Below are 72,089 nucleotides of genomic sequence, written 5' to 3' on the forward strand. Positions count from 1 at the left end.
TTTTTTCTGTTGCTAAGGATGGCTTGATGGGAGGAAGCATCCTAGCTACCAAGATAATGAGACCAGGTTCTTTTCCTCTGGTGGACAGAAGAGGTAGTCCTCTTGAAGAGAAGGATTGGCCTCCAAATTCTCTGCAGAAACACCCTTGCAGGCTTGAAGAAGAAGGGGCGTAAAGATACCTGTAACATACCTGGTGGCGTTCTTGCATAGTGCTCCATCCCCCACTATGCAAGATCGCAAACTTGATCACCAGTCCAGTCTGCTAGCCTGGCTTCTTTCCATGCTGTCTGCTTGCCTCTGTTCTGGCTGCTTAAGGGCGGCGCCCGATCTCTTCCTGCTTCTTGTAGCTGCTGTGGGCACACCCCTAATGCGTCATCAGCCTATTGCTGTCTGTCACTGGATATTTAAACCAGCTTCACCTGGAAGCTGGTGCCTGAGCAACGTGTTCTTTCAGTGTGCTCTTTCACTCTGAATGTGCCAGGTCCTTTTCTGTGTTTTCTTGCCTGCCTGTCTGTCTTCCTGGAGGCTGTATTTCCAGGCCTGTCTGAACACGCTCCTAGCCTGTTCTTCCCGCCCTCTGGGGGCCGCATACCCAGACTCGCTCCTGTATCTCGCTGCAGTAACAGTTCCTGTCTGAACTGTCTCTTAACCTGCTTCCTGTTTCTCTCTATGTCCGTACCTTCCCTTTCTCCTGCATTGTCTGAACCAGCACTTGGCTTTACCTTGGCTCGTTCCTGTATTTGTTGCAGTAACAGTTCCTGTCTGAACTGTCTCCTAACCTGTCTCCTGTTTTTCTCTCTGTCCGTACCTTCCCTTTTTCTGCAGAGTCTGAACCTGCACCTAACTCCTACTCGTTGTCGCTGTACTTCCGTTTGTGAGTTTAGAGTCCACTCGCTACTTCATTGCAAGTATCTTGTGTTTATCTGGTTCTGCCTTTCCCTTCCAGTCTGTTCCGTGTGAACAGAGCCCTGTCCCCTCTGCCCTGCCTTGCTCGCCGCTCCGGCGGTTTCTGCCCGCTCTGCCTTGTTCACTGCTCTGGCGGTTTCTGCCCGCTCTGCCTTGCTCACCGCTCCGGCGGTTCTTGCCTGCTCTGCCTTGCTCGCCGCTCCGGCGGTTTCTGCCCTCTCTGCCTTGTTCACCGCTCCGGCGGTTTCTGCCCGCTCTGCCTTGCTCACCGCTCCGGCGGTTCTTGCCTGCTCTGCCTTGCTCACCGTTCCGGCGGTTCTTGCCTGCTCTGCCTTGCTCACCGCTCCGGCGGTTCTTGCCTGCTCTGCCTTGCTCACCGCTCCGGCGGTTCTTGCCTGCTCTGCCTTGCTCACCGCTCCGGCGGTTCTTGCCTGCTCTGCCTTGCTCACCGCTCCGGCGGTTCTTGCCTGCTCTGCCTTGCTCACCGCTCCCACGGTTTCTGCCTGCTCTGCCTTTGCTCACCGCTCCGGCGGTTCTTGCCTGCTCTGCCTTTGCTCACCGCTCCAGGCGGTTTCTGCCTGCTCTGCCTTTGCTCACCGCTCCAGGCGGTCTCGCTCTGCTCTGCCTTTGCTCACCGCTCCAGGTGGTCTCTCTCTGCTCTGCCTTTGCTCACCGCTCCAGGCGGCCTCACTCTGCTCCTGCTCACCACTCTGGCGGTCTCGCCCTACTTTGCTCTTGCTCACCGCTCCGGCGGTCTCGCCCCGCTCTGCTCTTGCTCACCGCTCCGGCGGTCTCGCCCCGCTCTGCTCTTGCTCACCGCTCCGGGCGGCCTCGCTCTGCTCTGTTTGTCTACCGCATCTGCGGTTCTGTTCCTGTGTCCCAGTCTGTACAGGACCTTATCCCGTCTGTGCTCCAACCTGCTAGTGCCTCCCTGTTTACACCCTAGCCGTGCTTGCCTGTACCCGCCTGCCTGCATACCCTCCTGCCTGCATACCAGTCGTGCCTGCCTATACCCACCAGTCAGGGTGCCAGCCGAACCTGCCTGTTCCTGTATTCCCCGGTGTGGGTCAACAGCCGTGTCTGGGGTCTGGCCTGGAGTAGCACCTGGTCCCTCTGCTCGGTTCCTCCCTGGTGCACTGGCGTCGTATGCCGTCGTGCGACCTTGGTCGGATCGGGCAGATACTTAGTTACGTCCCTCTAGGCACTCTCCGGTTCATGGTCCAGTGGGATCACTAAACACGCACACGCCAGTCAGTCCGGGTGTGTGCATAACAATATATCATTTAATTTATGCACTTCGCAGGGAGAAGAGCCCCGCCCCTGAGGAGGAGGAGCTATGGGAGCAATGAAAACCTCGGAGGGGTAAGAAGAAATAGAATCCGGGAGAACAGCTGAGACGTGACGGGACAGTCCCGCGGAATCCAGGACGGTTCGGAGCTCTGGCTGTCGGCCTGTCTTGTTTTGACCAAGACTGATTTTAGAAGTGAATGATGAGTTCAGGAGGTGAAGGAGGGCAAGAAACAGACTTCTCTGATAAGATACATTACTAAGCTTCTTACATCCGCTTTTATTATTGATTTATGCAAAGTTTGTTGAAATGACAGTTCTACTTATCATTTACGATATATCATTTCTGTTGTCTGAAGGCCTGTTTTCTCAGACTGACCTTTAATTCATGTCAGTTCTGCAGTAGTAATCATATTTCCAGTATGGAGGACTCCAGCGTACAAGACACACTGAGCAATAACTAGGTTGACTCCAATGGGGTGAAAGTGGAACATTTTGATTCTTTTATTTTTTGACATCTAGAACATAAGTTCATATAAACCACAACCTGCTGGCGCTATGTCTGAGTTTGTCATTTCATGAAATGTCACTGCTCTATGTTTTTTTTGCATATCTGTGATGACACTTTTTTTTTTTTTTTCCAGTGGGTAAATTCTGTGAAATAAATAATTTAGAGGAAAATTGTGCAAATTGACATTGTTATTTCAAAACAAAAGAATGTCTCCGGCTAAGTTTAGCCTCTGTACAAATCTGAATAATGCAGTGTCAGGCTTCATGCTATAATGCGGTGCATGGGGTCGGGGTCTACCTCTAGATACACCTTTTGTATGCCCCAGGTCTTTTAGCTCAAAGCAGAAATTCAACTTAAAGACAACCTGTCACCTTCCAAAAATATATGTCATTTTATACCTGGTGTAAATGCAGCCGTTCCGTCATTGTTATTTTTTAATTCCTGCGCCACTCCATTCCTGAGATATGGTTTGCAGATATGTGCAAACATTTTAGGCAGGTGTGGAAAAAAAATGCAAATTAATAATGCTTTTAAAAATAGAAGTGTTAATAGTTTATTTTTTATCAATTAACAAAATGCAAAGCGAATGAAGAAAAGAGAGATCTAAATCCCATCAATATTTTGTGACCGCCCATTGCCTTCATCAATTCTTCTCGGTACTTGTCACTTGCACACAGTTTTTAAAGAAATTCTACAAGGAGGTTGTTCCAAACATCTTGGAGAACTGACCGCAGATCTTCTCTGGATGTCGCTTGTGCAAATCCTTCTGTCTCTTCATGTGATCCCAGACAGACTGGATGATGTTGAGCTTAGGGCTCTGAGGGGACCAGATCATCACTCTCAGGACTCTTTATTCTTAATGCCATTGACCAGATGTTTGGGGTCGGCCGCAGAATAAATTTGGAGCCAATGAGACACCTCCCTGATGGTATTACATGATGGATAAATATCTGCCTGTATTTCTCAACACTGAGGACACCATTCCTGACCAAATACTCAACTCTGCTGAAATGCAGTCCCAAACTTACAAGGACCCTCTACTGTGCTTTACTCTTCCTGCAAACCCTCATTATTGTGCCGCTCTCCGGAAAACAATCTGCCTTCTGTTACAGAAAAACATGTCACATTTGGATTCATCAGTCCATACCAACTGCTTCCATTTTTCTGCACCCCAGTTCCTATGTTTTTGTGCATGGTTGAGTCGCAGGGCCTTGTTTCCATGTTGAAGTTATGGCTTTTTGGCTGTTGTTCTTCCATGAAGACAAATTCTCCAAAGGCTTCTTTCAAATTGTAGATGGGTGTAGCTAGCACCATAGGTTACTGCCGGTTCTGAGATGAGGACACTATATAATAAGCAACAGCAATATAAATAAAAAGAGAGGGCACTATGTAATAAGGAACGTCACTATACAGAGAAGACACTATATAATAAAGGATGGCACTATACATAATGAAAGAAGACACTATGTAATGAGGGACATCGATATACATAATGAAAGAAGACACTATGTAATGAGGAACGTCTCTTTACATAATGAGAGAGGACACTAATGACGGACGTCAATATAGATAATGATAAAGGAAACTATGTAATAAGGGATGGCACTATACATAACGAGAGGATGCTATGCAATAAGGGTTGGTACTATACATAATGAGAAAGGATGCTATGTAATAAGGGACATCACTAAGCATAATGAAAGAGGACGCAATGTAATAAGGGATGGTGCTATACATAATAAGAGAGGATGCTATATAATATGTGATAGCGTTATACATAACAAGAGAGGATGCTATATAATAAGGCATGACACTATACATAATAAGAGAGGACACTATTTAATAAAGTCACACATACATATATATACAGTGGTGGCCAAAAGTATTGGCACCCTGCAATTCTGTCAGATAATACTCAGTTTCTTCCTGAAAATGATTACAATCACAAATTCTTTGGTATTATTATGTACATTTAATTTGCTTGCAAGGAAAAAACACAAAAGAGAATGAAGCAAAAATCAAATCATTGATCATTTCACACAAAACTCCAAAACTGGGCCAGACAAAAGTATAGGCACCCTCAGCCTAATACTTGGTTGCACAACCTTTAGCCAAAATAACTGCGAACAACCGCTTCCGGTAACCCTCAATGAGTTTCTTACAATGCTCTGCTTGAATTGTAGACCATTCTTCTTTGGCAAACTGCTCCAGGTCCCTGATATTTGAAGGGTGCCTTCTCCAAACTGCCATTTTGAGATCTCTCCACAGGTGTTCTATGGGATTCAGGTCTGGACTCATTGCTTGGCACCTTAGAAGTCTCCAGTGCTTTCTCTCAAACCATTTTATAGTGCTTTTGGAAGTGTGTTTTGGGTCATTGTCCTGCTGGAAGACCCATGACCTCTGAGGGAGACCCAGCTTTCTCACACTGGGCCCTACATTATGCTGCAAAATTTGTTGGTAGTCTTCAGACTTCATAATGCCATGCACACGGTCAAGCAGTCCAGTGCCAGAGGCAGCAAAGCAACCCTAAAACATCAGGGAACCTCCACCATGTTTGACTGTAGGGACCGTGTTCTTTTCTTTGAATGCCTCTTTTTTTTTCCTGTACACTCTATGTTGATGCTTTTTGCCAAAAAGCTCTACTTTTGTCTCATCTGACCAGAGAACAGTCTTCCAAAACTTTTTAGGCTTTCTCAGGTAAGTTTTGGCAAACTCCAGCCTGGCTTTTTTATGTCTCGGGGTAAGAAGTGGGGTCTCCCTGGTATCCTACCATACAGTCCCTTTTCATTCAGACGCCGACGGATAGTACGCGTTGATATTGTTGTCCCCTCGGACTGCAGGGCAGCTTGAACTTGTTTGGATGTTAGTCAAGGTTCTTTATCCACCATCCGCACAATCTTGCGTTGAAATCTCTCGTCAATTTTTCTTTTCCGTCCACATCTAGGGAGGTTAGCCACAGTGCCATGGGGTTTAAACTTCTTGATGACACTGCGTACGGAAGACACAGGAACATTCAGGTCTTTGGAGATGGACTTGTAGCCTTGAGATTGCTCATGCTTCCTCGCAATTTGGTTTCTCAAGTCCTCAGACAGTTTTTTGGTCTTCTTTCTTTTCTCCATGCTCAATGTGGTACACACAAGGACACAGGACAGAGGTTGAGTCAACTTTAATCCATGTTAACTGGCTGCAAGTGTGATTTAGTTATTGCCAACACCTGTTAGGTGCCACAGGTAAGTTACAGGTGCTGTTAATTACATGAATTAGAGAAGCATCACATGATTTTTCAAACAGTGCCAATACTTTTGTCCACCCCCTTTTTTAGGTTTGGTGTGGAATTATATCCAATTTGGCTTTAGGACAATTCTTTTTGTGTTTTTTCATTGAAGACAAATTAAATGAAGATAATAATACCAAAGAATTTGTGATTGCAATCATTTTCAGGAAGAAACTGAGTATTATCTGACAGAATTGAAGGGGTGCCAATACTCAGATAATACTCAGTTTCTTCCTGAAAATGATTGCAATCACAAATTCTTTGGTATTATTCTCTTCATTTAATTTGCTAGCAAGGATAAAACACAAAAGAGAATGAAGCAAAAATCAAATCATTGATTAATTCACACAAAACTCCAAAAAAGGACCGGACAAAAGTATTGGCACCCTCAGCCTAATACTTGGTTGCACAACCTTTAGCCAAAATAACTGTGAACAACCGCTTCCGGTAACCATCAATGCGTTTCTTACAGTGCTCTGCTGGAATTGTAGACCATTCTTCTTTGGCAAACTGCTCCAGGTCCCTGATATTTGAAGGGTGCCTTCTCCAAACTGCCATTTTGAGATCTCTCCACAGGTGTTCTATGGGATTTAGGTCTGGAATCATTGCTGGCCACCTTAGAAGTCTCCAGTGCTTTCTCTCAAACCATTTTATAGTGCTTTTGGAAGTGTGTTTTGGGTCATTGTCCTGCTGGAAGACCCATGACCTCTGAGGGAGACCCAGCTTTCTCACACTGGGCCCTACATTATGCTGCAAAATTTGTTGGTAGTCTTCAAACTTCATAATGCCATGCACATGGTCAAGCAGTCCAGTGCCAGAGGCAGCAAAAGCAACCCCAAAACATCAGGGAACCTCCGCCATGTTTGACTGTAGGGACCGTGTTCTTTTCTTTGAATGCCTCTTTTTTTTTCCTGTACACTCTATGTTGATGCTTTTTCCCAAAAAGCTCTACTTTTGTCTCATCTGACCAGAGAACATTCTTCCAAAACATTTTAGGCATTCTCAGGTAAGTTTTGGCAAACTCCAGCCTGGCTTTTTTATGTCTCGGGGTAAGAAGTGGGGTCTCCCTGGTATCCTACCATACAGTCCCTTTTCATTCAGACACCGACGGATAGTACGGGTTGACACTATTGTACCCTCGGACTGCAGGGCAGCTTGAACTTGTTTGGAAGTTAGTCGAGGTTCTTTATCCACCATCCGCACAATCTTGCGTTGAAATCTCTCGTCAATTTTTCTTTTCCGTCCACATCTAGGGAGGTTAGCCACAGTGCCATGGACTTTAAACTTCTTGATGACACTGCGCACGGAAGACACAAGAACATTCAGGTCTTTGGAGATGGACTTGTAGCCTTGAGATTGCTCATGTTTCCTCACAATTTGGTTTCTCAAGTCCTCAGACAGTTCTTTGGTCTTCTTTCTTTTCTCCATGCTCAATGTGGTTCACACAAGGACACAGGACAGAGGTTGAGTCAACTTTAATCCATGTTAACTGGCTGCAAGTGTGATTTAGTTATTTCCAACACCTGTTAGGTGCCACAGGTAAGTTACAGGTGCTGTTAATTACATGAATTAGAGAAGCATCACATGATTTTTCAAACAGTGCCAATACTTTTGTCCACCCCCTTTTTTAGGTTTGGTGTGGAATTATATCCAATTTGGCTTTAGGACAATTCTTTTTGTGTTTTTTCATTGAAGACAAATTAAATGAAGAGAATAATACCAAAGAATTTGTGATTGCAATCATTTTCAGGAAGAAACTGAGTATTATCTGACAGAATTGCAGGGGTGCCAATACTTTTGGCCAGCACTGTATATATATATATATATATATATATACATACATTTTCCTGCTGAATGAAAAAATCCCCCATGCTGAGCGTTTGAAAACTACTATGCACTATACCATTAATATAAGATTAGTCACTGAGTAACACACTAGCACGGTGCCCCCCATTAACCATAATTAGTCACTAATCCGCCTTCCAATAAAAAAATAAATTTATTACCCATTGTGCCTTTTCTCCGCCCAATTCCTTACCAGTAACAGTCCTGAGTTCTCGCACTCCACTGTACTAGTTCCGTGCCCCCTTCTGACCATTCAAACCATTCCCCCACCAATCAATTACAAGTTTCTGTCTGGTTTCCTCTGTCCCACCCCCCAGTTCATTATAAGTCCTTGTTCTGTGTCCTCTCACCCAACCTCCCATTCATTATAAGTCCTTGTCCTGTGTCCTCTCACCCAACCCACCTCCACCCCACTGGACTAACATTGTCCTAAAAAAAGAGTGGAATCACTTCTGCAGACTATCCCCTGTGGCTAGGCTCCACTTTTATTCAGTACTGGTACCTGCTAAATGATGCAGGCAGTGTGATGATGTTACTGCCTGATCCATAAAGAAAGGCGTGGGGCGAAAAAGCTGAAAATGGCTTCCTGCAGCTACACTGCTACATTCAGTTGCAGGTAGTGGAGCTGTAGGAACGCTCCCTGCCTGCTGATTTGAACAGAAAAAGACTTTAATGAGAACAATCAGGCTATGGTGTGGGTTCCCCCAGGAGGCTCAGACCCCAGGCAGTAGCCCAGCCTGCCCTCATTATAACCCACCTCTGATTTCATACACCCATGTTGTAATCTGGACTTCTAAATTCCCCCCCCCAAAAAAAACAATTTGATTAAGTCAAAGACATGGCTGCTTTCTTGTATTCCCACAATGCCTCTGATATTGCAGCTCAACCCTATTGAAATGACTAAGCTGCAATACCATGCACAACCTGTGCACATGTGTGGCACTGTTTCAGAAAATAACAGACACTTTTTTTAAAAAAAAAAAAACTTTGTTGAAGAAGGGATGGGACATAAACTACCCTGCTCGACCCTTCCATTAAACATGCTTGCTAAAAGGGTTTATGATCTTAACTCAGTTGTTCTGTATGATCTAGAGAATGAAGTTGCTCTAAATCGATTATTTCAGCCTGTGATCCCAGGGGAGGTTGGGTGTTGTAGTTTTGCAACAGCTGGGGAACTACAGGTTGGATAACCTCAAGATTTACAGGGCTCAATGGCAAATAGGATAAGTCAAGAAATAATGGAAATAAAATAAGGCTATCTGGAATCTCCAGGCTGACTGTGCAGATCTGGGTGAAGGATCTCTTTGTATAGATGGAGCATTATTGTAATGTTCCCACACTGCAGCTGCTTATACCATTTGTCTTCTATCCTATAATTTAATGGATGGTGTAAATGTCACAGGGAAAGCCCAAGCATTTCCTGTAAGCGAGCGATTTCCTGAATGGATATGAAGAAAGAGCTGCGGGCACGGGAGACACAGAACGCTCTCAATTACGTGTGTCAGAAGGAAGGCATTCAGGGCTGAAGCTCAGGATATACGGTATATGTAGGGGTTTTCCCTCCTAATTCGGGGGATATCCCAGGATGGGACCCAGCATGTGGACTCAGGACCTTTTGAGTATTTCCAAGAAAAATATATTTATATCGGATATCAATCAGTATTGGAAAAAATACATCCTTGTGAAATCAAGGCTTCTTCACCAAGAATATATCCTTCATAGGATGTTCTTGTCTCTTAAAATCCCAACACAATGAAATAAAAGTGGACCAAAATGATCGATATTGACCATCTGAGACAACCATCTCAAGGAAATTATACACAAGTTGTGATCTGTCAAGATGGACAGATGTATGGCATGATCAGCCGAAATCTTTCTTATGAATGATGTGGTGAACTATTGATCAGCTGTATTTTGGCCAATCATGATTCTATCTATGGATATGGCTAGTTGAGCCAACCATTGATGCTTTCGATATGGAAGAAGGTCAACTCAACTGAAAATGTGGTACCATGTGAGTCTTTACATCGACAACACCTTATAAAAAGGGTATGTCATGTTCATGGTCTTACGATGTTAGTAGAGGCCTTCTCTGAATTCACGATTGCCCTACTAATCAATGAAGAGTGTGAACATGGAAAATCTTTTTCTCACCTAGGTTGGTCGAAGAGTTAAGCTTCACCATTAGATAACTGACTGCGTAGAAATAGGGGTCTTCTTGATCACGTCTTTATGACATTTGTGGTAGTACTGAGTTTCTGTCTTTTGGATTCGTGATTAGGCAACTTCATGAAGATCATGAACATAAATAGTCCTTTTACTGTGCCTTAAGGCTAAGTGCCCACGATGTAGAAATGCTGCAGATTTTTTCTGCATCTCCCTGGCAGGAAAAACGCATGCGGATTTTACATGCGTTTTTCCCGCCAGGTAGAAGTGTTTGTCAAGCGTCTTTGCATGCATTTCTGCATGCGGGTTATCAAGCGCTTTTCCAAGCGATTTTAGCATCACTTGGAAAAGTGCTTGACAACTTGGTCACACTATATAAATCCATGTAACCGGCATGGATTTATATAGTGTGACCAAGTTAATAGTTGAAAAAAAGATTAAAAATGGTAAAAAAATAAAAAAATAAACATTATACTTTTCTCCGCTGCGTCCGGTCTCTTGTACGGCTCGCGGTGGTGTGAAAGGACCTTTCATGATGTCATTTCGTCATGTGACAGGTCACGCGACCGCCGACGTCAGCGGTTGCGTGACCTGTCACATGAATAAATAATGTCATGGAAGATCCTTTTAGACCATCGCGAGCCATTGGGGAGCCAGGACGCATCATACAGGAGACCGGGGGACATCGGAAGGTGAGTATAATGTTTATTTTTTATTTGAAATTCTTTTTTAACAGGTTCTATGGTACCTGGGTCTGGAGGTGAGTCTCCTCTTCTCCAGACCCGGGTACCATCCGCACATTGAATCGCTTAATATCCGCATGTGCACATGTAGTGATGCGGATATTAAGCGATTCAATGCAAGTCAATGGCGGCGAAAACACCACGTGTCCGCAAAATTAATGGACATGCTGCGTATTTTTCCGCAATGATAATCCACAGCAGAAATTTAACCAGCATGTGCACAGCACATGCGGATTATCATTGGGGACCATGGGTCACATATTACCAAGTGTTTTTTAAGCGTTTTCGCTGCAGAAATTCCGCAGCAAAAATGCTTGAAAAACGCATAGTGGGCACGCAGCCTAACACATCATCTTGTAACCAGGGATGTTTGGTAAGCGTCACTCCACGATGTCTCTGAAGTATAAAAAGAACAACAGCAGCACAAGGGTCTATATAGCTCTGACGCTTCGAAGTGCCCATACACACTTGGCTTACATTCTTCGACTTTGGCAGGACCAGCCAAAAGTCTTTGTCTGGAAAACCAAAGACCAAACATGTTTAATATCAATATATTTGCCCAATCCTTAATCCTCAAGTTGGATTAAGCCACCGCATTTCTTCCTATTCAGGAAACATGCACACTTGACCTCACTGAGCGTGCAGGCTTATGGGGTCTTTGTTAGGAACAGCTGTCTCCAGACAAGCCTTTGCCCAACAGTTATTGAAAATGTATGATCAGTTCTAGAAATAGGACTGTAAAGATGTTGGTGAAGATGTGGGATTTACATCTTCTGAACTCATGATTGACCCTTAAAGGCCAGGAAGTCCTGTGACCATTAGGTGGTTGCAATTGCTCCTACTTATTCAATGTTGACCAGTATTTTTTGTAGAGATAATCTAATATAAATCGAGCTTGTCCGTGTGACAGACTTCCTTTAATTTTATAAGGAAAAGCATAATTCACTCAAAGAGTCCATGAAGAAGATTTCTGATGTTAGAATCGAAACGCGTTGCAATATACTTATAATAAGGGTTTTTTGGTACCTGCCTGATTGATGACTTAATCCTCCGTACGAACCTCTCCACACAGCGCCCATAGAGATGGACCTCTGTTCGTAGTATAGGCAAACAATAGTATACGTAGTCAACGCTTAATTGATCTGTGTACATAATTACTTAATAGTACCCAACTTATGAACCTTATGATCCAGGCCATGGGATCTGGATGTGCTCTGTAAGCTTTAGACTTGCTGTAAACAGATATCACACAGATGGTAGATGGAGTAATGTGATGATTTTTCTAAATATTGAGAATATACGAAAAGACCAATAATACTACAGAAGAAGGTTACGTGTATTCCATCATGGTTTGTAAGAACTGTCATTCTTGATCATCGGTGCAATTATGGCAACAATCAATCGTCGGCAGATCAAATAGTTTTTGAGGGCCTAAAAATTTCTGTTGTTGCCAACCCTTTCCACCAAGTAATCTGGGGCTGTGCTATACAGATTTGCAAAAACATTTGCAAAACCCTGGTCTGGCATCCACTCAAAGTTTTTGATGTCTCAGAGGCATCCCATAAGTTTTCTATGGGATTAAGGTCTGGAGACCGGCTAGGCCACTCCATGACCTTACTGTGCTTCCTTTTGAGCCACTCCTTTTTTGCCTTGGCTGTATGGTTTGGGTCATTGTCTTGCTGGAAGACCCAGCCACGACCCATTTTTAATGTCCTGGCGGAGGGAAGGAAGTTGTCACTCAGGATTTTACGGTACATGGCTCCATCCATTCTCGCATTGATGCGGTGAAGTAGTCCTGTGCCCTTAGCAGAGAAACACCCCCAAAACATGTTTCCACCTCCATGCTTGACAGTGGGGATGGTGTTCTTTGGGTCATAGGCAGCATTTCTCTTGCTCCAAACAAGGCGAGTTGAGTTAATGCCAAAGAGCTCAATTTGACCACAGCACCTTCTGCCAATAACTCACAGAATCATCCAGGTGTTAATTGGCAAACTTCAGACCGGCCTGCAGATGTGCCTTCTTGAGCAGGGGGACCTTACGGGTACTGCAGGATTTTAAACCTTTAAGGCGTAATGTGTTACCAATGGTTTTCTGGGTGACTGTGGTCCCAGCTGCCTTGAGATCATTAACAAGATCCCCCCGTGTAGTTTTAGGCTGATCTCTCACCTTCCTCATGATCAAGGATACCCCAAGATGTGGGATTTTGCATGGTGCCCCAGATCGATGTTGATTGACAGTCATTTTGTATTTCTTCCATTTTCTTACTATTGCACCAACAGTTGTCTCCTTCTCACCCAGCCTCTTACTTATGGTTTTGTAGCCCATTCCTGCTTTGTGCAGGTCTATGATCTTGTCCCTGACATCCTTAGAAAGCTCTTTGGTCTTGCCCATGTTGTAGAGGTTAGAGTCTGACTGATTAATTGAGTCTGTGGATAGGAGTCTTTTATACAGGTGACTATGTAAGACAACTGTCTTTAATGCAGGCAACGAGTTGACTAGTAGCGTCTAACTGGTCTGTAGGAGCCAGAACTCATAATGATTTGTAGGGGATCAAATACTTATTTCTCACTGCAAAATGCAAATAAATTTATCAAATTTATATAATTTGATTTTCTTGATTTTTATTTTGGATATTCTATCTCTCAATGTTAAAATTAACCTACCCTTAAAATTATAGACTGTTCATGTCTTTGTCAGTGGGCAAACTTATAAAAACAGCAAGGGATCAAATAATTATTTCCTTCACTGTATGTGGGGGAAAATGTTGCCAAAAATGATAATTTTTAGACCAAACTGTATGTGGACGATTGTTTGCATCGACCCATGTAAAAGGGTCTTACATGAGCATCAATCAAACTGTTATTGTTGATGGGGCTGAAATCTACTCATGTAAACTCTCCTACTAAAACTTTACTGTGTTTGGCCTCATTTATTAATCGGGTAGTTGTTCCACTAGGATACAGGAAAAGTACCTTTTTCCACCCTACCATCAAAAGGCAAGAAGGCCATTCCTTGTTGAGTAGGGTTGCAATTTGTGTTTTTGCCTCCAATGTTTAGTTTGCATGGTCTATCGGGAGAAGGTGTAAACTTAATAGAACTGGGTCAACCTAAACTTGGACCATTCATCCATAGACCTTACACGAGAACAGGAAAGCCTCAGTAAAACACAATATGTGGTTGAATAGTGTTAGACCAAAAACACAGAGCAACTCGTAGTAAAAAGTAGGTCAAACCTCCAAAAGCTTTATGGCGTGTTATTACATTGTGTTTTTTTGGAAACCCGCCAAACAGCAGTCTATAGATTGCGATGCCCTACCGGCACAAGCTTAGTCATGGTAGCATCATTATTGATGTCTCATATGTAATCACAGTGACTAATATTGTTTTCCCCCGGTGACTGGAGGATCTCCAAAAAGGCTTTTCTCCCAGTGCCATAGTAATTCAGTACCATGAGAATATAGACATCGTAATTCCCCATATCGGTCAATGTCATCATGACTTGTTATATACGAGGATTGCAGGAAACGGTGAAGCCAGCAGTAAATGACTTTGGGGTTTTAATCATAAAGACATGAGAAAATGGTGACATAACAGCTTCAAAACAAGTTATTGCTTGTCGAAGAGAAACAAAGAGACGGGAATCTGTCAGATCAAATCATTCCATCCACTGGTCTAACGATCACAACATCACTATGTTTTTTTACATTTTCGTACGTTTCGGAGCTAGACGTAGATCTGTTTCCATATCAAGGTGACAAGCCTTGTTCCTATACCATCACTTTGTACTAAGCGTTTATCTGTTACTGTACTTTGGGGGGAGGGGGCTGCTGCAGTTTGTAGATTAAGCATAAGATATCTACTTATACCTTCAGATATACAGAATTCCACCCACACAGGATATGGTGTGTGATCTCGGCTTGTCCTATCTTTCAATCTTCTTAATGTTTTTGTTTCCCGCAGTAGAACATTTTCACTTCTCCCTATAACATCTTTGATACATAAATAGCTTTCCGCCTCCTCCTTTTCGTTGGATCTGCCTATATCTGGTAAAGAATACTTCTTCTATATTTTATTTCTAGAAAATTCTTCATAAGCAATAGGTGTAGGGTAGATTTACATAGGATATGGACAACACATTTTAAAAAAGACATTGAAAAACTGGAGCAAGTTCAGAGGAGATCTACCGGGATGGTGAGCAAACTGCAAACTATGTCCTACGAGGAACGGTTAAACGATCTGGGAATGTTTAGCTTGCAAAAAAGAAGGCTAAGAGGAGACTTAATAGCTGTCTACAAATATCTGAAGGGCTGTCACACTGTAGAGGGATCAGCTTTATTCTCATTTGCACATGGAAACACGAGAAGCAATGGGATGAAACTGAAAGGGAGAAGATACCGATTAGATATTAGAAAAAAATTATTGAAAGTGAGGGTGATCAATGAGTGGAACAGGCGGCCACGAGAGGTGGTGAGTTCTCCTTCAATGGAAGTCTTCACACAGAGACTGGACAGACATCTGTCTGCGATGGTTTAGTGAATCCTGCATTGAGCAGGGGGTTGGACACGACAACCCTGGAGGTCCCTTCCAACGCTACCATTCTATGATATTTGGGACCCATTCATCTTCTAGCATAGAGATCCTTAGGTCTATTGTCCTGGTTATTTTTTCTAAATTCACTTATACCACAGTTGAACCCACCGAATTTGATAGGATCGACCATAAATGTCATATATGGAAATATGGAAGCCTGACTTTCCCCTGATGGAACAGATTGGGAATGTGAAAGTTTTGTACATTCACTGACTGAGGTTGACTAACACAATAAAATACAGTTGAAACCAGAAGTTTACATACACTATATAAAAAGACACATATGATGTTTTTCTCAATATCTGATATGAAATCAGAATAAACCTTTCCTGCTTTAGGTCAATTAGGATTACCATAATTTTTAATATTTGACAAATGCCAGAATAATGAGAGAGAGAGAATGTTTTAAGGCATTTTTATTACTTACTGCAAAGTCAAAAGTTTCCATACATTTCATTAGTATTTGGTACCATTGCCCTTAAACTGAATGACTTGGGTGAAACGTTTGGGATATCCTTCCACAAGCTTCTCACAATAGTTGGTCGGAATTTGGGCAGATTCCTCCTGAGAAAACTGGTGTAACTGATCCAGGTTTGTAGGTCGCCTTGCTCGCACGTGCCTTTTCAGCTTTGCCCATAAATTTTCAATAGGATTGAGATCAGGGCTTTGTGATGGTCACTCCAAAACATTGACTTTGTTATCCTTAAGCCAATTTGTTACCATTTTGGCAGCATGTTTCGGGTCATTATCCATTTGGAAGACTCATTTCTGCCTAAGCTTTAACTTCCTGGCTGATGTCTTGAGATGTTGCTTCAGTATTGCCACATAATCTTCTTTTCTCATGATGCCATCTATTTTGTGAAGTGCACCAGTCCCCCCTGCAGAAAAACAACCCCACAAAATAATGCTGCCACCCCCATGTTTCACAGTTGGAATGGTGTTCTTAGGCTTCCAAGCTTCTCCCTTTTTCCTCCAAACGTAACGATGGTCATTATGCCCAAAAAGTTCAATTTTAGTTTCATCAGACCACAGGACATGTCTCCCAAAATTAAGGTCTTTGTTCCTGTGTGCATCTGCAAACATTAATCTGGCTTTTTTATGTTTCTTTTGGCGTAATGGCTTCTTCCTGGCAGAGTGGCCTTTCAGTCCATGTTGATAAAGTACTCGTTTCACTGTGGATATTGACACAATCTTACCAGCTTCCGCCATCATCTTCACAAGGTCTTTTGCTTTTGTCCTTGGGTTGATATTCATGACATGCCAAAGCACGTTCATCTCTGGGACACAGAACCCGTCTCCTTCCTGAGCGGTACGATGGTTGGACATTCCCATCTTGTTTGTACTTGCACATAATTGTTTGTACAGATGAACGAGGCACCTTCAGGTATCTTGAAATTGTATCCAAGGATGAGCCAGACTTGTGCAAGTCCACAATTCTCTTCCTGATATCTTGGCTGATTTATTTAGACTTTCCCATGATGACACACAAAGAAGCAGTGTGTTTCAGGTGTGTATTAAAATACATCCACAGGTGTGTCTCTAATTAACTCAGATGCTGCCAAAAAACATCAGAAGCTTCCAATCACATGACATCATCATATGGGCAGTCCAGAATTGTTTAAAGGCATAGTAATCTTAGTGTATGTAAACTTTTGACTTTGCAGTAAGTAATAAAAATGCTTTAAAACATTCTCTCTCTCTCTCATTATTCTGGCATTTTGCAAATATTAAAAATTATGGTAATCCTAATTGACCTAAAACGGGAAAGGTTTATTCTGATTTCATGTCAGATATTGAGAAAAACCTCATATGTGTCTTTTTATATAGTGTATGTAAAGTTCTGGTTTCAACTGTATAACCTTTATTAGTACTTCATAAAAATTAATTTCAAAATCCACCGTGCTATGTACAGCCTATCCATTATGGCCCTACTACACATACACATACCACTAATACAGGGTAAAAATACCTATGTAACTTGTTAGGTTAACCTGGATTATATTACATTGTTAGTAAGAGATTACTCTGACATTATTGCACCAATTCCCTCTCGATGTATATTTTTAGGAATATTGCACTATGCCCTTTTTACCTACGTAGCACCACTATGTTGTGCAAAATCCTAATATTAGAAAATTATCCTAATAAATTATTTGTCCTAGTCCTAGAGAGACCCTGACCTACTTGTCAGAACCAAACACACAGGTGTGAACCTAAAAGACTGCCCTATACATACACCCCTATAATGATATTACGGCATCCTATTAGCTGGTATCAGGGTTTATTGCTCATGTAATCCCTGTGCTCGTCTAAATATATTTGTACATCGCCTTAACTCATTTCACCCCCCCACAGCACATCAGGAGGCTAACACCTTAATACAGTGGGTATGGAAAGTCTTCAGACCCCTTTAAATTTTTCACTCATTGTTTCATTGCAGCCATTTGGTAAATTCTAAAAAGTTCATTTTTTTTCTCATTAAAGTACACTCTGCACCCCATGATGACTGAAAAAAAACAAATGTAGAAATTTTTGCAAATTTCTTAAAAAAGAAAAACAGAAATATCACATGGTCATAAGTATTCAGACCCTTTGCTCAGTATTGAGTAGAAACCCCATTTTGAGCTAGTACAGCCATGAGTCCTCTTGGGAATGATGCAACAAGTTTTTCACACCTGGATTTGGGGATCCTCTGCCATTCTTCCTTGCAGATCCTCTCCAGTTCCGTCAGGTTGGATGGTGAACGTTGGTGGACAGCCATTTTCAGGTCTCTCAAGAGATGCTCAATTGGGTTTAGGTCAGGGCTCTGGCTGGGCCAGTCAAGAATGGTCACAGAGTTGTTCTGAAGACACTCCTTTGTTATTTTAGCTGTGTGCTTAGGGTCATTGTCTTGTTGGAAGGTGAACGAACCTTCGGCCAAGTCTGAGGTCCAGAGCACTCTGGAAGAAGTTTTCATCGGGGATATCTCTGTACTTGGCCACATTCATGTTTCCTTCAATTGCAACCAGTCATCCTGTCCCTGCAGCAGAAAAACACCCCCATAACATGATGCTGCCACCACCATGTTTCATTGTTGGGATTGTATTGGGCAGGTGATGAGCAGTGCCTGGTTTTCTCCACACATACCGCTTAGAATTATCACCAAAAAGTTCTATCTTTGTCTTATCAGACCAGAGAATCTTATTTCTCATAGTCTGGGAGTCCTTCATGTGTTTTTGAGCAAACTCTATGCGGCTTTCATATGTCTTGCACTGATGAGAGGCTTCCGTCGCGCAACTCTGCCATAAATGCCCGACTGGTGGAGGGCTGCAGTGATAGTTGACTTTGTGGAACTTTCTCCCATCTCCCTACTGCATCTCTAGAGCTCAGCCAAAGTGATCTTGGGGTTCTTCTTTACCTCTCTCACCAAGGCTCTTCTCCCACGATTGCTCAGTTTGGCTGGACGACCAGGTCTAGGAAGACTTCTGGTGGTCCCAAACTTCTTCCATTTAAGGATTATGGAGGCCACTGTGCTCTTAGGAACCTTGAGTAATGCAGAAATTCTTTTGTAACCTTGGCCAGATCTGTGCCTTGCCACAATTCTGTCTCTGAGCTCCTTGGGCAGTTCCTTTTGAGCTCATGATTCTCATTTGGTCTGACATGCACTGTGAGCTGTGACGTCTTATATAGACAGGTGTGTGCCTTTCCTAATTAAGTCCTATCAGTTTAATTAAACACAGCTGGACTCCGATGAAGGAGTAGAACCATCTCAAGGAGGATCACAAGGAAATGGACAGCATGTGACTTAAATATGAGTGACTGAGCAAAGGGTCTGAATACTTATGACCATGTGATATTTCAGTTTTTCTTTTTTAATAAATTTGCAAAAATTTCTATATAATTTTTTTCAGTCAAGATGGGGTGCAGAGTGTACTTTAATGAGAAAAAAATGAACTTTTTAGAATTTACCAAATGGCTGCAATGAAACAAAGAGTACCCACTGTACATTTCTGCTATCACACACATTGATTGTAAGCACAGAAGCATTAATGTTTTCACTCTTGGCCACGATAAGAGCCACGCGTGGTGGCGGCGGAGGCACGGATGCCAGGCAGTTATAGATTACACCCCGCCTCCCTGCACGGATGCACACTCGATCCGGTCAGTCGCACAACCCGTAAGTAAGAACCAATTGCATGTGGCCACGTCAGGAACGTGTGAACTTGCGCCATCTGCGATGCGGCGGTATCTATCAACAGAAGACACTGAATCGCCGGCAGGAGCAGTCACAGACCGCTGTGTGCCGGCACAGATCGGTGCCGGGCACAAAAGGCAGGTAGTTAGCAACTACATGCCTATTATAAATCCTACAACAAACATGGAGTATCACAGCCAGAATTACCAAGATATACATTTTATTAAATAACACACAGTGCACCCCATACATTTTAAAAAAACAGGATAAAAGGAGATATTAAACAGACATGGATACCAAACTGGATGCCAAAATTACATAGAACATCTGCTACATTGGAGGCTGAAAAGCTCAATAAATACCCAGATTCAATTAAATAGGTAGATATACCAAGAACATGCACAAGCTGCCCGATACAGTATCTGTATTAGGATAGTGATCTAGTAAATCATCCTAACCTGAATAAATTACTATCAGCAAGCAAATAAGTCCCATAGAAATGAGATTATTCTGATCTATGCCAACATTATGAAGTGATCATATGAGACTCTGTGCCACCAGCATGTAAGTACAAAGCTAATATTGCATGGGTAATGTCTAAATTAGACAGCATGCAGGTATGCACAGGACCCCACAAGTCACTGCACAACATGCAGAGAGCCACATGTTCAAAGGAACAACAGTATGTACAACAAGCAGCATATCCAAAACAGTCAAAACATATATAATATAATGAGAAGGAAGACCAATCTGATCATCCAGCAGGAAACACCCCTGACGCGCGTTTCGCCGTCAGCTTATTCTGAGGTAGTTCTTAGGCACACAGAAAAAAAAAGGATTTTTGATGCTGCACCATGAGGATGTATATGAGCAATGGATTATGAGCATGTAGCCTCCTTGGAAAAAAAAAGGTTTTAAAGTATGCATAAAACTCCTGAAAGCAAGGTTTATGGTGTAAGGCAGGGCATTCCAGAGGGTGGGTGCAGCATGGGACAAGTCCTACAAATGGGACTAAGGATACAATAACTTAAAATTCTATTTTCAGGTCAATGGCTGCTTTACCGTTAACGACTGACATATTGTGGGGCACATATGGTTGATTGCCCTAAGTATAAGAAAATGTTTAGCTGCACAAAATTAAAAAAAAGGAAAGTTGCATCACTAACACTGAAGATTCAGGGCAGTGCAATGCCCCAGACTTCTGGCCGGGTTCCCCGGATGTATGTGCAAGCACCATTTTGAACTGTATTGGTGTCCACATAATGCTGATACATTTTGATCCTTTGGTAGAGCAGGGAGCCATGGGTCCCCTGCCCCACAGCTCTCCATCCTGGCTTCTGTAGGTCTACTGCCTACAAAGTGTCCACATCCCGGCCCAGGCGGCACAATGAAGTCACTGCATTGTGCTGCCTGGGGGAGCCTGCCCTCTGTGCATGGGAGAAAAGGTCTCAGTTGCTTGGATTAGATGAGTATAATATTTATTTTTTGTGGGGGATTGGTATAGAGGCATTTTTACTTTGGGATGAGGCAATGGCGTAACTTGATGCTCGTGGGCCCCAATGAAACATCTCCTAAAGGGCTTCCAACTATTGCAGGTTTTTAATAGTAATAGACTTTTCATATGGGCAAAAAGGGACCTTTTGGGCCCCTAAGCTCCAGGGCCCGAGTGCCATTCCAACCCCTGCACCTATCATAGTTACGCCCCTGTGAGGAGATACTCAGGAGGCATCATTACTTCTTAAGGGGGTATTAATACTTTCTAAAGTGTGTTCTCAGGGGTGGGCACTATCACTGGGTTCAGTGGCACAATATTTTTGTTATGATCTGCAACATGAACTAAGGAAAGATAGGGGAAAGCTGTCCCTACAGTAAGACTAAGCAGAATCCCTATGATGTAGCGGGCTGCCTGTTCCTAGCGAACAGACCCGCCTTAGTCCTCGGCTAGTCTGAACGAAGACCTATAGCATACGGGGAGGGGTCCCTAAAAGAACTAAGGACTGGGACAAAAAATAGGACACCTCCTAAACAGAGAAGTTGTTGCAGAACACAAAAAGATAAACTGACAAAAAGGTACTAGAGGTCCCAGAAGGACCAAACAAACTGACAGAGAAAGGCACAGAAGCACCTGGCTAGAGAAACAGTTAAACACTGAAGTGCAGCACAGCCAAAAGGGCGGAGCTGGAATATAAAGGCAGATGGTCACGTGACCGCAAAACACAAGATGGAAAAAAACAAACAGGAGGGTTCTAACAATTTTTTTTGCCCTAGGTACTAACAACCCACCCTATGCTATTGATAATAACAACCAAATTAATAACTTTTGGTTTATAAGGCATCAAATAACCTAAATCCAGACATGACAGAGGTCATATTTCAATATTGTTCTGCGTTTTACACAATTTCACAGTTAAAAAAAGGGAAGTCCAGTCAAAATGATTTTCGGATATGTCATAGCTACATGTTAGAAGATGGCATTGGTTAAGTCTGGGATCTCTGACTAAGCTGATTCCCAGAACGAAAGGGCTCTGCGGAGAGCGATCAAACCCCCTAGATACTACTGGAAATCTGACACAACATTCCAAGCAAAGGAGCATGAAAACCAACATGTCCGACATCCCATCCATGTCATCTCCTCACATGACTCATGACACATGTGATCATTTGGACTGGATTCCCCCTCTTAAAGGGAATGTGTCATCAGAGAATGAACGTAAATCATTTAAAGCAGGTTTTTCTGTTAAATATAGTTTTTAAAAAATGTCATTTTTGTTTTCCACATTACAATCTTTATGAAAAATCAAAAATATTTTTCACTGTTGTTTTTTTTTTTTTTTTAGACTCTTAACTTCCTGTTGTTTCAGGAAGTCCAAATGGACATTAGCAGCAATGAACAGACTCTGACCCTATCTATTATATTGAGGCATGTAATGTATGTGTGTAAAAGTCATTGTAAAGGGAGGCGGAGAAGGTGATCTGTGACAACACAGGATCCATCAATCACAATAGGTGATATCTACTATATATAGAGGTGTTATCAGTCATTGTACAGGAGGGGGAGGAGGTGAGCTGTGACATCACCTATTGTGAATGGTGGATCCTGTGTTATCGACTGTATATATAGGTGTTATCAGTCATTGTACAGGAGGGGGAGGAGGTGAGCTGTGACATCACCTATTGTGAATAGTGAATCCTGTGTTATATACTGCACATAGAAGTGTAATCAGTCATTGTATAGGAGGGGGAGGAGGTGAGCTGTGATATCCAATAGAGAAAGCAGAAAAATCCAGCTCACAGATAAAGTCCAAAAAAAGTACATTTTATTTTCCAAGGTCCATGAAGCAAAGATTAAAATTGTGTATTCACAAAAAAGAGAATGCAGGCATCTTTTGACGCGTTTCAAGCGGCAAGCGCTCTTCGTCAAGATCCTTGACAAAGAGCGCTAGCTGCTCGAAACGCGTCGAAAGACCCTGCATTCTCTTTTTTTGTGAGTACACAATTTTAATCTTTGCTTCATGGACGTTGGAAAATAAAATGTACTTTTTTTGGACTTTATCTGTGAGCTGGATTTTTCTGCTTTTTCTCTTGGATGTTGCGCCCTGCCCAGGTGCTACCCGTGCTCCAGAAGTGTGGAACTGCAGGTGGTGAGCTGGATTTACTTCTGTGACTTTGAGCTGTGATATCACCTATTGTGAATGGTGGATCCTGTGTTATCGACTGTATATAGAGGTGTTATCAGTCATTGTACAGGAGGGGGAGGAGGTGGGCTGTAACATGACCTATTGTGAATGTTGGATTTTACATAAATACTCAAGCGGCATCGAGCTGCCTAAGCCAGCCTATAAGGCCAGGGATTCTGATGTTACTGGAAACCAAGTTAAAACAACGAGTATAAGAACAGAAGGAACCTGGCATGGGAGGAAGGAGATGGACGGCTGTAGCGCTGGAGTCAGGAGAAGTGCGTGACATTTACTTTGCTCTATTAGTGAATAGAAGGGGGTCCTGTATTTAGAATCTTCAACTCTTAGCACAACTACAAAGCAGCTAATAAGAATGTCTCTCGATCTGATGGACCTGACTTTAAAAGACATCGCATTGCATTTTTGCAGGGTGTAATGCTCAATTTCCCCTGTGGGGGCACTGCAGGGAAACTGAGCACTTACAAGTCACATTCACCCACAGATTACAGTTGATCGCTGGTGATACATAATTTGCTTATTGTCCAGGGACCCTTCTAACAAAGTAGTGATTGTCCAAAGCAGAGAATCCCTTCATCTATACTGTAGAACTTTTAGTGATCAATGTCCAAATTTGTTTCCTCCTTCCTATGAAGAAATTTCTATCTCACATTAGCGAATTATCTTTCATTTCTGAAACAGATACTCCTTTGATTTCCCATACATCTTCCTCTTTCTTTTCTATGGGGCCCTGGTTTTCTTCTTCCAGTAAGATGCCCTCATCCATATTTATTGTTCTCCCCCAGGCTTATGCCCCTGTTTGCAGTCGGTTATTAGTTTCCTTCTTAGATATGAGTCACATGTTTTGCATCTCGGGCCTGGATTCCTTTGCTCTAGGACGTTTTTCTTCCCTCAGTGGAAATGACAGTTCTCGTCATCGACGTACACAATGTGGCAGAGGCTTTTTACTGTTCCCCGTCCATGAGTTTGCGGAATATACACATATATATATATATATATATATATATATACCATTTGTAACTGTACAATGACTCTGCATGTTATGTTCCTGCACCTGCTTCTTCATCTGTGACTTCACTTAAGGGAATTGATCTCTGGCCGCTTTCCTGTAGGCCTTTGTACGATTCTGAAACTGAAATCTCTCATTTTCTTCATGTAGCACAGGAGATATTGAAATGTACGTTTTCCGTTATGAAAAATGATGATGAGAGACCACAACTGCTAATAATTTTCTGTCACCATCATGCACAAGAGCTATATCGCCTCATTGAAAGACGTCATTTCGGAAGTCATGAGTTGGCCGCGCTCAAGACCTGAAATTACAGCTTTGTGCAAAAAATGGGTTAAAAAATGTAGGAGGGAAACAATTACGGCTTCCGACCACCGAGTAATTTACATTACGCATCATGAAAATTACAATAAACACAATTTTCCCTGAAAGAAGAGAAAGGTGGATGGTCAACATTCATGGGGTTCAAGGATAGAAATGTGTTTTATTGGCTTTCAAAAGTCAATTACATTACATCGGGAAAAGTTGGAGGTTTAATAAAATGACAATTGGCTTGCCAACGAGAAATGAGCGATGCCTTGACCCTTAAGGATCCCTCCAACATACACAGAAATGCTCAGCTCGGCCAAACGCTCTTACATATGTTATCTACAAGAGAGATGCTGTCAAACTCCTCTGACGGGGACTTATCTTGGGGGAGAACGAAAGGATCTGCTGTTGGAAATCCAACAGGCCACATCCTCCTCTCATCCAATATTATCTGTTGGGGGAGAGTCGGGATGTCTATGTGGGCCTTTGGAACTAAGAACAACTTTCTCAGCAGAGCAAAGACATCCTTCACATTTTTCTTCAACTGTGGCTTCCAATATGTTGGTGTAGAACTTAGCTACTACATATACTGTACACCAATTTTTCAACTCTCCATGATGTTCAGGAGGCTCCCCAGAAAAGTGGAGACCTTTTTGGACTCCTGGTAGAGTAGGCAAATCACCTGGATTATGCTGAATCTTCCCAAAACCTCCCGGAAAGCTACACTTCCTGAAGGCTTCATTTGTGGATGAGGTGTGAAGTGGGTCATAGAAAAGGCATTGAAGGGAATTATTGTAAAAAAAAGGGTCATGTCTATGTGTCACCCAGGGGGATATAGGGTACTCGGTACCCGGGCCTTTTACCTTGCTTAGGATGTCACGGCAGTCGGCTCCCGGGCCCGTACTCTGGGGTCTCTCTTGAAAAAGGGGTTTTTAGTGTATAGTTTGTTTCGTGACGCCACCTGTGGTTTCCGGTAATGATCACCGGCGCTGCTGCAGACCTCCGGGGGTGATGAAATGGCAGCTGGAATGTTTCTGCTTCCCACAGGCGGAGCGGACCCCCGGGGCAGAGTTGATGGAAGGGATGCAGGTGAAAGATGGCCAGGTCAAGGGGAATGACGGACACGCACACAGGGGGTTCGCTTCAGTACCTTTACTGGAGTAACGGCAGGTATGGTCCAGGGTACTTGCTAGGAAGGGTGCACTTCAGGACTTCTCCCCAGTGAGCGGGTATAAGGCCTCCTGATCCGTGTCTCCCTCTCTCTAAGCTTCTAGCCAGCCTGAAACTTGGCCTAGCTTCTGTGTTGTGTTGCTCTCTCACCTGACCGCTTGGTAGTAAGACCTTTCTTTGGCAACCACTATCCCTGGATGCCGGGGCCTTCGTGGTTCCTAGTCCGGTTATTGCTGGTAGCTTCAGGATGACCAGGGGTCTGGAAGCCTCCTGGTAAGCCGATAGTCCCTACTGGGTATAGAGGACCCTGTAGGCGTGGACCCAGTGTCTGGTTTGTGTCTTGGGGTGAGCCTATGACGCTCCTCTGCCCCCTCAACTCCTCTCTCCTCTCCTTACTGCCTCCGGCCACACTCGGGGCCCTCAATCCAGCAGCAGACGTGCTGCGTCTTCACTGCTCTCAGTGGCAGCACACTCTCTGAACTCTCTCTCAGACTAAACTGAACTGCCTAACTCCACCCTCCATATATATATATATCCCTAACAGGGCTCCCTCTGGTGGTATAAGGTGGAAGGGTGGAGGTGTCTGCATGCAATGAGGGCCTCTTGTGGAGAAGTCCACCCATGCACCCTTTTGGGTCCTGTGGTACCTGTGAACAGCAGGGTGCCGCATCTATGGTGCAATTATTTTTGTAGAAAACATTCAGCCTCCACCCAAAAATTTACAAATATGCCCATACAGAAAGTTATGGAAAAATGCAAGAGCGCAATAGGGTCTTATCCAATTAATAAATGTTACATAAGTATTAAAAACTGCTCACCTAGTAGGGTTTTGTGGGACACAACACCTATAAAGCCTGGACTTCAAATGCTGCAGCTTACTATGGATATGTCAGAGATAGATGCTGGGAAAGGAAGTTGTTACTGCGCTCTCTGGAGTCACGACAAACCATTAGTATGGATAAAAATGTAGGTTTATTGTCTACGCGTTTCAGAGTCCACCGACTCCTTCCTCAGGACATACATTTTTATCCATACTAATGGTTTGTCGTGACTCCAGAGAGCGCAGTAACAACTTCCTTTCCCAGCATCTACCTCGTACAGAAAATGGCTGAGGGTTACACTTTGTGGAACTACAAACATCCACTGAACTCCATGCAATGGTTACCCGTCAGTACAGGTTAAAGGGGTTATCTAACTGAGAAATTGCAGGAATTATGAGTTAATGAAGGGTTTGGGGGAGGTGGTGTCCCACATTCACAATCCTCATCTATTAGCCAGAGGAAAGATTGTCCATAAAGAACGTTTCCTATTCCAGAGGACTCAGCCAACAGCCTGGACTCTGTGTAATACTTCATCTCTCCTGTTGGGGAACTGCAGGGAAATTGAGCCCTTAATTCCAGATTCCTTCACAGATCACAACTGCTGACTTTGGATCTTAGCAGTGGGACATCCTGTTATCAAAAAATTTTGGGGGCGACCCCTGTAAGAAAGAGTAATTGTCTACCGTGAATGGGAGTTGATGAGTGGGTGTTCCACATTCGTAATCCCCATCTATTAGCCAGACCATAAAGTGTCCACAAAGAGCGTCACCTGTTCTGGAGGATTCACACAACAGCCAATTGAGTTGGGGATCTTCGCAAGAGGAACATCCTGTGATCAAGGAACGAACCCTGGAAGAAAGAGTAATTATCAACCGTGAATGGGAGTAGATGAGTGGGTGTTCCACATTCGCAATCCCCATCTATTAGCCAGACCATAAAGTGTCCACAAAGAGCATCACCTGTTCTGGAGGACTCACACAACAGCCAATTGAGTTGGGGATCTTCACAAGAGGAACATCCTGTGATCAAGGAACGAACACTGGAAGAAAGAGTAATTGTCTACCGTGAGCAGGTGTTGACAAGGGAGTGTTCCACATCCGCAATCCCCATCTATTAGCCAGACCATAAGGTGTCCACAAAAAGGACTCACCTAACAGCTAAATGATTTGGGGAATCTTCGCAGAGGGATATCCTGTGATCAAGGAACGAACCCTGGAAGAAAGAGTAATTGTCTACCGTGAGCTCTTTCACTTGGCTGCCAATTTTGTAGTTTATTTTTTTCTTTTTATTAGTTTTAGCAGTGTGTACCGGCTGTACAATTTACTTACATGTCTATCGGTTTTGCTTTTTTTGTTTGTTAGTTTTTTTTTACTTTTTTAGGAGACGTCTCTCTAAGTTCTTGAAATGTTTCTCCCCTTACTCCAGTGGAACTCATACCAAGTCATTTTCCCATGGTCTGCTGTTTTTATTTGTTTACATGATTGACGTCTATATATTTAATGCGATGCCAGCTCATGCAGTTAATGGTTGGCATGTGCATATATATTGTGCAGTTTACATAATTAATTGTTGTATCTTAGCCACATAATATGTCACGTGCCAGGGATTAAATCCATTCCATGTGATGATGCACTGCAGTGTTTTTATACGGGGACTGCCTCTTGTTTTTGTTATTGTTTTTTGTAATATCATTGTACTTTTGTGGTTGATTTCGGTTAGATAGGACTTGCTGTGCGGTTGTGCTCTTGTCATGTTAGTTTCATTTTTATTGTATGGCATCATTTAGATAAAATATTTTTCTAATCACTAAATATAATATGTCAGCATACCACACGCAAACGAATTTTACCAGAAATGTATTAAAAGAGCAACCGACATAGTCTGCGGCAATGTACACAGAGCATAATTATGTCACCTTAGCCCCTAAACTTTTGGGGATAGATCTACGGAGTCTATAGATTGTCCCATGTTGGATTTTTGCCTGGTATCATGGTCTATTAAATGAAAATCCAAAATTATTTAACCCTTAAGGTAAAAGCTGTAAAAAAAAAAAATATATATCAAACCGCCAAAATTACATTTTTTTTGTTGCCGCAATTTCTCTCCAAAATCGAATAAAGAGCAATAAAAATGTCATTTGGATCCAAACATGGTACCTTTAAAAAAATACAGCTCTGCCCGCAAAAACAAGCCGTCACACAGCTCACTCCTGGAAAACAATTTTATAATCTTTTTTTTTCAGAATATTTTTAAAGCCACAAAAATAATAATTGAAGCTGTACAAGTTTGGTATCTCCATGATCATACTGAGCTGGAAAATCATTTTTACCGCACAATAAATACCATAAAAAGTAACCCCCCAAAATAATGGCAGAATAGCTTTTTTTTTTTTTCTTCACCATTTTGCCTCATTTGGAATTTTCCTTTTTTTTTTTTCAATGCATTGTATGGTAAAATGATTGATGTCATTCAAAACTGCAACTCGTCCTGCAAAAAATTAGCCTTCGTATGGCTACGTTAACGGGAAAGCATAGAAATATAAATGATATGGTTCTTGGAGGTAGGGAAGGAAAAATGTGAAAAATGAAAATTGGCTGCGTCCTTCAACAGTCAATCGGTCCCTTACAGTTTGCATCAAATACTTGATTGGCGCTCAGTGTGGGCAGAAGTCAGGAACCATAGTCAGAATTACCACTTTTATCCAGCAGAAGACTATCAGTTAATGCTTCAGATTTAGAAACTCCTAAAAATTGTGAAATCTGTGGTTAAATATTCAGCATTTTTACAATGAAAACTGCAAATTGGCGCAGATTTTTCCGCCGCGGATGTCACTAAGGAATTTCAGCAGCAGGACATACCCAGACTGGCAAATGACTCATTACATCTGCACATCTTCTGCATGGCTGGAGGATGGACCCTCAGAATCCTTTCCAAGGATGTCTGCACAAGACGTCTTTTAAACTCGGGCGTAACGTCAGCGTTTTTTGTCCTGAAGTGTCTTTTTTAGCTTTATTTTTATGATTTCCTGAGCTCTTTCTGTGTTGTTTTTGAACGCTGAAGATTTGTAGAGTGTTTTTTGCACCATCTTTTTTCTTGGAGTTTATCGGTCATTATTTTTGCAGTAGGAAAATTCTCCAAAAGACACCCTGGCATCTTTTAAGTTTTTCCATTGAATTGTACTGTAAAGTATAGAGCGTCTTCCGAGTAGAAAACACCTGAAGAACGGTTGGGTCACTTCTTTTAGACGGGTGTCTTTTGAAACCTGAAGCTGTTAAAAGACGCTCAATAGCCTGAACGTATGAACAAGGAGTCGTTCATAAACGCTCATATTTTTTAGCTTTTTCTGAGTGTCTATAAGGCGGATTCTGCCTGAAAAAGACATTGTGTGTACATACCCTAATGGTGGACCCATAGACACCTGTCCCATGCTAAACTCAATCTAGACATTGCTCAATATTGAATTCAAGCCCTCGGAGACAGCACCGCTCACCACCGAGCCAGACTGTACTTTTCTTCCCGAACTTGTATTTCCAAAGTGGTAAATTTCTTCAGGCAATTTACATTAATAACTTGTTAAGTAGTTTTCAGTTGTGCAACCATCCACAATCTGCCTACTCATCGCAGAACTTAGACAGTGAACCTATTGACTGTCTCTTATATAAAGAAGTGCAGATGAGTGGGCCCTGGAGCGCACAACTTCCCAGTATAGAGGCCTCAGTGTGACGCTCGACTTAATAACTCATTACACACAAACCATTGCGACACGCTCAACAATGAAACTTTATTGTCTTATTACGCCTGTCCGCTTCTAGAATGCAATGACAAAGAACATCACGTAAAAGCTTCTGGACACATTCACAAGTCTTAGATTACTTCCAAAAGGTGGTTATTGTAATTCGAAGACAAAAACAAGAATAAAACAAAACTTTACGGTACCATAATGCAGGAGTGTAGGAGTGGTAGGAACACAATGGAGTGGTGGGAACTTTTGCAATAATGAGAGTCACAAACACGAATTAGATAGTAAAGACATCATAAGATCATCTTTTGTACTGGGTTGAGCCCAAAGAAATTGGAAAAATTTGGAAAAGGTATAAAAAAAAAACAGGTCTACAGCTATTGGCTTTGGGGGAGAATTGTTCCTCGTGACACCGCACCGTTTGGCTGGAGCCCTTTGGTATCTGGCAGTGGATTATCTCCTGGGAGAACACATGATTAAGTATGTTGAAATTTAACATGCCTGATCCTTCGTTCCTCTTGTAGCCACCAATGGAAAAAGAGTCAAAAGACTCCTTACTCTAGAGAGCTGGAAGATCTTACCAAAATAAGCCAGCGTTTATTTAAAGACTATGGCCACCTTGAAGGGAATGTGTCAACAGAAAATGACTTATTGTTTTCAATTAATTTTTGAAGAAATCTTTATGATTTTTTTTTATTATTATTATTATTTTAAATCTGGCTTGAAACGTTGAAATATTGGCCGTGTTTTTGAAATTTTGTTTAATTACTGAAAAAGTTGGGAACTGAATGGTCGCCATTTCTCGATCAAACGATTTTAATATGAATATTGAACCATGTGGCATAAAAGGATGTGGACTTATTATTATGTACATTCAGGTTCTCCTTGTGCAAGAATATGCGCTGAAACCAGACGTATCTTGGTAGCAGCTGTGGTCCTCAGAAGTTATGGAGGCCGTGGTGAGGTGTGCAAGCAGCTCTGGACCTGTAATGCTAGCTGTGTAAAGAAATGAAAAGTCAGTTGAACCCTTATAATTAGGAGGTTGGCTTGTAGATCCATGTGCATAGCGGTCTGTGTGCATAGCGGTCTGCCAACTACAGTATGTGAGCCTGTGGATGTCAGAAAAGAGGGATCAGTCGTGGTGGATTTCATAGTAGGCGTGGAGTTGGGTGAAATAGATGTTGGCCAACAGTTATTGGGTGTGTATGGGCAGCTCAAACCTAAGAATAGGGTAGACCGGGGCCTACTGTCACCTGGGATGTCCCCTGGAACCAGCCCTGATGCACTGGATACTGACCCTGATGCTAATTGCCCCTCCAATTTATCCTTTTCTTCTTTTCCCCATTTAGACTGATCCTTATCCTAATTGTACAACAGCAATAAAAGATGAGAGGAACAAATGATCAGAAGCGTTGGAAAGAGACATGATGTAGGTGCTCCCTAATTTTTTTGTGAAAACGGGACCGACCCTGGCCACACGGCGGCTTAGTCGACTCCGTGAACCAAGGAGGGACCGGGAAGGTGAACCAGGTGCCTGGGACCGACCTTGTGTGAGAGCAGGTGACTCCCATGGGACTGATGGCCGAGGCCGACAGGCACAGCGGATGAGCACGGCTGGTAGACAGGCAGGTGATGCAGGTAGACAGGCAGGGCCGATAGGCAGGCTGGTGGGCACGGCTGATAGGTAGGCAGGTGGGTACGGCTGATAGACAGGCTGGCGGGCCCGGCTGATAGACAGGCTGGCGGGCCCGGCTGATAGACAGACTGGCGAGCACGGCTGATAGATAGACAGGCAGACCCTGCTGATAGACAGACAGGCAGGCACGGCTGATAGACAGGCTGGCGGGCACGGCTGAAAGACAGGCTGGCGGGCACGGCTGATAGACAGGCTGGTGGGTACTGGAACCTGAGGACTGAGGAGAGTGTTAGTGACGCGCCCCCTGGGCCGTGGGGTACTCGGTAGCCGGGCCGGTCGGTGCTGGGGGATGTCACAGTGGCAGTGGCCCACTCCGTGACCCAGGGCGGTCAATAAAAGGGGATTTATAGTTTTAATGTTTAATGTTCATGACGCCACCTGTGGTATGCGGCTATATGGAGCCGCCGCTGCGGAGCAGGTCCTCTGGAGCTGTTGGTAATGCAGCAGAGTTGGTTCAGCTCTCCACAGGTAGAGCTAAGCTCCAGGGCGTTGCTGTGCTAATTATAGATGAGGTAGATGTTGTTGTGCAATGTGGTGCAGGGGATGATGGTGCAGCAATAGTTCACAGAGACAGTGGGGTGCAGTCTTCAGGGTTTACTCACAATTATCACGTTGCTCCTGGTTACAACTGCAGATTATAACCACCCACGTCGTCCTGTGTTTACTCAGGGAGGGGTTCAGCAAACCCTCAGGCAATTCAAGAGCACTTAACAGGACCCCTTTTTGTGTGCCTTTCTCAGTCGTCTTCCTGCGCTGGCTCTTACCCTCCTGCCCTGCACCTCGCAAACAGTGTCCCAAGCCTATAACCTCAGATCTTGGCCGGCAACCTGGAGTTCCCTGGATCCTGTGTGGCTACCTTTTTGGCTAGTAATTGCGGCTGTGGCAACTACACCCTGCAAATGTAGAAGCCTCCAGTTTCTAGCTGAATGTTATAATTCCCACTAGTTAGGGGCCAGTCCCCTTTGCGGCCTGATCCTTCCACTCCTGGTAGATTCAGGTGTACGGGTGGCCTCTTGCACTCCCCGTACCCCTAGGATCCCTTCTTTCCTTCTGGAGCCTTCCTTCTTACTCCTCTCCTCTATTCAGTCAGTCTCACCTCCTGGGTCTCTCTCACTCAGGCCCGCTCCTCCCGAGCAGAGCTCCTGCAGATCTCCTGCTCCTTTCACTGTCCTCCTCTGACTGTCTCACAGACTGTTCTGACCACTCCCAAGATGGCTTCCCTTTTTATACCCTCCTTCTCAAGTTCTCCCCTGAACTTCTTCCTCCACCCACACCCACTACATGGTTCCCCCTCTCTTGGTTCCCCCCCCCCACTCCAGCCAGGGACAGGGCTCAGCAGGAGAGCGACGCATCTTGCCCCTTCTGCTGGTCTGAAGTGGTGTAGTGTTGGATGTAGGTGTTTGGGTCCCGGGCTGCACTCTATCCTTACCTGAGAGTTGGATACCACACCTCTGGGTGAGATGCAGTACCTCTGTGGCGACTGAACCCTCAGGGGCGCCACATTAGCACACAAACAACAATCTTGAACAGGCACCTCCATTTTGGAGGAGGTGTCTTATATAGTGGAAGTCCTCCGGCCACTGGCCGGGGACTCTTTAGGACTGCCCCTTTAAGAGGGAGGGAGCGTGCGCGCGCCCTAAGCACAGTGCACGGGGAACTGCGCGTGGTGCGCGCACCCTGGGCAGACGCAGGAGGGGAGCCGGAGGATGCCGGAGCGGGACCGCGGCGGTGAGGGGATCGGCGTCTCTGCCCAACAGGAGGCAGAGACGCAGACGCTACATTCTATATGACTTTTTGATAATTTTTTTTTTACAGGTCTCCTCTTTTACTTACATTTTTACATAAAACAACTTTTTAATGGCCAAATATTATTCCATTACTTTTTCATTCTTTATTTTACATTTCTTTTTTTAAATCTTTTGCTTTTTTCTTACTCTTAATCAGTCCCATACAGTAATATAATTTTACGATTAGCCCCATATAGTAATTCTGGCCCACATCCTGTAATAATGTCCCCCAATCCTGTAACAATGTCCCTCCCCCTGTAATATTGTCCATCGCCCTGTAATAATGTCCCCAAGCTTTAAATAATATCCCTTGTCCTGTAATAATGTCCCTCAGCCTGAAATACTATCCTCTGTTCTGTAAAAATATCCCCAAGCTTTTAATAATGTCCCCTGTCCTGTAATAATGTCCCTCGTCCTTAATAATGTCCCCTGTCCTGTAGTAATGTCCCCATCCTGGTCTCATCTTATATAAATGTCCCCAACCTGGTCCTATCTTGTAGTAATGTTCCCATCCTTGTCCCCTTCTTGTAACAATGTCCCACATTCTATCGCTCTTTACACACACAGAAAAAATTCCCTTGGGCCGCATGTTTGAGACCCCTGGTCTAGACATAAAATGAATTTAGCAGCCTTATGGAAACATAAACCCGATGGCATGTATCAAGATGACTTCAGAGAAGACCCTGGTGGACCTATCTAGGCTTGCACAAATTTGATCTTCCTACAGAGCGTTCATCCATCAAGTCGCCATGGCTCAAGATCAAGCCGAAGGCCGTTAAAATGAAAATATGGAAACATAGAAGACCATGCTACATCTTAGCATAGAAAGGTTGAAACTGTTAGTAGCTAGAGGCGAACAAGGCTTAAAATAGCAGCTCATATGAGCGTCGTCCCCCCGCTGAGTTCTCCATGATGTGTTTGTGGTTCGTGCGCTTCCTCTCTGTTCGAGAACAGAACCGTCCACTCCCTGTACACATTCAACCACACATGTCTTGGCTGCCACACCTTGAGATGTATAGAGCTGTCTACACATATAGAACTGCACAGGCCGGGGAGGAAGGGTAGGCAAACTAAAAAAAAGTTAATAATTAAAAGGGGATATTACACCTATGTACTCTGGCTATTGAGCAATGATGTGCAATACTCACCTCCGCATAAACACAAACATAAAAAGTCAGTCCCAAGTGATATTTTCCTAGTCCCAGATCAGGTGCTAATTAGAAATATCGATTTGATATCGGAACCCTGATTTCTTTCAAACTGGTGGATCTTCCATCTGGTTAGGACTCGAATATGGGAAACTTGACAATTTCTATAGAAGACAAAAATATTTAAGTAGGTGTCATTCATCCCAGGACTCAAGAGAGTTATGATACTGCTAAATCTTAACCTACTTTGGTGGAGTGTTGAGCGGAGTTGCGCTTTAGGGTTATTGTCTGGTTTAGGATACACATTTTTAAATGCTCTGTTAGTGAATGGTGAGGGAATAGTTGGGATCCACCATCCAAGACTCACCTTTAATAGCCAGAGCATGAGATGTCTACAAAGACTGGCTTTTCTTCTGGTGGACCCATCAGTCCATTTGTTACATGGACAACGTGTAATACCTCACTTGGCCTGTGGTAGCACTGTGGGAAAAGCAAACAGTCGATGCTCAGTTCCCCCCACACACTATAACCGATCAGTGGGGATCCCAGCAGCTGGAGATCCCGTGACCAGTTTATCATCAAGGGACCCTTCTAGCAGAAGATGATTGTTCAACTTGACCAATAATACTCAGTTGGAAAAAGTAGATTTGGAAAAAGATGCCTAGAATTGATGTTGGTCAGAGAAGAGCAAAACTTTTGAATCAAATTCGCCAGACTGGCCAACTTTTTCCAGGAAATTTGATTTTTGATTAATCAATTTGCGACGAATTGAAAGAACTCCAAAGCTTCTAATTGCTCTGAAAAATTTATATGACACCATTCTCTTTTTTGCACACACTAATCTTCTTCCCTGTTGTGCTGTCACATATCTGTATAGTATCTTCAGTATTTTATGCCTTCTTCTTCCTATCGCTGTGGCTAAGCTGTGAGCTGCGATGTCCTCTCACCTTCCAGATTCATTCCATAATGGCTGCTGCATTCCTTGCTTCTGCTTTTATACAGGCTATGATAGTTCTTGCTGAGTGGCTGTGGTATATCATGTGATGTGATAGCTGTAAGGCTATGAGAAAGCCCGTCCGAGGTCATGTGATCCTTCTCTGGCTGTGTAACTTAGCAATGTCCATTTTAAGTGGTATGTGTAGAGCGAATCGAAAATTATTTAAATTTGGTGGGTTCGGTGAATTCCCCAAAAATGTACACAAATATTAGTCTTTAATGCTGATGCATATTTTAGACCCCTTTTGAACTTGAAACTCTCAGTTCTCAGTTCCTCAACACCATTATCATGATCAACTCTGTCTACTAATTGTCGTCACACGTCTGTTCATACTGGACTTTGGGAGACAGTTAGTGTACCATCCTACTATACATTACATAACCATTTATATTTTTGGTGGGATCCCCAACGTTAACATTGCATGTATGGCCAGAAGGATGAGGCCAGTATCATGAGTGGTAATGAAGTTGTGATGATTTCCAGTTACCACCATTGGTATAATTCCAATTCCAAAGAACCAGTTTTCATTTTGGTTACTGGAAGACACGATTGACTTATTACTGGTCATTACGTTCATATTTGTGTCACTCAACAATGTCAACTTCCCTTAACTTGCCTCTGCGAAGTTACACAAACATTGGGGAAAGTGAGTAAGATAAGTCCCGTAACCTTCTATGATTGGAGAACACATGGTGACTTTCTCGACACGAGTTCCCCAAACTATGTGATGTTCTATCAAATAATGTGACTTATGTTCCCGCTTTATCGACTCATAATCAGAGAAGTGGAGAACAGTTCATATTTTGCAATTGACAGAACTGATGCAATGTAGGGCCAAATATACAGCATGGAAGAGCGAGGACCATAGAAATTATAGGGGATGTCTACCGCTTTCACTCAGTTTAAAAATGGGTGTGTGGTGGGCCTAACAGGGGCGTAACGATCGAGGTCACAGAGGGTGCGACATTGGCTGGACCCATGAGGACGCACGTTCAGCTGAAATGTATTGCAGCCCTCAATCCGCCGGCTCCCTGAGCTGCAATACATGCAGCCGGCCAATCAGAGGCTGGCAGCAGATGTCGGCTTGCCAGTGACGGGTGGCGCATGACTTTGACATCATGTGCTGCAGGTTTCTGCGTTGGCTATAGAATAGGACACTGCACGTCGTGGGAACGGGGGAAGGTAAGAATAATTGGTTCTTTTTACAATGTACTGGAGAAGAATGGAAGGGGCCCAGGATGGGGGATATTATACCACAATGGGGGACATTATTACTGGACAGGGGATATTATTACAGAATGGAGGCCCAGGTCAGGTGATATTAATATAAAATGGGGGCCCAGGGCAGGGGAAATTATTACAAAATGGAGACCCAGGACAAGGGACATTATTACAAAATGGAGGCCCAGGACAAGGGACATTATTACAGAATGGGACCCAGGGTGGGAGACCTTATTACAGAATGGGACCAGGATGGGGAACATTATTACAGGACAGAGGATATAATTACAGAATGGGGGCCCAGGTCAGGGGATATTATTATAAAATGGAGGGCCTGGACAAGGGACATTATTTCAGAATGTGGGCCCAGAACAAGGAACATTATTACAGACTCAGAGCCCAGGGTGGGACACATTATTACAGGATGGAGCTAGGATGAGGGACATTATTTTAGGTCAGGGGAAATTATTACAGAATGGGGGCCATTATTAGAGGATGGAAGGTTTAGCGTCGGCGTCCCTGCCTCCTGCTAGGCAGGGACGCTGTTCCCCTCACCTCTCCGCTCTGTGCCCGGCGTCTTCCTCCCGCTCTGCTGGCAGCGCGCGCTGCTTCCCGGCCACGGTGCTTAGGGCGCGCGCTCCCCCTCTCTTAAAGGGGCCGCGCGCGCCGTCCTAAGGAGTCCCCGGCCAATGGCCAGAGGACTTCACCATATATAAGGCACCTCCTCCAAAATGGAGGTGCCCGAGCAATGTTGTTGCAAAGCCTTCACTCTGCTTCAGCCCTCAGGTTCCGTTTCCAGTTACCTGCCAGTCACCTGCCAGATTCCTGCCTGTTACCTGCCAGTCACCTGCCAGATTCCTGCCTGTTACCTGCCAGATTCCTGCTTGATACCTGCCAGATATCCGTTTACCTGCTTGCAAGCCTGCGGTCCGACGGTCTGCCTTCCGACACCTGTCAGTCTGTCTATGGACCAGCCTGCCCGCTCACCTGGGAGCGCTCGTCTGCTACCTGCCTGCTAGCCTACCTGGAGGCTCCGCCGTCACTTGCCGTGACCACCTGCCTGTCCAGAGACTCTTGTCTGCTCACCTGGGAGCGCTCATCTGCTACCTGCCTGCTAGCCTACCTGGATGCCCCGCCGTCACTTGCCGTGACCACCTGCCTGTCCAGAGACTCTTGTCTGCTCACCTGGGAGCGCTCATCTGCTACCTGCCGGCTAGCCTACCTGGAGGCCCCGCCGTCACTTGCCGTGACCACCTGCCTGTCCAGAGACTCTCGCCTGCTCACCTAGGAGCGCTCACCTGCTACCTGCCTGCTAGCCTACCTGGAGGCTCTGCCGTCACTAGCCGTGACCACCTGCCTGTCCAGAGACTGTCCCTGTCACTTGCCGTGAGTACCCGTCCTTCTACCCAGAGACTGTCCCTGTCACTTGCCGTGACTACCTGCCCTTCTACCCAGACACTGTCCCTGTCACTTGCCGTGACTACCTGCCCTTCTACCCAGAGACTGTCCCTGTCACTTGCCGTGACTACCTGCCCTTCTACCCAGAGACTGTCCCTGTCACTTGCCGTGATTACCTGCCCGTCTTCCCTGGGAGCCACCCGCTTCCTTACAAGGACACCCCCTTGTATAGTTGCTCAGAGGTTCCGCCTCCCAGACCCATTACAGTTTGCTCGGGCCATGGAATCCGGTGGCACCCAAGCTCCCTCGCTCTCGGACCTATGTCATGAACTGTCCCGTCAGAGGTCCCAACAGGAGTCCATCCTGAGTCACCTGCGGAGTGTCAACTCTCGCCTGGACACTCTGTCTGCTCCACCTGCAACCACCGCTAGTGTCATGACTCGCAACCCGGCAGCGCCGCTGCCCACCAATACCATGGTATCCTGTCCCGGACCCCGGTTTTCTGCACCTCCTTCGTTTCGGAGGTGACTCCGCTCAAGCTCGGGGCTTCATAAACCAGTGCACCCTGCACTTTGAACTCTTGTCCCACCAGTTTATCTCCGACCGGTCCAAAGTAGACTTTATCATGTCCCACCTCACGGGGGAGGCTCTGGCTTGGCTAAATCCTCTGTGGGAGAGAGGAGATCCCCTGGTGTCCGACCTGCCAGCCTTTCTCACGGCTTTCCGGAAAGTCTTCGACGAACCCGGACGGAAGACCTCATCCGCATCGTCTCTGCTACGCCTCCGTCAAGGAGATCTCACCGTGGGCCAATATGCCATACGGTTCCGTACCCTTGCTTCGGAGCTGGCCTGGGATAACGACGCTCTGGTGTCTGTCTTCTGGGAGGGTCTGTCCGGCCGTATTAAAGATGAACTCGCCGGTCGGGACATTCCTACCACTCTCGACGACTTAATAACACTTGCCACCCGGATTGACATCCGATTCCAGGAGCGCGCCAAAGAGGTCACCCGTGAGAGGAGGTTTCCACGTCTAGCCCCCACCTTCCAGAAACCCGTCTCTCCCTCCGTTACTCCCCAGGCACACTCACCTGAGCCTATGCAGGTCGACCAGACCAAGATGGTCAAAACCCGTCAAGACTTACGCCGTGCCGAGGGGAGCTGCTTCTACTGTGGCTGTAAGGAGCACCGGATCCATTCCTGCCCAGAGAGGTCGGGAAACGCCTGTGTCTAGGATCGCTCAGAGAGGTCGCCCTAGACAAAAGTAAACCCTCTCCATCTCTGATGCTGTCAGTCTCTATCACCTGCGGAGAGAACCGCTATTTCGAACTGGCTCAACTTGACTCAGGAGCTGCTGGAAATCTCATTTCTCAGTCTCTGGTAGAGAAATACCGCATTCCCACCAAACCTCTGGCTGTACCCTTATCTGTCGCCGCCATGGATGGGGGCCTCTTACCACATCCCATCCAACTCATCACCGAATCCATAACTCTGCAGGTGGGAATGCTGCATTCTGAGAGCATCTCCTTTCATGTTCTGCCTGGACTCTCTCACGCACTCTTGTTAGGCCTACCTTGGCTCCAGAAACATGCACCTGTGCTTGACTGGCAGACCGGAGAAGTCCTTCGCTGGGGACAGGACTGCCATAGGACTTGTCTAGTTCCCGTTCATCCTGCTCGTCCTTCTCCTACCCCAGTCAGTCTGCCCGGTCTACCGGTTCCCTATTGGTCTTATGCGGATGTCTTCAATAAAAAAGAAGCAGAGACATTACCCCCTCATAGACCATACGATTGTCCAATCGACCTGATACCCGGCTCTACTCCTCCCCGTGGGCGTATCTACCCTTTGTCCGCAGCGGAGACCCGGTCCATGTCAGAATATATTGAGGAGAATCTGGCCCGGGGATTTATCCGGAAATCTACCTCCCCGGCGGGAGCAGGCTTCTTCTTCGTCAAAAAGAAGGACGGCTCACTCCGTCCATGTATAGATTATAGAGGCCTTAACCAGATTACAGTGAAGAATAAATACCCCCTCCCGCTCATTCCTGAATTATTTGACCGCCTGAGGGGGGCTAGAATCTTCACCAAACTGGATCTCCGTGGGGCGTATAACCTGGTCCGTATCCGTCAGGGGGATGAGTGGAAGACGGCATTCAACACCCGGGACGGCCACTATGAGTACCTTGTAATGCCCTTCGGTCTCTGTAACGCTCCTGCCGTCTTTCAAGAGTTGGTCAATGACATCTTCCGTGACCTTCTCTACTCCTGCGTGGTGGTGTACCTGGACGACATCTTGGTCTTCTCTCCGGACCTTCCTACTCACCGGAGGGATGTTCGTCAGGTCCTGCTCAGGCTCAGGCAGAACCACCTCTACGCTAAATATGAGAAGTGCATCTTTGAGCAGACCTCTCTTCCATTTCTGGGCTACATAATCTCTCAGACCGGCCTACAAATGGATCCTGAGAAACTGTCTGCCATCCAGAAGTGGCCCCGACCAGAGGGGTTGAAGGCTATTCAGCGGTTCCTGGGCTTCGCCAACTATTACCGCCTCTTCATACCGCACTTCTCTTCCCGGACTGCCCCTATCTCTGCGCTCACCCGTAAGGGTACTAATCCCAGAAGATGGCCGCTTGAAGCTGAGGAGGCCTTTCTTTCCTTAAAACAGGCCTTCTCCTCCGCCCCGGTGCTGCATCGTCCGGACGGCAACAAACAATTCTTCCTAGAAGTTGACGCTTCCTCCTCCGGAGCCGGGGCAGTACTTACCCAAAAGTCATCTTCCGGGAGAATGGTAACCTGCGGTTTTTTCTCCAAACTCTTCTCCTCTTCTGAGCGCAACTATTCTATTGGAGATCGTGAATTGTTAGCCATCAAGCTGGCACTGGAGGAGTGGCGTTACCTACTCGAGGGGGCTCTTCACCCGGTAATAATTTACACGGACCACAAGAACTTGGCTTACCTTCAGAGCGCCCAGAGACTTAACCCGCGCCAAGCCCGGTGGTCCTTGTTTTTTGCCCGCTTTGATTTTGTTTGTCATTTTCGCCCGGCAGACAAAAACATCAAAGCTGACGCCTTGTCCCGATCCTTCCTGGTGTCTGATCTAGAGGAGGAACCTAAGCACATCATTGATCCCGCCAGAGTAATGCAAGTGGCTCCCGTGAATCTAAATCGTCTCCCTCCCGGTAAGACGTTTGTAACTGTACCTGATTGGAAGAAGGTCCTACACTGGGGTCATTCGTCTAAGCTAGCTGGCCACGCCGGTCAAAAAAAGACCCTCCAGCTCATTACCCGGCATTACTGGTGGCCTACCCTGCACAAGGATGTAATAGACTTTGTTTCTGCCTGTGTGTCCTGCGCCCGCAACAAAGTTCCGAGACACCTGCCAGCCGGTCGCCTTCTTCCTCTTCCAGTACCTGCTGTCCCGTGGCAGCATATTGCTATGGACTTTATAACGGATCTTCCTGTCTCTGCCGGTTGTACGGTCATTTGGGTGGTCGCTGATCGCTTCTCCAAGATGGCGCACTTCATTCCCCTGCCGGGTCTCCCGTCTGCACCCGAACTGGCTAAAGACTTTATCCGCCACATCTTCCGTCTCCATGGCCTGCCCCTCCACATCGTGTCAGATCGTGGGGTTCAGTTCACCTCACGCTTCTGGAGAGCCACATGTAAGTTGCTTGACGTCACTCTGGACTTCTCCTCCGCTTACCATCCACAGTCCAATGGTCAAGTGGAGCGGATCAATAAGAACCTGACCAGTTACCTCCGGCACTTCGTTAATGCCCACCATTCGGACTGGGTGGATCTCCTACCATGGGCCGAGTTCTCTTACAATAATCACGAGAGCGAATCTTCCTCCAAATCCCCGTTTTTTGTAGTCTTCGGTCAGCATCCTCGGATCCCATTTCCCGTCTCCACCTCGGTGGACAATCCGGCTGCAGAATCTCTCGTTCGCGAATTCTCCTCCATTTGGGAGAGTACCCGATCCGCACTCCTTCAGTCGTCCGAACGGATGAAAAAACACGCTGACAAGAAACGCCTGGATCCTCCACAATTCCGTCCTGGAGATAAAGTCTGGCTCTCGTCCAAATATGTCCGGCTCAAGATTCCCTCCTACAAGTTAGGGACTCGGTTCATCGGCCCACTGGAAGTTATCAAACAGATCAACCCGGTGGCCTATAAATTAAAACTCCCAGCCAACTTGCGGATCCCTAACTCCTTCCATGTATCTCTCCTCAAACCCGTGGTACTTAACTCTTTTTCCAAGTCTACAGGTACGCCTCCTGCTCCGGTTTCCGCTGAGAACGAGTTTGAGGTAGAGAACATTCTGGCCACCAAAAGGGTAAGAGGAAAAACCTTTTTTCTGGTAGATTGGAAGGGGTTTGGTCCTGAGGAGAGAACGTGGGAGCCCCGGGAGAACATCCATGCCCCTCTCATCCTTGATAAATTTCTCTCTGGCCTAAAAAAGGGGGGGCCTAAAGGGGGGGGTACTGTAGCGTCAGCGTCCCTGCCTCCTGCTAGGCAGGGACGCTGTTCCCCTCACCTCTCCACTCTGTGCCCGGCGTCTTCCTCCCGCTCTGCTGGCAGCGCGCGCTGCTTCCCGGCCACGGTGCTTAGGGCGCGCGTGCGCTCCCCCTCTCTTAAAGGCGCCGCGCGCGCCGTCCTAAGGAGTCCCCGGCCAATGGCCGGAGGACTTCACCATATATAAGGCACCTCCTCCAAAATGGAGGTGCCCGAGCAATGTTGTTGCAAAGCCTTCACTCTGCTTCAGCCCTCAGGTTCCGTTTCCAGTTACCTGCCAGTCATCTGCCAGATTCCTGCCTGTTACCTACCAGTCACCTGCCAGATTCCTGCCTGTTACCTGCCAGTCACCTGCCAGATTCCTGCTTGACACCTGCCAGATATCCGTTTACCTGCTTGCAAGCCTGCGGTCCGACGGTCTGCCTTCCGACACCTGTCAGTCTGTCTATGGATCTGATTGCCCGCTCACCTGGGAGCGCTCGTCTGCTACCTGCCTGCTAGCCTACCTGGAAGCTCCGCCGTCACTTGCCGTGACCACCTGCCTGTCCAGAGACTCTTGTCTGCTCACCTGGGAGCGCTCATCTGCTACCTGCCTGCTAGCCTACCTGGAGGCCCCGCCGTCACTTGCCGTGACCACCTGCCTGTCCAGAGACTGTCCCTGTCACTTGCCGTGAGTACCCGTCCTTCTACCCAGAGACTGTCTCTGTCACTTGCCGTGACTACCTGCCCTTCTACCCAGAGACTGTCCCTGTCACTTGCAGTGATTACCTGCCCGTCTTCCCTGGGAGCCACCCGCTTCCTTACAAGGACCCCCCCCTTGTATAGTTGCTCAGAGGTTCCGCCTCCCAGACCCATTACAGAAGGCATTATTACTGGATAAGGGCCAGGACGGAGGACATTATCACAGTATAGGGGTCAGGAAGGGGGACACTATAAAATAAAGGAAATAAAGGGGCCAGAATGGGGGACATTATTACAGTATAGGGTCTAGGATGGAGGACATTATTAGAGTATCATTGTCTATCTGACCAACATGCTATTGGGGGCCCAGGTCCAAATTTTCCATCGGGGCCCATAGGAAAATAGTTACGCCACTGGGTCCTAATATAATGGTCACATTCTATCTAAACTGAGGAAACAGTCTCCTAGTGTTTTCTTCTGGCTCAGATGGAATGTGATCAGAATATGCCATCCTGCATTTTTTACCAGTATTCCTCTCTGCAGGTCTAATTTTCAGTTGTCTCTGAGCTAGTGGGTAGATGCTAGCTGCTATGATGTCTCTCATACACAGCACACACAGATATGAGGGATTACTGCTCTTCTGTTTCTATGTAGCACATGAGGACACTAAAGGGAACCTGTCACCAGTTTTTTCCAATATAACCTACGGTCACCACCGTTCAGTCCCATGTGACAGCATCCTATAATGCTGCACATATGACTCCAATTCGCCCTATATTGGAAAAAAGTGAAAGCGTGATCTCCAGACTACAGTAGAGAAGGCACAGTTTCCTTTAGTCTATGCCCAAAATCATGAACGGAAACTAAAATGAAAAATCAACAATTAGAAAATAAAAAACTGATAGTAAAAAATATAGGTGCTACATCCCTTTTAAAGCAATGATCCAGGCCCGTTGGTCAGAATTGAAGAAGCCCATGGTTTTCCGCCAGATGTCTTTTTGAGTTGACCATAGCCCACGACCCACTAAACACATTAGTGACACTACTTATGGGAGATGGTCACACATGTCCACTACTGCTCCCGTAGACCCATAGAAATGAACGGAGTGGTGGTCACGCATGCAACCAACCGTTTGATTCATGTTGGTTTTTGAGACTACCTATCTCTAGATCGGCGAGGGTCTTCAGGCCTAAATTGATCCTAAATTTTTCACCTATCCTAACATTTCCTGAAAAACAATTGTAAGAGGCTGGTAGGAGCCTTGTACATAATTATAACAGTTCTGCACAGGCAGAAAAGATTTCTCACTCTGGTCTTTTGGCACCATATAATTAAAGGGGTTTTTCCATTTTTATGTAAGTGAAGATGAATCATAGTATAATGAAGTTATACAACTTTCTAATATAGTTCATGTTTCAATTCCTCACTCATTTTCCCATTCTCATATTTACGTCTGGAGGCCACTGACTATAGATGTGGTCCTTCTCATACTGTAACTGCGCCACATTTTGACCTATTCAACCCCCTATACCATACCCAAACATATTATACAACTGTCGACCCCCCGATCTAGATACTCACATATCAATTCAGACCCCAGACCGAGAGCACCTGAAAAGTTGCAAAAACTTTTTTACAATTTTCAAACTTTTTACTATAGTCAATGCTGAGACCGGAAGTGATTGACTGATGCAAACACGAGCCGTGAGAGTTGAAGCGTAGGGGGCCAGTTGTGTACAATTTACAGAAAACTGGAAAATTCCTTTAAATTTGCATGTAAATGTATGTTATATGTTAGATATACAAGGCAGGTGACAATGATAGAGATGGACCTGTGGATCGGCAGATGTGTAGAGCAGGATTCTATGGTGGCGTGTAACATGATCTGCAGTTTCTTTAAATCGGGAAGCCTATTTTCTCTTCTGATTAGCCACAGATTTTACTTCTCACCGCTCAATCTTGTTATGTACCAGGCCAGGTCTAGGTCACCTGGTGTGAACCCTGCTGTACTCACCTATTATTCATACAAAGATTATCTCTTCATGCAGATGAGGGAGCAGCTCTATAAATCACTCTGATGGAGCATTTTCACAAATCACTCTCCTATTGTCTTTCTACATGTCCCTGGTCTATTTGATTTCATGTCTGTCTGGAATCTCCAGGTGCCCAGAAGACGTATGGTGGACCCACTTTTTGGCCGAACCCCTTGATTCGGTGGGATGATAGATGATGGGGGGGTGAAGGATTGGTCAGTTAGAATTTGACAACTGTTTTCTCCATTCCGGCCAAGGAAAACAAATGAACACTCATCTAAGCCGAGCACTCACGCATATGGAAGAATCGGGAGACATAGCTGTCTGCCAAATGGATATTCGTGTATAATGTGTGTATGATGTGTGTATGATGCGTATCTATTGTGTGTATGATGTGTATCTATTGTGTGTATGATGTGTATATATTGTGTTTATGATGTGTACATATTGTGTATATATTGTGTGTATGATATGTGTATGATATGTGTATGATGTGTATGTATTGTGTGTATGTATTGTGTGTATGATGTGTGTATATTGTGTGTATGTTGTGTATATACTGTGTGTATGATGTGTATAATGTGTATGATGTGTGTATAATGTGTATGTATGATGTGTGTATAATGTATGTATGGTGTGTGTATAATGTATGTATAATGTGTGTATGATGTATGTATAATGTGTGTAGGATGTGTGTCTGATGTGTATATATTGTGTGTATGATGTGTATATATTGTGTGTATAATGTGTACGATGTGTGTATAATGTGCGTATAATGTGTGTATGATGTGTATATAATGTGTGTATGATGTATATATATTGTGTGTATAATGTGTATATGATGTGTGTGTTGTTTGTACACAGCTCGCGGTGTTGTGTCTCCTTGGTGTGTATGATGTGTATATATTGTGTGTATGATGTGTATATAATGTGTATATATTGTGTGTATGATGTGTGTATGATGTGTATGATGTGTATATATTGTGTATGATGTGTGTATAATGTATGTATGGTGTGTGTATGATGTGTGTATAATGTGTATATAATGTGTGTATGATGTGTATATATTGTGTGTATGATGTGTATATATTGTGTATGATGTATATATATTGTGTGTATAATGTGTATATGATGTGTGTGTTGTTTGTACACAGCTCGTGGTGTTGTTTCTCCTTGGTGTGTATGATGTGTGTATGATGTGTGTATGATGTGTATATATTGTGTTTATGATGTGTATATAATGTGTGTATAATGTGTGTATGATGTGTACATATTGTGTGTATGATGTGTGTATGATGTGTATATGATGTGTGTATGATGTGTATATAATGTGTGTATGATGTGTATATAATGTGTGTATGATGTGTATATAATGTGTGTATAATGTGTATATATTGTGTGTATGATGTTTATATAATGTGTATATGATGTGTGTGTTGTTTGTACACAGCTCGCGGTGTTGTGTCTCCTTGGTGTGTATGATGTGTATATATTGTGTGTATAATGTGTATATGATGTGTGTGTTGTTTGTACACAGCTCGCGGTGTTGCGTCTCCTTGGTGTGTATGATGTGTGTATGATGTGTGTATATGATGTGTGTGTTGTCTGTACACAGCTCGCGGTGTTGCGTCTCCTTGGTGTGTGTTTATAGACCTGTTTGTGTTGTGTCTCCTTGGTGTGTATATAATGTGTGTATGATGTGTATATATTGTGCATGATGTGTGTATGATGTGTATATAATGTGTGTATGATGTGTATATAATGTGTGAATGATGTGTATATGACGTGTGTGTTGTTTGTACACAGCTCGCGGTGTTGCGTCTCCTTGGTGTGTTTATAGACGTGTTTGTGTTGTGTCTCCTTGGTGTGTATGATGTGTGTATAATGTGTATATGATGTGTGTGTTGTTTGTACACAGCTCGCGGTGTTGTGTCTCCTTGGTGTGTATGATGTGTATATGATGTGTGTATGATGTGTATATATTGTGTGTATAATGTGTATATGATGTGTGTGTTGTCTGTACACAGCTCGCGGTGTTGTGTCTCCTTGGTGTGTATGATGTGTATATATTTTGTGTATAACGTGTATATGATGTGTGTGTTGTTTGTACACAGCTCGCGGTGTTGTGTCTCCTTGGTGTGTATGATGTGTATATATTGTGTGTATAATGTGTATATGATGTGTGTGTTGTTTGTACACAGCTCGCGGTGTTGTGTCTCCTTGGTGTGTATGATGTGTGTATAATGTGTATATGATGTGTGTGTTGTTTGTACACAGCTCGCGGTGTTGTGTCTCCTTGGTGTGTATGATGTGTATATATTGTGTGTATGATGTGTATATGATGTGTGTGTTGTTTGCACACAGCTCGCTTTGTTGCGTCTCCTTGGTGTGTGTGTTTATTGACGTGTTTGTGTTATGTCTCCTTGGTGTGTATGATGTGTATATATTGTGTGTATAATGTGTATATGATGTGTGTGTTGTTTGTACACAGCTCGCGGTGTTGTGTCTCCTTGGTGTGTATGATGTGTATATATTGTGTGTATAATGTGTATATGATGTGTGTGTTGTTTGTACACAGCTCGCGGTGTTGTGTCTCCTTGGTGTGTATGATGTGTGTATGATGTGTGTATAATGTGTATATGATGTGTGTGTTGTCTGTACACAGCTCGCGGTGTTGCGTCTCCTTGGTGTGTGTTTATAGACGTGTTTGTGTTGTGTCTCCTTGGTGTGTATGATGTGTATATAATGTGTGTATGATGTGTATATATTGTGTGTATAATGTGTATATGATGTGTGTGTTGTTTGTACACAGCTCGCGGTGTTGTGTCTCCTTGGTGTGTATGATGTGTATATATTGTGTGTATAATGTTTATATGATGTGTGTGTTGTCTGTACACAGCTCGCGGTGTTGTGTCTCCTTGGTGTGTATGATGTGTATATATTGTGTGTATAATGTGTATATGATGTGTGTGTTGTCTGTACACAGCTCGCGGTGTTGCGTCTCCTTGGTGTGTGTTTATAGACGTGTTTGTGTTGTGTCTCCTTGGTGTGTATGATGTGTATATATTGTGTGTATAATGTGTATATGATGTGTGTGTTGTTTGTACACAGCTCGCGGTGTTGTGTCTCCTTGGTGTGTGTTTATAGACGTGTTTGTGTTGTGTCTCCTTGGTGTGTGTTTATAGACGTGTTTGTGTTGTGTCTCCTTGGTGTGTATGATGTGTATATATTGTGTGTATAATGTGTATATGATGTGTGTGTTGTCTGTACACAGCTCGCGGTGTTGTGTCTCCTTGGTGTGTATGATGTGTATATATTGTGTATAATGTGTATATGATGTGTGTGTTGTCTGTACACAGCTTGCGGTGTTGTGTCTCCTTGGTGTGTATGATGTGTATATATTGTGTGTATAATGTGTATATGATGTGTGTGTTGTCTGTACACAGCTCGCGGTGTTGTGTCTCCTTGGTGTGTATGATGTGTATATATTGTGTGTATAATGTGTATATGATGTGTGTGTTGTCTGTACACAGCTCGCGGTGTTGTGTCTCCTTGGTGTGTATGATGTGTATATATTGTGTATATAATGTGTATATGATGTGTGTGTTGTTTGTACACAGCTCGCGGTGTTGTGTCTCCTTGGTGTGTATGATGTGTATATATTGTGTGTATGATGTGTATATGATGTGTGTGTTGTTTGCACACAGCTCGCGGTGTTGCGTATCCTTGGTGTGTGTGTTTATTGACGTGTTTGTGTTGTGTCTCCTTGGTGTGTATGATGTGTATATATTGTGTGTATAATGTGTATATGATGTGTGTGTTGTCTGTACACAGCTTGCGGTGTTGTGTCTCCTTGGTGTGTATGATGTGTATATATTGTGTGTATAATGTGTATATGATGTGTGTGTTGTTTGTACACAGCTCGCGGTGTTGTGTCTCCTTGGTGTGTATGATGTGTATATATTGTGTGTATAATGTGTATATGATGTGTGTGTTGTCTGTACACAGCTCGCGGTGTTGTGTCTCCTTGGTGTGTATGATGTGTATATATTGTGTGTATAATGTGTATATGATGTGTGTGTTGTTTGTACACAGCTCGCGGTGTTGCGTCTCCTTGGTGTGTGTTTATAGACGTGTTTGTGTTGTGTCTCCTTGGTGTGTATGATGTGTGTATGATGTGTGTATAATGTGTATATGATGTGTGTGTTGTCTGTACACAGCTCGCGGTGTTGTGTCTCCTTGGTGTGTATGATGTGTATATATTGTGTGTATAATGTGTATATGATGTGTGTGTTGTCTGTACACAGCTCGCGGTGTTGTGTCTCCTTGGTGTGTATGATGTGTATATATTGTGTGTATAATGTGTATATGATGTGTGTGTTGTCTGTACACAGCTCGCGGTGTTGTGTCTCCTTGGTGTGTATGATGTGTGTATGATGTGTGTATAATGTGTATATGATGTGTGTGTTGTTTGTACACAGCTCGCGGTGTTGTGTCTCCTTGGTGTGTATGATGTGTGTATAATGTGTATATGATGTGTGTGTTGTCTGTACACAGCTCGCGGTGTTGTGTCTCCTTGGTGTGTATGATGTGTATATATTGTGTGTATAATGTGTATATGATGTGTGTGTTGTCTGTACACAGCTCGCGGTGTTGTGTCTCCTTGGTGTGTATGATGTGTGTATGATGTATGTATAATGTGTATATGATGTGTGTGTTGTCTGTACACAGCTCGCGGTGTTGTGTCTCCTTGGTGTGTATGATGTGTATATATTGTGTGTATAATGTATATATGATGTGTGTGTTGTCTGTACACAGCTCGCGGTGTTGTGTCTCCTTGGTGTGTATGATGTGTGTATGATGTGTGTATAATGTGTATATGATGTGTGTGTTGTCTGTACACAGCTCGCGGTGTTGTGTCTCCTTGGTGTGTATGATGTGTGTATGATGTGTGTATAATGTGTATATGATGTGTGTGTTGTCTGTACACAGCTCGCGGTGTTGTGTCTCCTTGGTGTGTATGATGTGTATATATTGTGTGTATAATGTGTATATGATGTGTGTGTTGTCTGTACACAGCTCGCGGTGTTGTGTCTCCTTGGTGTGTATGATGTGTGTATGATGTGTGTATATGATGTGTGTGTTGTCTGTACACAGCTCGCGGTGTTGTGTCTCCTTGGTGTGTATGATGTGTGTATAATGTGTATATGATGTGTGTGTTGTCTGTACACAGCTCGCGGTGTTGCGTCTCCTTGGTGTGTGTTTATAGACGTGTTTGTGTTGTGTCTCCTTGGTGTGTATGATGTGTATATATTGTGTGTATAATGTGTATATGATGTGTGTGTTGTTTGTACACAGCTCGCGGTGTTGTCTCCTTGGTGTGTATGATGTGTATATATTGTGTGTATAATGTGTATATGATGTGTGTGTTGTCTGTACACAGCTCGCGGTGTTGTGTCTCCTTGGTGTGTATGATGTGTGTATGATGTGTGTATAATGTGTATATGATGTGTGTGTTGTTTGTACACAGCTCGCGGTGTTGTGTCTCCTTGGTGTGTATGATGTGTATATATTGTGTGTATAATGTGTATATGATGTGTGTGTTGTTTGTACACAGCTCGCGGTGTTGTGTCTCCTTGGTGTGTATGATGTGTATATATTGTGTGTATATGATGTGTGTGTTGTCTGTACACAGCTCGCGGTGTTGTGTCTCCTTGGTGTGTATGATGTGTGTATGATGTGTGTATAATGTGTATATGATGTGTGTGTTGTTTGTACACAGCTCGCGGTGTTGTGTCTCCTTGGTGTGTATGATGTGTATATATTGTGTGTATATGATGTGTGTGTTGTTTGTACACAGCTCGCGGTGTTGTGTCTCCTTGGTGTGTATGATGTGTATATATTGTGTGTATAATGTGTATATGATGTGTGTGTTGTCTGTACACAGCTCGCGGTGTTGTGTCTCCTTGGTGTGTATGATGTGTATATATTGTGTGTATAATGTGTATATGATGTGTGTGTTGTTTGTACACAGCTCGCGGTGTTGTGTCTCCTTGGTGTGTATGATGTGTATATATTGTGTGTATAATGTGTATATGATGTGTGTGTTGTCTGTACACAGCTCGCGGTGTTGTGTCTCCTTGGTGTGTATGATGTGTGTATGATGTGTGTATAATGTGTATATGATGTGTGTGTTGTTTGTACACAGCTCGCGGTGTTGTGTCTCCTTGGTGTGTATGATGTGTATATATTGTGTGTATAATGTGTATATGATGTGTGTGTTGTTTGTACACAGCTCGCGGTGTTGTGTCTCCTTGGTGTGTATGATGTGTATATATTGTGTGTATAATGTGTATATGATGTGTGTGTTGTCTGTACACAGCTCGCGGTGTTGTGTCTCCTTGGTGTGTATGATGTGTGTATAATGTGTATATGATGTGTGTGTTGTTTGTACACAGCTCGCGGTGTTGTGTCTCCTTGGTGTGTATGATGTGTATATATTGTGTGTATAATGTGTATATGATGTGTGTGTTGTTTGTACACAGCTCGCGGTGTTGTGTCTCCTTGGTGTGTATGATGTGTATATATTGTGTATAATGTGTATATGATGTGTGTGTTGTCTGTACACAGCTTGCGGTGTTGTGTCTCCTTGGTGTGTATGATGTGTATATATTGTGTGTATAATGTGTATATGATGTGTGTGTTGTCTGTACACAGCTCGCGGTGTTGTGTCTCCTTGGTGTGTATGATGTGTATATATTGTGTGTATAATGTGTATATGATGTGTGTGTTGTCTGTACACAGCTCGCGGTGTTGTGTCTCCTTGGTGTGTATGATGTGTGTATGATGTGTGTATAATGTGTATATGATGTGTGTGTTGTTTGTACACAGCTCGCGGTGTTGTGTCTCCTTGGTGTGTATGATGTGTATATATTGTGTGTATATGATGTGTGTGTTGTTTGTACACAGCTCGCGGTGTTGTGTCTCCTTGGTGTGTATGATGTGTATATATTGTGTGTATAATGTGTATATGATGTGTGTGTTGTTTATACACAGCTCGCGGTGTTGTGTCTCCTTGGTGTGTATGATGTGTATATATTGTGTGTATAATGTGTATATGATGTGTGTGTTGTCTGTACACAGCTCGCGGTGTTGTGTCTCCTTGGTGTGTATGATGTGTATATATTGTGTGTATAATGTGTATATGATGTGTGTGTTGTCTGTACACAGCTCGCGGTGTTGTGTCTCCTTGGTGTGTATGATGTGTGTATGATGTGTGTATAATGTGTATATGATGTGTGTGTTGTTTGTACACAGCTCGCGGTGTTGTGTCTCCTTGGTGTGTATGATGTGTGTATGATGTGTGTATAATGTGTATATGATGTGTGTGTTGTCTGTACACAGCTCGCGGTGTTGCGTCTCCTTGGTGTGTGTTTATAGACGTGTTTGTGTTGTGTCTCCTCGGTGTGTGTTTATAGACGTGTTTGTGTTGTGTCTCCTCGGTGTGTGTTTATAGACGTGTTTGTTTTGTGTCTCCTTGGTGTGTGTACGTGTGGATGTGTTGGAGGTTTCGCTCAGGACGTGTCTCTTCCTGTGGCAGTAGCAGGGTGTGTGTACAGGGAGTGCTGGGTTGGATGGAGGAGGGGAGGTGAAGCGTCAATGAGTGTCACTAATCACGTGATCTCTGGGTTTCTAGACTTTGAGCTAAATTACGTCAAGCTGTTTTTTTTTTTTGCAAACTTTGACAGATCTGCAGATTTGTCTGTTTCTACATACACTGAACTCAAACAAAACATTTGTACATAACAACCCGCATTACACAAACTGAAAAGCGGTCACGAGCCAACATATTTGATGCATGATGTTGAAATTTTCATGGGTGATGTCACAATACAGCTTTTCACAATATGATCACCCAGCTTTCCCAGGATCCTGAATGTCAGACTCATTTGTAAAGATAAAAGTAATATAAAAGTGTAAAGCTTTTTCTCTAGTGCACTCCTATTCAGTACAATAAAATGTTGTAATACTTCATTTCTCCTGTGGGGGTGCTGCAGAGGAATTGAACACTAGCTACCAAGTTTCTCTACAGGTGATCGCTGGTGGCTCAAGCAGCCACGCACCCTGGGATCATCATATCTTTGCTGGACATGTTGAACAAAAAGGGGCAACTAAAGTGGACCACGCCATCTTTAGAAAAAAAAAAAGTCTTATATGATTGTGTTCATTCCAAGATTATAATCTTTGATTATCAATGATTTTAGAAAAAAAAATATAAAGCTCACTTGTAAAGATACAAAAGCTTCAGAAAAATAGGAATAAAGCTTTCTCTCTAGTGCACTCTCAGTCAGTTCAATAAAATAGTGTAATACTTCATTTCTCCTCTGGGGGCACTGCAGAGAAATTGAACACTTGCTGCCAAGTTTTCCCAGAGCTGATCGTTGGTTGTTCAAGCAGTCACACACCCTGTGGTCATCATAACTTTGGTGGGCAATACTTGTATCAAAAAGGGGCTTATCCAAAATGGACCACATCATCTTTATAAAAAAAAAAAAATGGTATACGATTGTGTTTATTCCAAAATTATCAAGAGATTTATTTGTCCAAAGATGTAGCTATGGGTGGTTAACGAAGTATCAGTTGCCCCAGCCCAAATTCCCCACTGGAATAAAGAGACACTAGTAGTATAAATGACCTCTAAACTTTGCCTGCTAAGCTTCTTCTCTAGGTCACTCCCAGTCAGTACAGCAAAACTCTTTTAACTGGTATATTTTACATAATCTGGATTTTCAACGATTTTAGAAAAAAATAATGCATAAATATATATATATATAAGTCACTTTTAGAGATACAGAATCTATCAGAACAATGTTATAAAATGTCTTCTGTAGTGCAGTCCCAGTCACGACAAGAAATAAGGTCGGGGCTAAACAACGACGTGTTGTGCGACCCCGAAATCGCAGTCACACTGCTACATTGGATGGAATAATTTCCTAAGGTGTCATGTTGTGACTTGCGACATACTGTGACACAGAGTCACAAATTTTTCCAAATGTGTTGGATTTTCTGTCGCAAGTTGCAAATCGCAGAAGATACACTGCCATAGACTTTAATGCAAGTCGCCCTCGAAATGTGATTTATCAGGAACTCGGTTGTTTTATTGCAGCAAAACCAGACATCTAACATCGTCGCGCAACAGCATTGCAACTTTCCTGAGAATTGCTGTCATGCAACACATTTTGCTGTGTAGCCCGAGCTTTAATCTGATATCAGATCGATTTTAGATTATCGCATTATCTGGATTATCAACGATTTAAAAAATATGTATATACAAGTATATATAAAACTCACTGGTAAAGATACTAAAGCTTAAGAAAAAAAAAGCATAAAGCTTCTTCTTTGGTTCACTCCCAGTCAGTACAATAAAATATCCTTTAATCTCATAAATAGATGCTAGACTATCACATAATCTGGATTATCAACAGTTTTAGTAAAAAAAATATATATATAATTTACTTGTAACGGTAAAGAAACTTCAGAGCAAAGTTTCCTGCTCGGTCGTCTGCTTCTGGTCTTTTAAAATCATCCATTATATTGCAAATTTTATCGGACTTTCCAGACTATTGGATGCTGGATTAAAGGAATTTCACTCTAAATAATAGGAACATAGCACAATATATACAAAAACATCATGTTTAATACCTGTGGAAAGGTTTAGGAATATGCATGGTTTACGGCAGGACAGCACCAGTGCAGATTTTACAGTACCGGATCGGGGAACGGACTGTGATTTTAAGCCACCCCTGGATCTATTTTACTATACTTAGTCTTTTGCATTTTTACATAGGGACAATTAAATAAAGTTTGCAATGTGCCCCAAAACAGAAATGAAATATAATACTACAATAGAAAAATTCCAATAATACGGCATGCATAGATGTATCAACAATTTTGAACCATTGGAAGTTCGGATGCATACACACTCATACATACATGCAGGTACCCTATTGCTGGTAGTGGCTGGTACCGGGGGGGGATGGGGGTCTGTGTGACCCCACAACCCGCATGTGCACCGTACTGTGTACGATCAGGAAGCTGCTCTGCTGAAATCCACTGTGTGCAGTGAATACGTAGAGGACAGGCTGTACGGATCAGCTTGTAACACCACATAAATCCTGCAGATAACAGCAGACACTGTGTAATATGATAAGAAGTGGAATGGAAAAATATCACAGGGAAATGTGTAAGCTTTTCAGGCTAAAGGTCTCTGAAATATCTTACTCTATGAGTCAACTTAAAGAGGCGGTCTTGCTAGAAAAAAAAAGTTGTTTTGATGTGTTCATAGTGAAATAGATAAAATTTGCTAATATACCTTGGCTCAGACAGACCCACAGGAAAGTAGGAGAATCCTCCGTTAGGCCTTGCGAAGGGACTGGCTCACAGGAGAGCAGGAGAATCCTCCTTTAGCCCCTTGCAAAGGGACTGGCTCACAGGGGAGCAGGAGAATCCTCCTTTAGCCCCTTGCGAAGGGACTGGCCCACAGGAAAGTAGGAGAATCCTCCTTTAGCCCCTTGCGAAGGGACTGGCTCACAGGAGAGCAGGAGAATCCTCCTTTAGCCCCTTGTGAATGGACTGGCCCACAGGAAAGTAGGAGAATCCTCCATTAGGCCTTGCGAAGGGACTGGCTCACAGGAGAGCAGGAGAATCCTCCTTTAGCCCCTTGCGAAGGGACTGGCTCACAGGGGAGCAGGAGAATCCTCCGTTAGGCCCTTGTGAAGGGACTGGCCACAGGGGAGCAGGAAAATCCTCCGGTAGGCCCTTGTGAAGAGACTGGCCCACAGGGGAGCAGGAGAATCCTCCAGTAGGCCCTTATGAAGGGACTGGCTCACAGAGGAGCAGGAGAATTCTGCGGTAGGCCCTTGTGAGGGGACTGGCCCACAGGGGAGCAGGAGACTCCTCCAGTAGGTCTTTATGAAGAGACTGGCCCACAGGGGAGCAGGAGAATCCTCCAGTAGGCCCTTGTGAAGAGACTGGCCCACAGGGGAGCAGGTGGAATCCTTAGGTAGTGACGCGCCCAGGGGATGGGGACGACTCGGCGCCCGGGCCTTGTTGTTGGTTTTTGGGGATGCCGTGGTGGCCGGCTCCCGAGCCCGTACCCTGGGGTCACTCTTAAAAAGCAAGGAGGAATGGGGGAAAAGGTGTATGGGAAAGGGGAAAGTTTGTGACGCCACCCGTGGTGTCTGGTGAGGATCACCAGCACTGCTACAGTCCTCTGAGGCCGGTGATCAGGCAGCTTAGTTGGCGCGGCTCCCCACAGGTGGAGGAGGGCCTCAGGGCAGCGTAGGAGAAGGGATTCAGGACAGAGGGGACCCAGCCGGGTCAGAAGAAGAATAGGCACACTCACAACAGTTCACTTCAGTACCTTTACTGGTGGTGTTTCAGGCACGATCCAGGGTACTGTAGGGTGAAGGGTGCATTTCAGGACTCTCCCCAGTGAGCGGGTGTGGGGTCTCCTGCTTCTTGCCTTTTCCTGATAAGTTTGTGACCTGCCTGGAGCTAGGCCTAACTTGGTCTCTGTCTTGCACCGCTGACCTGGTGGTAGGGCCTTCTGTTGGAGATCACACTCCCCGGTCTCTTGGGCCTCCGTGACTCCTGACCCTGGTATAACGGTCAGCTGTTGGTGTTCCTGGGACATGTAGCTCGCCAGGGGTTCCGGTTGTTTCTGCTGGGCCTTAGGGATCCCTGCAGATGCGGACCCGGTGTCCGGTAAATGCTTGTGGGGTGAGCTGGTTAAGCTCCTCTGCCCCCTATGTAGTTCGCTTACTCCACTCGCCTTCGGCCTCGCTCGGGGCCCTCACTAGGCTTCACACTGGCAGTAGGCCTCACTACTCTTCACCGCTCTTGTGGCGTCGGCACGCCTTAGGCTCACTAACCAGAGCTCACTGAGTCTGTACTGTCTTTCTTGCAGACTGTAGACTAGACTGAACTGCCTAGCTCCACCTTTCCTTTTTATATCCCTATCCGGGCTCCCTCTGGTGGTCTGAGGTGGAAGGTGAAGGTGTGTGAATGCTATGAGGGCCTCTTGTGGAGGAATCCGTCCATGCACCCCTCTAGGATCTGTGGCACCAATGCGCAGCAGGGCGCCACATTCCCCCCTAGCAAAGCTCAGTACTCCCGGACTGAAGTACTTTTTATAACAACAATAATTCTTCGCTTTATGGGAGGCACTTTGCTTAAACGTTACATATAAAATATTATAAATAATAAATAGATATGTACAATTTAATAAGCAACCCCAGAATTCAAGTCTCTTCCAGTGAGGTACCCCGACAGGATGTCCATCTCACAGGTTAGAGTACTTGGTAGCTTGAGGGACCTGTCCAAAACAAACCCTCCACGTAGGCCCTGGGGTGGCTGCAGGGCATTGCGATCCCGAGTTGGACCTCTGCTTGTGCCACACCAGACAGGTTTTTCTTCTGAGGTCACCTAAAGGGGCACTCCAGGGAGCGCAATTATTTACAAGAAGCAGTTTTTGGGCTGCACATAGTCCTCAGCCACAAAGTTCTTTATGTACCCTGATGGGTAACTAGAGGTAACAAGGGAAAGTGTCCATTTCACTTAGATTGTCCATTATAAGGCAAAACACAAGTTAGTAAATACATATACATGAAAATACACAATATAATACCCCAGGGGCAACTATTTACACTGTCAGAGTTTCCTTCTTTACTCTCTGTATCTGACAGGGGTCTGACCTCGTGTGCTACGTGTCGACCTACGTGGTACTGGAATGCGTGAGGCACTAGTATTTGCACTACTTCCCATTCTGTCAGTTCTAAGTGTTGGGGAACTGCAGGGTTGCCTTAACCTCTCTACAGGACTGGCAAGTATACTATTGGCTGGGCCTTCTTGCTCTGCTCCAACCGGGGATCCTTTTTCCGGAGATTCTTCTTGAGCAGGCTCTTCTGCAGCACTTACAGGCTCTACTTGCTGTGAAGGGTCTTCTGGCTGTTGAAAGAAGTGGATCACAGGGATTATTACTGCTCCTCCTAGTTGAGGCCAATCTGCCGGGAAATCTCCTAAGTCAGTATGGAGTACTGCTTCTTTAGGCTCCTCCGGTACGGTGAGAGGCACTTCTTCTTGGGGCTTTAGCAGGTCTGGACACAACTTCAGATGGTCTCTAGACACCGTTGCAGTCGTTCTTCCTCAGTCTCTACTAATTAGGCAGGTCTTCCTATTATCGAATCTTGAATTTAACACAGTGTAGGGTTCTCTCTCCCACTGGTCATCAAGTTTGTGGTTTCTCCTTTTCCCTTTTAACACCACTTCTCCTGGTGTGAAGGGTTCTGCGGGCGCATTTTTATTGTAGTGGGCTTCCTGCTTGTCCCTCACCCGAGTGAGACTGTCTTTGACACAGGCCTGTACTCTTCTGTACTGCTCCTGTCTGGTCGTGTCCCAGTCCTCAGTGGACATATCTGCTTCTGGTTCTACTACACCAAGCTCCAGGTCCATGGGCAACTTCCCGGATGTGGCTCGCATGAGATATGCTGGAGTACAATTGGTGGAACTCACAGGTATGTGGTTGTACTGATCTACCAGGTCAGGTAGTAGGTCTGGCCACTGATTTCTCTCCTCTAGTGGTAAGGTCTTCAGCAGGTCGATGACAATGTTATTCATCTTTTCACAGAGACCGTTGGTTTGGGGGTGGTACGGTGTAGTCCGGATCTTTTTACACCCGTACAGATGGCAGAAGTCCTTGAACAGTTCGGCTTCAAAGGCTGAGCCTTGATCTGTCAGCACCTGCTCCGGGTATCCATGGGGCTTGCAGAAGTATGCCTGAAACGTCTTTGCCGCAGTTTCTGCCATCAGATCCTTGACGGGGCGACCACCTGGAACCGGGAGTAGTGATCCACCATGGTCAGGGCATAGGAATATCCTGACCTGCTGGGTGACAGCTTGACATGATCCAGGGCCACGATCTCCAAGGGACGAGTCGTCTTGATGGGTTGCAGGGGTGCCTTCTGGCTGCTGTAGTCTTTTCTTCTGAGGCTACAGGGTCCACAATTCCGGCACCACCTCTCAATGGAACTGCGCATTCCTACCCAATAAAACCGACACTTCAGCAGGGTTTCTAGCTTTTTCCAGCCAAAGTGCCCCGCCTGATCGTGGTAGGCCTCCAACACCATCTGGATGTCTGTCTTGGGCACCACTATCTGCCATACCATCTCATGGGTTTTGGGGTTGACGTACCTCCGGCACAGCTTCTCTCTATAGATGAACAGCCGGCTCTTCTCATTCCACAGCTGCTTGGCTTGTAGAGACGCGTCCTTTTCCAGGGAGGAACCTTCCTGGGTTATCAGTTTTTTGATACTGCTGACAACCGGGTCGCTGTCCTGGATCTCCTTCCAGCTGTGGTGAGGCAGGGGGTTTAACGTCTTACCGCGATGCCTCCTGGAGGCTCTTTGCTCGTGGACCATCCCATTCCGATGAAATGCAGGTAGTTCAATCTCCTCCAGGTCATCCACTTCTTCTTCAGTGTCCGACTGGTGAGGCATCCTGGACAGGGCATCGGCGTTGGCGTTCTTGCGGCCCGCCCGGTACTTAATAGTGAATTGGTAGTTTGACAGCCGAGCCATCCATCGTTGTTCCATGGCTCCTAGCTTGGCTGTTTCTAGATGAGTCAAGGGGTTGTTATCAGTGAAGGCAGTGAATTTACTGGAGGCTAGGTAGTGCTTGAACCGCTCGGTGATGGCCCAGATCAGGGCCAGGAACTCCAACTTGAAGCTGCTATAGTTCTCTGGGTTCCTCTCGGTCGGGCGGAGCTTCCTGCTTGCATAGGCGATCACCTTTTCTTTGCCATTCAGCTTCTGACTCAGTACAGCTCCCAATCCTTTGTTGCTGGCATCAGTGTACAGCAGGAACGGTTGGCTGTAGTCAGGGTAGGCTAGGATCTCTTCGCTGGTCAGGTCCCCTTCATCACCTTAAAGGATTCTGCTTGCTCCTTACCCGACTGGAACGGGGGGTTTCTGTCTCTCCCGGACTGTCCTACCAGGAGATCTTATAAAGGCGCCGCTTTCTTGGTATAGCCCTTCACAAACCTCCGGTAATACCCGACTAGTCCCAGGAACTGACGTACCTCCTTGAGGCTCTTCGGCTCTGGCCATTTCTGGATGGCAGTGACCTTCTCCGAGTCTGGTGCTACTCCCTCTGGACTAACGATGTGCCCCAGGTACTGTACCTTTCGCTTGAGCAGGTGGCACTCCCCGGTCTCTTGGGCCTCTGTGACTCCTGACCCTGGTATAACGGTCAGCTTTTGGTGTTCCTGGGACATGTAGTTCGCCAGGGGTTCCGGTTGTTTCTGCTGGGCTTTAGGAATCCCTGCAGACGCGGACCCGGTGTCCGGTAAATGCTTGTGGGGTGAGCTGGTTAAGCTCCTCAGCCCCCTATGTAGCTCGCTTACTCCACTCGCCTTCGGCCTCGCTCGGGGCCCTCACTAGGCTTCACACTGGCAGTAGGCCTCGCTACTCTTCACCGCTCTTATGGCGTCGGCACACCTTAGGCTCACCAACCTGAGCTCACTGAGTCTGTACTGTCTTTCTTGCAGACTGTAGACTAGACTGAACTGCTTAGCTCCACCTTCCCTTTTTATATCCCTATCCGGGCTCCCTCTGGTGGTCTGAGGTGGAAGGTGAAGGTGTGTGAATGCTATGAGGGCCTCTTGTGGAGGAATCCGTCCATGCACCCCTCTAGGATCTGTGGCACCAATGCGAAGCAGGGCGCCACAGTAGGCCCTTGTGAAGAGACTGGCCCATAGAGGAGCAGGCAAATCCTCCGGTAGGCCCCTGTGAGCAGTACTATTGCATTTGATTTACTATTTTTGGAAAAAGTTATCATCTAATCATTCAATAAACAAGCTAGCCAAATTAATATTACATAGAAGCAAAAGTAAATTTGAGAACTAGGGTCAGGTCATTTTTGCATGTAGCTGAACAGTGGGTCCCAAGAGTCAGTGTTATTGGTGGGCCTTTGCCAGCCCAGTCCGACACTGTAATGCTATGACCTGATGCCAAGCTATCAGAGTCATTCCCAAGTCACTGCAGCTACACTACTAGCTTCATATTGATACAGGAGTTTCTTGGTCCAGTCCCTGCCCCAAATCTTCCCATTTGTGTTTGTGTAAACGCTGGCCATTTTTGGCCCAGGACATCGCAAATTTTGCAAAAACAATCGAGACCCTTGGAATACATGAATTTCCTCCCTCTCTGTGTGTCTGTGGATTGTATGAAGGTTGTTGGCTGTTTGATTTCTAAAGCCAAGCCAGCCCCCTCCTCTATCTCTGAATCAGACATGACAGATAAGGGGGCTTTCTTAGGTATTGAAATGAGCCGTGCAGTCAGGGATGAAATGTTCCCGTGTCAAAAAGAGGTTACAGGTGGAGCTATAGAGCTGTAGACCCATAACTAGCGACAAATTCTTCTTAATGGACAACCCCTTTAAAGATGACCGACCACACACACAAGATAGCTCCAGCCTAATGCTCATTCACTTGACAGCTATTTTTCCCATGCCCTTTATACATAAGCACACTCGGTTTGGCTGAGAGTGCACATGTTCTGGTTGCGGTGGGGGATTAAAGGGATTGTCGGGTTAAAACCGATAAGTCTGCAGTCACTGTGTGTGACTGCAGACTTATGAATCCCGCCAGTGCACGCACTGTGCGCTGCGTGGATTTGCAGAGATCGGAGGGTATGTATGCATTATATATACCCCCGACCAGTGGGTGCACCTCACTCTCCGTACACTTGTATTGAGCAAGGCCATGCCCTCAGGAAGTCCGAGTCACTAGAGAGGGCGCAGCCTCGCTCAATACAAGGGTATGGAGAGCGAGGCCGCACCTACTGGCCAGGGGTATGTATAACACATACAGTACAGACCAAAAGTTTGGACACACCTTCTCATTTAAAGATTTTTCTGTATTTTCATGACTATGAAAATTGTACATTCACACTGAAGGCATCAAAACTATGAATTAACACATGTGGAATTATATACTTAACAAAAAAGTGTGAAACAACTGAAAATATGTCTTATATTCTAGGTTCTTCAAAGTAGCCATCTTTAGCTTTGATGACTGCTTTGCACACTCTTGGCATTCTCTTGATGAGCTTCAAGTGGTAGTCACCGGAAATGGTCTTCCAACAATCTTGAAGGAGTTTCCAGAGATGCTTAGCACTTGTTGGCCCCTTTGCCTTCACTCTGCGGTCCAGCTCACCTCAAACCATCTCGATTGGGTTCAGGTCTGGTGACTGTGGAGGCCAGGTCATCTCGCATAGCACCCCATCACTCTCCTTCTTGGTCAAATAGCCCTTACACAGCCTGGAGGTGTGTTTGGGGTTATTGTCCTGTTGAAAAATAAATGATGGTCCAACTAAACGCAAACCGAATGAAATAGCATGCCGCTGCGAGATGCTGTGGTAGCCATGCTGGTTCAGTATGCCTTCAATTTTGAATAAATCCCCAACAGTGTCACCAGCAAAGCACCCCCACACCATCACACCTCCTCCTCCATGCTTCACGGTGGGAACCAGGCATGTAGAGTCCATCCGTTCACCTTTTCTGCGTTGCACAAAGACACGGTGGTTGGAACCAAAGATCTCAAATTTGGACTCATCAGACCAAAGCACAGATTTCCACTGGTCTAATGTCCATTCCTTGTGTTCTTTAGCCCAAACAAGTCTCTTCTGCTTGTTGCCTGTCCTTAGCAGTGGTTTCCTAGCAGCTATTTTACCATGAAGGCCTGCTGCACAAAGTCTCCTCTTAACAGTTGTTGTAGAGATGTGTCTGCTGCTAGAACTCTGTGTGGCATTGACCTGGTCTCTAATCTGAGCTTATCCTCAGAAGAAGAGGTGACTCTTGGTCTTCCTTTCCTGGGGTGGTCCTCATGTGAGCCAGTTTCTTTGTAGCTCTTGATGGTTTTTGCAACTGCACTTGGCGACACTTTCAAAGTTTGCCCAATTTTTCGGACTCACTGACCTTCATTTCTTAAAGTAATGATGGCCACTCGTTTTTCTTTACTTAGAATTTGTATTATGGCAAGAAAAAAGCAGCTAACAGTCTATTCAGTAGGACTATCAGCTGTGTATCCACCAGACTTCTGCACAACACAACTGATGGTCCCAACCCCATTTATAAGGCAAGAAATCCCACTTATTAAACCTGACACGGCACACCTGTGAAGTGAAAACCATTTCCGGTGACTACCTCTTGAAGCTCATCAAGAGAATGGCAAGAGTGTGCAAAGTAGTCATCAAAGCAAAAGGTGGCTACTTTGAAGAACCTAGAATATAAGACATATTTTCAGTTGTTTCACACTTTTTTGTTAAGTATATAATTCCACATGTGTTAATTCATAGTTCTGATGCCTTCAGTGTGAATGTACAATTTTCATAGTCATGAAAATACAGAAAAATCTTTACATGAGAAGGTGTGTCCAAACTTTTGGTCTGTACTGTACATACCCTCCAGTCTCGGGTCTAAAACCAGCAAATTCCCGCAGCGCACAGAGTGTGCTCTGGGGGATTCATAAGAGAGTAACTGCAGACTTATCAGTTTTGACCTGACAACCCCTTTAAGCCACTGCTAATCCCGACTTCTTTTCATTATCTGTGGGTATTGGGTAGGTAATGTCAATTTTAAACAACCCCTGTCAGTAGACTGCATGTCCTATTAGGTCACATGATTATAATAGAATAAGGTCCCCATGCTTGAAAGTCACTAAGAAAAACAGTTCCTGCTTAACCACTGACCTTGTTGCCAACAGAAGGAAGAAGGATATGGGCTCCTCAGGGGTGGGACCAGTTACCATTGCAGCTTCAACAAACATTACTCCATTATGCTTTAGACAGGTCACTTAGAAAGATGTACAGTCATGGCCAAAAGTTTTGAGAATGACACCAAAATTATATTTTCACATGATCTGCTGGCCTCTGGTTTTTATCTGTGTTTGTCTGATGTTTATATCACATACAGAAATATAATTGCAATCATATTATGAGTACCAATAGGTTATATTGACAGTTAGAATGAGTTAATGCAGCAAGTCAATATTTGCAGTGTTGCCCTTTCTTCTTCAAGACCTCTGTAATTCTCCCTGGCATGCTATCAATCAACTTTTGGACCAAATCCTGACTGATAGCAGTCCATTCTTGCATAATCAATGCTTGCATTTTGCCAGAATTTGTTGGTTTTTGTTTGTCCACCCGTCTCTTGATGATTGACCACAAGTTCGCAATGGGATTAAGATCTGGGGAGTTTCCAGGCCATGGACCCAAAATCTCTATGTTTTGTTCCATGAGCCATTTAGTTATCACCTTTGCTTTATGGCAAGGTGCTCCATCATGATGGAAAAGGCATTGTTGGGCGCCAAACTGCTCTTGGACGGTTGGGAGAAGTTGCTCTTGGAGGACATTCTGGTACCATTCTTTATTCATGGCTGTGTTTTTAGCCAAGACTGTGAGTGAGCCCATTCCCTTGGCTGAGAAGCAACCCCACACATGAATGGTTTCAGGATGCTTTACAGTTGGCATGAGACAAGACTGGTGGTAGCGCTCACCTCTTCTTCTCCGAATAAGCTGTTTTCCAGATGTCCCAAACAATCGAAAAGGGGATTCATCAGAGAAAATGACTTTGCCCCAGTCCTCAGCAGTCCACTCCCTGTACCTTTTGCAGAATATCAGTCGGTCCCTGATGTTTTTTCTGGAGAGAAGTGGCTTCTTTGCTGCCCTCCTTGAAACCAGCCCTTGCTCAAAGAGTCTCCGCCTCACAGTGCGTGCAGAAGCACTCACACCAGCCTGCTGCCATTCCTGAGCAAGCTCGGCACTGCTGGTAGTCCAATCCCGCAGCTGAAACAGTTTAAAGATACGGTCTTGGCGCTTGCTGGTCTTTCTTGGGCGCCCTGGAGCCTTTTTGACAACAATGGAAGCTCTCTCCTTGAAGTTCTTGATGATGCAATAGATTGTTGACTGAGGTGCAATCTTTGTAGCTGCGATACTCTTCCCTGTTAGGCCATTTTTGTGCAGTGCAATGATGGCTGCACGTGTTTCTTTAGAGATAACCATGGTTAACTGAAGAGAAACAATGATACCAAGAACCAGCCTCCTTTTAAAGTGTCCAGTGATGTCATTCTTACTTAATCATGACTGATTGATCGCCAGCCCTGTCCTCATCAACACCCACACCTGTGTTAATGGATCAATCACTAAAACGATGTTAGCTGCTCCTTTTAAGGCAGGACTGCAATGATGTCGAAATGTGTTTTGGGGGTTAAAATTCATTTTCTGGGCAAATATTGAATTTGCAAGTACAGTAATTGCTGTTAAGCTGATCACTCTTTGACATTCAGGAGTATATGCAAATTGCCATTACAAAAAATGAAGCAGTAAACTTTGGAAAAATTACTATTTGTCTCATTCTCAATACTTTTGGCCATGACTGTAGGTTTGGTTATATTGGAAAAAAAGTGAGCTGGGCCCCCAATGATGTCTACAATTAAGGGGCCCTCAGCGGCATCATACATAAATAAATGGGGGGACCATAGAAAAACTCCAAATAAGCCCCCCATTGCTGTTTTTTTACCATGTTGAAACAGGCTTGGTTTCTATTTCCTACTCCATACTTATTACCCTTGTGCCAATTCTTCACTCTCTTGGCTTTCTGTATGGGTTCCCACAACCCAATAGCAAAGTAAAGGGTACCATACCCCTCTTTCCAGCTGCATAGTCTGCCTCTGTGATATGTAGACCACTGGCCCCCATTGTAACAACTGTAATGCTATGGCGGTTTCTTTCTTTTAACGATCAGTAGGGGGTCTCGGGATCCCAACAAATTGTAACAAGTTAGGGTCACTTAATGTTATTTTTAGTATTTTTATATCTAGTACACACCTGCGTATATATGATCTTTTAGATGTTTTGGTCCCCAACCTTTTCCTGTTGTCCGAAAATGGCTGACCTTGTTTATATAAGGACATGTGCTTCTTCTACGATGGCGCCTCCTCGCTCAAGTAAAGAAGTTTACGTCTGCATTATGGAATCCACTGCTATGTAACATCAGACATTCCTCCACATTCTTCAGCTTTGAAAGCTGTACAAAAACATGTGCATTCCCGGAAAATCTTCGACCCACCCAGCCTTCAATCTCGATATCAGCAGCTTGTACAAATTTCCAATCTTACGTCCACATAAGACACCTAAAGTGGGGTATTCCCGTGATGTACCCCACCCCATCTGGATCTTTAGATTTTTTGTAATTTTTTTTTAGCTGTTAAATCTCTCTTAATGTATGGTAAAGTATTCACTTTAAGGGAAATTCCCATGCATAAAAGTGATGGCATAGAGTATAGTAGTCCAACCTCTGGGACCCCCCACCAATCCTGGAAAGTAGCAGATACAGCTTGGGTTGAACATTGTATCTGCTCGGGTGGTCTCTACAGATTGATGTGACTGCCGCAGCCAATCACAGGACTCAACGGAAAGTTGACTGAAGAACGAGGCGTCATAGCTTCCTGTTCCGCCAAAGACCACCGAACGGCCTGTGCTGGATCCACAGGTTTTAATATTTGGCAGCCATTCCTGGCACTTGGACATTTCTTTTCAAGGTCGGACAACCCATGTAAAGGGGATACTTGTTATTGTCAATCCTTTTTTTCTTAAAAAAAACGGTTCCCCCCAGAAATAAACTGATTGGGGAAATTTTGCTGCTAGAAACCCTCTAGTCTGCAGCTGTAACCTGGCAGCAAGAGTTTTCTTCTTCTGTCATTTTCAGTCTCTGTTTTGCTGACTAATTATGTGAAATGTTATGGGGTGCAGTCACAACCAGCTCCTGAAGCCTAATGAGACCCAAAGGTCCCTTTGGCCCATATCATAAGACCGATAATATTACAGACCATGTGATAGATGGACGCCCTGTTGGAGATTTTGCTTTGGGGCCCTCAAGATCCATGCTATACCCCCAGTTTGTGACAACCCATTGAATTCAAAACAGGACACAAGTAATGGGGGTCACCCAAGAGTCCTTCCAGGGGTGTAACTATAGAAGTTGCTGGGGGTGCAGTCACACCCGGGCCTTGAAGCCTAAGGGGTCCTAAAGGTTCCTCTGGCCCATATCATAAGACCAATACTATTAGAGACCCCGTAATAGTTAGGGGCCTTGTTGGAGATTTTACATTGGGGCCTACATGATTCATGCTACGCCTACAGTGCCACACCCTAGTTTGTGACAACCCATTGAATTCAAAACAGGACACAAGCAATGGTTGTCACCCAAGGCAGTAGCTACAAGTCCCACTCTTGTGAATAAGCTTTCCTTGCAAAGAAAAATGCACTTTTTAACAACCGTACATATATCATTCTTATTAATATATTCCCTTGATCTCTAGAATAAAAGGTCCTTGATAAATGCTATGCCCCATCATCAGTGAGATAGTGTCTCATTACCATTAGTCTCTCTTCAAAAATCCCAACGCTCCTCCATCATCATGGCCGGGCATATATTTTGCCTGTAGTAGAAAAAAAATGGTCGACCATCTAATACATGGATGGGTTCACCAGAACGAGTAACACTCTCTGTTACTGGCCACCACTGGCTAACGGAGGAGGTCCCAAGCTGGGGACCCTCTTTTATGACATCTTTATGCCCTAAAATGGACTTTGAAAAGGGGTCGTCACCATGAGAAAACTTAATTTTTCAATATCTGCTGGGTGTAGTTCCTCTTTAAAAGCACAATAACGTGTCTGTTACATTGTTTACTTTCTTATCAAATTATTTGCCAAAATTCTATTACATCCTTTATCCGGATACAATATTATGATGGTAAAAGCTGCCTATTGTTACATTATATTTCCTGTATAATGTTCGGCAGGAATTTTCATGGAAGTTCTCAGTAACTTAGCAGAACACGGTTGTCCGCCCGGGCACGCATTAGTCTTGTAGCCCTGAGTCACCTATCATTTGCAATCGGACCCCCTGCTCTCCTTCCGGTGGCCCCCCGTGCCCTTAAGTCACATCACTGTGACCCGGATTACGCCTGCTTTCTGGTTGTGTCATCCTACTCTGCAAATATGACACGGATGACAGTTTTTTCCATGAAGAACAGACTTCTGTGTATCTGCTGCGTCCGTAACCTTTGTGATCCATTAGTGCGAAAAAATTGCATAACCAACAATTTCCTGAAGTCTATAAATATTTCCACGTGGCTGTCCTCTTTTTTAACATAAATTGTTACAAAATTCTAGACTAACATATCAATTTATTACTAAAAGGGGGTTTCCATGACTTTACTATGGGTGACCTATCCCGGGATAGGTCATCAATATCAGATCGGTGGAGGTTTGATTACCGGCACCCGCATGATTGGCTGAATTAAGGGGGTCTCAAAAAAATCTTCAATTCATTGCATAATTGTCATCAATGGTACTGCAAGCTCTCTGCCATTCACTTGTATGGAACAGAGCTTGTGTAGCGCCCCGAGGGTTCGGTTGCTACAGGGGTATTGCACCTCAACCAGAGGTGTGATATTCCACTCCCAGGTAAGGATGGAGTATGGACCAGGGCTCAGTTAGCGGCACACATACATACACACACTCCTCATTTCCGGGGGACAGCTCGACGGTGCTCCCATTTATATATATGCAGGCACAACTGACTATGTCCCTGGCTGGAGGGGGGAGGGGGGAGAGAACCCAGTGATGTAGGAGCAAAGGGGACGGTTTCTGGAGCATAGGAAGGAGCTCATTGGTTGCAGGTCACCTGAGCTCAGACACAGTAAAGGAGGTATAAAAGGTGGGGGCCATCTTAGGAGTGAAGTGGAGTCCGTTCGTCCAGTCAGTCAGTCAGAGCAGAAGGAGAGAGAGAGCTGACAGGGACCTGCGGCTCAGCCTGAGCTCAGCTCCATGAGGCAGGCCTAGGGTGAAGGCCGGAGCCAGAAAAGAGAAGAAGGAGAAGGAAGGAAGAAAGATGGAGAGAAAGAGAAGTAGAAAGGCTCCAGAAACAGGAAGGCAGAAGGGACCCTAAGAACCCACGAGATATCGAGGGAAGGGTCAGGCAGAATAAGGGTACCGGATTCCCAAGTTGGTGGAGGTAAATGATCCCTCAGCCAAAGACCGGAGGTCGTGATCATCTATTGGTGCGACCCCCCTGCTACACCCACTAGGAAGGCACCACATAGGGTCAGGGAAACCGGCGACAGGTTTCACCAAGAGAAGGCCCGAGGCAGCTGGACAGAAGTGTGGTCACTGGTGGGGCACGAGAGGCCAGAGAAAGGATAAAAGGGGGTCCTGTGCCATACTCCTGAATTGCCTGGGGGCTGACCGAGCTCCTCACCTGGTGGACGCAGCACGGCTCGGGCAGTAATTGCCGGCAGAAGTGACTCGGATAACAACTGTGAGTAAAAGACCCTGGACTGCATCACTGACTCTGTGTGATTTATGCTGCGTCTGCACCTTCACCCCAAGCATCCTACTACACTGCCCTGGGGCTACACTCTTCCCGTGGGGAGTTATACTATCTCAGCTGCACACACCATCAGCCTCAGTGGACTGCCTTGCAGCGACGGTTCATAATAGCCGCAATCCACGGGTGGCGTAGTCGGACATTAAATCATAAAAACCCTATAAAAGACTGCCACTGGTTTGACCACCCTGAGCCACGGGACCGGGTCGCCGCCACGGAGACTACAACCCCCAGAGACCCGGCTCCGGGTAACCCACACGCGTGCACGCACACGGCCCAGGGGGCGCGTCAACTTTTGGCGTAGTCGGCAGGATTGTGACCAACCCGCGACAAACGGGTATTGCGTGCCTGAAAAGAGACTGATTCATTGTATTAAAAATGGCGCCCGCCCCAGAAGAACGGACGCCATAATGTGCGCGCCAAAAAACAACAGGAAGCCACCTCCCATCGTGGGCCAGGTCCCAGAATGGCGCCAAAGAAGGAGCCCACCCCCAACAGCCATGAGTGTGGCTGTGGAGATGTCCATCAAGGTGGGGGGGCTGCCCTTGAGAGTGATTGTCAGCAGATTGCCCCAGGACCACCCCCAATGGGGGCGGAAAGAGAAGAAAACTGTGGGGCAGGGTGTGGTTTGGATCAGTCTCACCAGACCACACCCGGAGATGTAGAGAGGAACCAGCTCCAGCACCCTGGCGAGGGGCCTGCTGCAGGCCGAACCCCCATGCAGCCTCACGGACCTGATAGCACAGCTCCCCAAGGAGGACCGGGAGTTCATGCGGACTGTGCTGGAGGAGCTGGACCGGAGGATGGTCCGAGCGCAGCGGGACGTCATCGCCGGGTGGAAGGAGGAGATGGCCCGGCGGGTCGTGACCCGGCCGCAGGAGATGCTGCCAACATCTAGCAGCGCGCCTGCCCCCGAGGACAGGGAGAGCGGACCGGAGGCCGAGGACAACACCGCATGTGAGGCAAGTGGAGGGGATGTACCTACCCCGAGTCCGGATGCCACGAACCTGCCCCAGGATCCGGTCACGGAGCCAGAACCCCCGGGAGCCGTCGCCGCCACCACGCTCCCACCGCCTCCACCTAGGTCCCAAGCCGCGGGTGCCGTCACCAAGCCACGTCCCACGCCGTGCCCTCTGACCCCGGGCGCGACCGGAAGCAGTTCGCCTCGGGCCTGGTTGCAAGGCTCGAGGCCCCCGGGCGCCGCTCGCCCGATAGCGTCCCCAGCCCCAGTACCACCACCTCTGGGCGCGGACCTGTACACCCAACATACGGGTCCGGATGGACAGCCCTTTATCTGGCCGCCCGGGTGGGTTAATCGTCGGCAAAGGGGAGGCCCGTCCGCGGAGACCGGAGCCCCACTTCACCCACTCATACCTGCTCCGGAGCCCGTGGAAGTTCCCCAGCCCCCGATTGAAGACGTCCAGTATGAGTGGGACCCGACCGGAGAGGACCTGATCGGGTTCGCTCAAGAGACGCGGGCGGACGCAGCCCGCAGACGGGAGTTCTGCAGCCAACATGTGGCGCTGTTTGAAAGGGAGCAGCGAGAGCGGCGTCAGAGGCAGGAGCAGCTGCAGGCCCAGAGCGCCGAGCAAAAGATGCGTACTCGGCGAGACCCCCAAGCCGCCCGCAGTCCCCGAGCCACCGGGACCGTGGTGAAATTCCAGCAAGAGCATGGCTGGGGTTTCATAAGAGACCCAAACACGATTAGCGACGTGTTCGTGATCCGAAGGGATGTGGAGAGCCACCTGCCGGAAGGTCATCGTGGGCGGGATCTGTACCCTGGAGACGTGGTGTCCTACACCCGACACCAAGGCGTGAAGGGGTGGTATGCCCACCACGTCCACAAAGTAGTAGAAGAGGAGGAGCAGTA

General features: G+C 45.2%; 1 long non-coding RNA gene across 1 annotated transcript; it reads right to left on the bottom strand.

The window, feature by feature from the left end:
• Positions 1-3,354: 3,354 nt before the first annotated feature.
• LOC141153274 (uncharacterized) lies at positions 3,355-27,707 on the bottom strand. Its single transcript, XR_012247275.1, has 4 exons — positions 27,651-27,707; positions 27,460-27,539; positions 27,270-27,349; positions 3,355-4,047 (listed from the first exon to the last, which is right to left on the bottom strand). It is a non-coding gene; the product is annotated as an uncharacterized lncRNA (long non-coding RNA).
• Positions 27,708-72,089: the final 44,382 nt, after the last annotated feature.

The sequence above is a fragment of the Phyllobates terribilis genome, unplaced genomic scaffold (assembly GCF_046119375.1).
Source record: "Phyllobates terribilis strain yellow unplaced genomic scaffold, ASM4611937v1 Scaffold_7__3_contigs__length_470593459, whole genome shotgun sequence".
Lineage (NCBI taxonomy): Eukaryota > Metazoa > Chordata > Amphibia > Anura > Dendrobatidae > Phyllobates > Phyllobates terribilis.